Raw genomic sequence first — 69,268 nt, forward strand, 5'->3', positions numbered from 1 at the left:
GCTGTTGCCATGTACATCGCGTGTCGCGAAACCGGCTGGGCGAGCTGACCGCGTTGGAGCTGGGCTGCTCGTATTACTTGAAGAAGAGCAAGGACAAGGATTCCTATTACTTGTCCAGGTGACCTTCTATTGCTGAGGGGATACACAGCTACTCTAGCAATGCGGGGGCCTACGAAACGAAGTTTTTCTTCTTTCGTTATGACAGCCATTGCCGTTTTCAGGACCCAAGTAGGCTCTTTTCCCTTGGTGAATTCATTAAATTTGAAATGCGTTTTCTTTCTAACGACCTGTTTCTTTTCAGGCAGTTAACAGGACGACCAACATAAAGCTACTCTTCGATCTGGATAGGATCATATCCTTAGGCTTCCTGCCCGAGGCTAGTCGCAACGCGAAGAAGCTCGTGACGACCGCAAATTTGCGGAAGTACGGTTTTTTAAATGCGAACGCTTCTTTAGAACCCCCACTGAGTAAGTTGATAATCCGTGGATTATACTATTTATTTAGACTTTTTAGTCGGATTTTAGATACCTTCTAGTTCATTTTGACCTGAATTGTTGCTTAATTCGTTACATTTCGTGTTTCAGGTTAAAATGGACATTTTGAGCAAATAAAGACAGAATTTGAAATTCTGGACTCAGAAGTTGGGAGAGTTCTAAAGCAGAATAAAGTACTATGAAGCTTGTTCCTAAGGGAGAGCACCAAAGATCGATGAATCAAGCAAATAAGCAAGCAAAGGGGCAATTCTGTAATTTTTAGAATTCTTCAGGAAGATTCGTCACGGCGAAATGGACCAGTCACGAACCAGATCTGTTTCCTTCTTCGCCGCGGCGAAGTCTGCATTTTTTAGTTTTATAAAATGCACAGTTTTATCTTTTAGCATTTTTCTTAGGATTTTGGGAGAAGTATAAAAGAAAAACTTAGTCTTTTTGCAAGGGTGTTCGTGGAGTAGGGTTAGAGCATTTTACATTTTTCTTAGATTCATTTTGAGCGAATTTAGATCAAAAGAGAGTGAAGATTTGGGATTAAACCAGTGGATTCGTCATATTGGGAGATTTCTTGTCTTTTCTCTTATTTTCATTATGTTGAACTATGGTATTTTCGTTTATTTCATTTGTTTTACTGATTTAGACATGAACTAACCTATTTTGGGTTAGGGTTTTGATATAGTTCGGATTCTAATGGGTTAGAAAGTTGATGATCATTAATTTCATATGATTTTGCTTTGATTGTGTGATTATTCTGTTTTTATTGTTTGTATGTGATGAACATGATAAGATTGAGAGATAATTCGTGTTAAGCTTCTTGGATAATCACCATTGTATTATTGGATGCTAGAGATAGATTCAAGAACCAATGAAATCAATCTAGGATTCTTGTGCTTAATGAACTTAGATTTATTAACTTCCATTTTTTGGGCGCGGAAGGTTACGTAGGACAACATAGCCTAAGAAGGTATGTTGGATACTTTAGAGAGTTTGATTTACAATCAATGCATGAGAATATGAATTTTAGTTTAATTCTTAAAGTTTAACCCATAGAGTCCGAATGAAGTCAAAACCCTACCCGTTTGTTTGAATTGATTTTATCCCATTTCAAATCTTGCTTTCATAGTTTAACTTTAATTTAGTAAGTTTTGTTTTAGTTATAGTTTAATTTGCTCCCTTAAATCCAAAAGAATTCGATTACTTCAACTAGAAAACGGTAGTAAACTTAGTGCTTAGCGACCAATCCTCGTGGGAACAATACTCACTCATCATTATATTACTCGTGCGACTAGTATACTTGCTACATATTGCGACTAGTATATTTCATGGGCTCAGGCTCTCCGAGCAGGCTGACTTCTTCGGATTTATCGAGAATAGCCGATACAGATGCATTCAGAGGCGTATATTGGTCTTTGTCGCGATCGCGAAGAGGGACAGGAGCATAAGACTTTTTGGGCTCGTATCGAGGTTTCTTTCATTTTCGCTGATCGTCAGCGACCCCTCTACGATCAGCTCTTCTGCTTTCCCCTCGACCAGACGTACTGCCTGAAGCATCGGGGTCGCGACAGCAGAGTGCCGCCAATGAATTTTCTATTCGCAGGTACTTTTCCTCAAGTTTATAGAATCCTGTGAGAGAAACATCGTCCTCAACCTGTAATTCTTTCCACATGTCGATTTGTGGACGAACTCCTGCTATAATGAGAGTCCGAACAGACTCTTCAGGAGTATGAGTCACCTTGTTGAGTTCTCTGTGGAAACGGTCAATGTAGGATTGGAAGGATTCGTCCCTTTCTTGCCTTATATTGCTGAGGTAGCTCAAAGGCATTGAAAACTTTCGGTTTGCCTGGAAATGCCTTAGGAAAGTCGCGTTCATCTGAGGCCACGAACTGATCGATCCCGCTGGGAGCGACCTGAGTCACATTTGGCATGAGAGGTCAAAGTCACTGCCAAACAACGGCATTTTGCTAGATCTAAGACCTGGTGAAGCTCCATCAGGTCGTTGAATTCATATAAATGATCCTGCGGATCAGCATTTCCATCGAACGCCCGCATGTCGGGCATCCTGAATCCCTGTGGGAGTGGAGCGGCTAGCACTTCGGGAGAGAAGGGGGACGCAGATGCGACTTGCCCTTGCTCATTTTGCTGAGCTCTTAGTCGGTCTAGAACTTGTTGCAGCTCCTCAATTTGTGGCAATGGAGCCACTTGGGAATTACTTTCACCCGTGCGAGTACCCTCGCGATTATGGTTGAGAAAAGTCCGGAGGCTGGGTTCCTCTTCGCCTCGGCTGGCGGTCCCAACCACTCTCGACACATCCTGGCTGGAGGCGTGTGATGGCGATGATAGTGCGGGGTATTTTCAGGACCTTCGCGGTGGTAAGAACCGCCCCGCGAAGTGTGGGAACCTCTCGCACGATGACGATATGGATCGTTCCACTGGCGGTGGTAAGAATCACCCCGCCCAGCGCTTTTACTAGGGTGTACCTGCGACGTGGCATGGGATAGCTCAGGCTGCGTCTTTTCACCGAGTCTTAACGAGACTGGTACTCTGCTTGGGACACGGTCGGTGTTCGCTAGCCCTTTGGAGCCCGTAGGCCCCTTTTCTGCCACTTGCTTACCCTTTCGTCTACGCGCTGCAGTGTTCGCGGCACTGGCTATTTCCCTTTGCCGCGCTTTTGCGTGACCTGCAGGCGTTTTTGGCGGTTACACCGCCCCAGCTGACTTGGATGGCACGCTCTTGTCCAAACAATCCAACCTTCGGTTGACCGTTTGGCAAGTACTGTCAAACCTCTCCAGGTAACTTCTAATGGCAGGGTCAAGTTGTGAACTTGATGAGATATCCCCTGCAGCGCCTTGCGGAACTGAGGGTATTTTGGAAGAGGTACCCCCTTGGACTTAGGGGGTTCCTTCAGCACCCTGGTTGGTTTGCTCAGGTTCAGGTTGAGGTTGGCGAGCCATTTGCTGTTGTAGGACTAGTGGGTTAGAGATTCTCCTGATGAAGGATGAACACTAAATCAGGCCCTCCTTCTAGTGTCAAACTGTTAATGCGTGATTTTTACACCAACTAAACGCACGTGTGAAATGCTGAGTTGGCCTAGAAGACACACGTGAATATAAAGGATAATGAGAGTAAATGCAATAAGACAAGCGTTTTTAAAGTGGTTCGGATGCTAAGGAAACAAGTCCTACATCCACTGTGATATTATTAATGATAGAGGTCAGGTCGCATGAGTTGACTGACTTAAAAATGATGGTACAAGAAAGAGAAAGCTTTCATTTTACAGAGAGAATAGCTAATCAAGAGTAAAATGTGTGAATTCCTTGAATGAGAGAGGAGCTCTCAATTTATAGTGGGATGGATTAAGACAATCATCACTGAATCTGTGAGTTGGTGGGATTATCCGTGCAAATCCTTTTTTATGTCACATTGCCCACCTTCTATAGTGATTTGCGCGATTTGGTGCAGGGATTGGACACGTGGAATCACCACTGCTCCTGGCAGGTCTAACGTGCACCCACTATTCTGACAGAAGCAGGCTACGGGTGAACCCATGTTCTAACTTTTGTACGCTGACTGGACCTTACGTCAGCCCTATATTTTTTGGGCATAACAAGAAGAATGCATGATACTGTGTAAAAGATTCACTGGGCGATGAGTGGCAGCAGCTAGGATTCCAATACATGAAGGCCATGTCAAGTGGAACATTTAGCAGGCATCTGTAACATTGGCTTTTCGCAAAATGGCCTGCAAATGTTTGGCTGATCATTTACTTCCAGGACTAGAGTTGTATTCTACGTGATCTGAAGACAAGGAACATCAGATGGAAATTGGCTCATTTCGCAACCCATTTGTCCACTCTATAAGACTATACCCTAAGCTAACTTTTTTTTTTTTTTTTTTTTTTTTTAATGACGAGGTGTCAGACCCAGCTTGTACGTATTTCAATTAATCTCTCAAGGCCTTGAAGTGACCGACCGGTAAATCTTCTCAGTGACCACATCTATTAGTGTCTAAAGGATTCGAACTCAGGAACTCATGTTGGACCCTTTTGCTCTTTTACCATCAAACCTTACCTAAGCTAACTTCACTTAACATATATGGCATAAATTACAGTAAAGCAAAAGCACCATTTAGGTGCTGGCACGACAAATCCTGAGTGGATAATCGATAAGCATTATATATGAAGTTGGTGTACACGCAGGGCCATTATATATATATGTTAGTGCATTATTGACACAAAAATGACATATGAAAAGATATTTCCAAATATTCTTTTATGTATAAATTTCAAGTGAAACAAAATACTTTCGATCTACCAAGCACATTTTGAGATCATCTTGCTGCAGATTACATAACCCTCTTGTAAATATCTGCTCTGCAGATGCATCAATAATATTGGTTGGCGGTGGCTGGTGGGATGCTGTGTGCTCGAAGGATGAGTACTCTCAGAAACGTACAGTTTAATTTGTCATATAGCGTCAGACTTTCAGAATACAGTTTCTTGAGATGGAATTAATGCAAGTGGGGTTAATTTAAATAAAGAAAATAAGCCACCTTGAATGAATGAGTATTGCTACTGATATGCGCATTCATATCACCCTGCGGCCCCAAGCACCATGCATATAAAAAAATATAAATTCATTTGGGGCAACGCAATAAAATTCAAGAATTAAATGTGAAAATGGGGATATTGGTGACAGAAAGGTGTATTGATAGAAATAGTTAGTGAACCTGCAAAAGCTAACATGTTTTGATGTGATCCAAGATCAGCTTCACATGCTCTCCTGCATAAGTAGTTGAAAACCAATACTGAGGGCGGTGTGAAAAAATAAAATTATGGAAGAAAGAGAGAGGAGGTGAGGCATCAAATTGCCCCCAATAGAATCATAAAAGCTTTTTACAAATATACTCAGATAATAGGTCGGCTACTACTACCCATAATATAGGATTGAAATTATAGGAAATTGAAAGAGAAAATAATCTCTCTTTATTTATATATCATGTCTTATTATACACTGTTGGAGATATTGATGAGAAACTAGTTTTGTTTTCTAACAAATATCTTGTGAGATTAAGACTGTTTAATATAATACAATAGGAATTTTATCCCTTGTTCATTTCTGTTTCAAATTATCTTCGGTAATTCTTAAGTATTTTAATTTTGGACATCATTAAAAAGACTAGTCTACTTACAGACAGTCAGGATGGCCGAGTGGTCTAAGGCGCCAGACTCAAGTTCTGGTCTTCGTGAGAGGGCGTGGGTTCAAATCCCACTTCTGACATAAAATCTGATTTTTTCGATTAAGTTTTGCTCAAAACCCGAGACCGAGGAAAAATAGAATTTTGCGTGTAAAATAAATTCTCTTAGCTATACATGTACATCGAATCAATATACAGTAAAATTTTTTCATAGTCATAACTCTTAATGGTAAGACTAATTAATTTTCTTATTACGAAGAAGTTATAACTTAACAGTGGTTAGTTACAAAAATTTCTTATTTCATAATTCATATTTTAGTAGTACAATATTAGAATTTCAATTCACGGATTAAAGATCGTGTTTTGAAATCAATAAAGATAATTATCTTTGATGGAATTGTAAATGCAATTGTTGCATGGTCAATTAACGTAAAATCATATACAATTGCTAATTGTTTTAAGCATTACAAAATTAAGATCCCTGATGTTGATGAATTGCGAGTTATAATTGAAGTGGATGAGGAGAATCAAAGAGTCATTGTAGAATTGAGTGATCAAATTTAACAACTTCACTATATTAATCAAATGGATATTAATATCTTCATTAATCATCCAAATGAACAACAAATCATGTATGCTTTAACGGAAGAATAAATCATTGCTACAATTAGACACTAAGCATAAGGAAATAATTATGAGGATGATAGTACGGAAATACAAAAAGTCTTGTACCAAGAAGCTCTAAACATGCTTGAAAAACTAAAAATGTTTTGGCTTCAACAAGAAAATATTCATGCTAACGAGTAATGTACCTCCAAGTTAAAAGAAGTGGTAACAACTCTAAAACATAACTTATTGTCCCAAACAACTTTAGATAAATATTTTATTTCATCTTAAACCTTTAATGTAATATATATATATATATATTTTTTTATAATATGCATATAATTATTACTATGTAGGGATAACTTTCCAACAAGAATTTGAAAATTTTAATAGAGTTTATTCTTATTTATAATTACCCTAAATTGAGAATAAAGTTTTTAATACCTATATAAAATTTATTCCTATAGAGAATATCGCTATAAAAAGGTTTTCTGTAATTACTTTGAAGCAAACTATGGAGCGAAGCAGAAAACTTAGGACAGACAGCTTCGGAAGTATAAAGAGTAACCAAATTCACAAAAAATTGATGCTGATAAACGATACATGAACAAAAACTATCCAAAATACTTTCCTCAGATACAGTCGGGGAAATGTTTTCTCTTCTCTTAATTAGCTTGGGAATCTTTCCTAGCAATTGGCAAGCCATAAATTTTTCCTTTTCTTTTTTAACCAAGCAGTTTGTCCACCAATTTGAAACAAAGTCTTAAAATGTTGGCATAGAAGATCTCCTGAAGGCTGAAAATAAGGTTAAATGTTCATGTAATTTTTTGCTTACTGCTCATATAATCAATGACATCAACAATGAAAAGGGCCAATTCTTTTAACATTACAGAACTATCGATCAGTATCAACTGACCTTGCATTAATTAGGTGGACCTATACAAATGTTGGGGATGTAAACCAATCAACATTTCCCATACAAAACAAGCAGCTGTTCTTGTAAGGAGCATAAGATTATTTCTCTTGGAAGGCGCATAGCCCACTCATTGGCCTGAATCCACACATCATCGAAATTGGTTTGACCCAGCACTGAACTACATGTGAAGTACAAAACTAGAGGCTATCTCATTAAATCTAAGAACACAAAGCCATTCCAGAGGCTATGCAAGAGCATAGATGGCAACAGATTCCTTGATCGTGCAAATACAAGACCCATAACCACACCAAGAAATATAAGCGGTAGCATTCTCTGTACATTGAAATGCGCTAGAGCAAAGGCAACTGAACTCACCAGTATTGCACACCATACAGGCATGTATTTGGTCAACGAAGGGAGAAGGAAACCCCGAAAGACAATCTCTTCCCAGACAGGAGCACATATGGACACTACTATTGCATATAATGCCATTGCAACCGGATCCCGTGCCATTATTGACTGCTCAACACTTGAGATAGTGACAGGTGCAGAGGGCATAAGGGGCAACAAGTTCAGGTTGAATTGTGAGAGCCGATTCACCAGAGGAAACATGAGACATCCCAGTGCAACATCAAATTGCCAGGTTCCCCTCAAGCTAAATCTAAACCAATCAGATGGAAGGGGATGAAACCGAGACAGGCAGCGATGGAGGATAGCAATGCCAGCAAGCCCTTCAGTTACATCAGTCACGAGGCTGAATAAGGCCTGTCCTCTAAACGTCAGAGAATCCTTGCTGAAACCTGCTATATGGGCTGCAAAAGGAATCACCCAAGACCCTATGAACCAAAATGCCGCAACCCATAAAAGCATTACCTGCAGACCAGATACAGTGTCATTGCCACCTTAATTAATTCCATTTTCTAATAGAACAGTATAATTTATTAGATGAGAGTGTCTACTGGAGCTAATTTAAACAGTTCAAAACTAAGATTAGAGGGAAATTGCTGTTGTTGGTAGCTTTCTTCCTACTTTTGGATGATATCATTATATCAGAATACCAGAAGGCTGATAAACAAATGGAAATGTATTCATCCAGGTGCAGATATCCATTACACAAAACTAGTTTTTTAGTTATATACATATCCTTAAAGAGGATAACTAGCAAATGAATGCAATTATCATTGTCTTCTTCATGTTTAAGAAGCACATTTTGTATTTTCAGTGATAACAACTCATCCTCAATAGCAAATGACAGGCAGAAAGCTCAGGGGTTAGGGCTACATGCAGTTTTCCCAACAAAATAGCATCATAATACAGTTAACTTGATGCAATTAAGTTGAAACACTTACTTGTAATATAGTTTCTGCTGTCCATGGTACAGTCCACCGGCTCCCAATGGCCCTTAACACTGCATCTGAAGCCTGGAATATAAACAATATGATTAATAAACACATTGATAAATCTTGAGATATCTGTACTATGTTTAACTCTATTTTAGATGTTATTCATACACATTCCACATAGTAGACAGACCAATCTTCTCTCCAGAAACTAATGATAGAAAAATGGATCCAAAACATGTCATACTACATCTGGATAGAATTTTCTAAGAAAACCAGTTCTCCTTTCCCTTCATTTTAGTTAAATCATTTGGCAACCACCCCAGAAAATCTGTAATGTAGATCTTTTGAAATTTTCTTCTCAATTTCACTATTATTTCAGGTTTGCTAAGACATCAGTTCAATTAGGTCATCTATGTTACCAATGCCCAGTGCAGTGTGAAATCCTAGATTATTGCCACGAAAAGATGTCCATAAATAAATTTAACCGATGGAATCTAACTGGGTAAAACTGAAGGAACTTATCGTAAAGTGGCACATAACATTCAGAAGACTGTACATAAAATCAAGTAAAGCAGCACATTAAATTACCTCTCGAAGAGTTGATGCCCAATCTCTTTTACCGGATTTTGACTTCTCGACTTCAGGTTTAACCAATTCCTCTGGCAACAAATGTTCTATAAATTCGGGCTTTGAGCTTTCTGGTGATATTTCCTCGCGCCTAAAACACGAAATTTTCCATTTCTGCAAAGCACAACCAAATCATTAAAACCAAATAAAAAAAATTCAATGAAACGCTCCTAAATTCGACATATAGAGACAAAAAAAAAAAAAAAAAAAATCCAGAAAAAAACAGAAGCTAACTCTAGTTCAACTTTAAAATTTAAAGAAACTACAATTTCAAAAACTGGAGGAGCATGGTTCAACAACTACTTACATTTCTGGGGAACTTGAAATTAGAATCGAAGATCCGAGAAGTACGGGAGAGAGAAAATGGGGCAGGTCGATTGGAAACCCTAAGTTTAGAAACGGAAGGTAAGAGAATGGGACGGTGAGAGAGAGAATGAGAGCAAGTGCTCAACATTGGGTCCGGTTACGAAAAACCCTAGTTGGAGTTATAGTTATTAATAGCATCGGAGGAAGTGCAGAGAAGTAAGGAATTAGAATTAGGGGAAAACGTCAAGAGAAAAAAACCCTAATTTTATGGAAAAAAACCCTAATTTTATGGGGGAATGGAATATTTGAAGTTAGTTAGAGAAGGGCAAAAGCTGGTTGTTGTTTTACAGTGAGAGAGAGAGAGAGATAGAGATGAGCCAGAGCCTATAGCAGTAGAGCTACTCTTCTCATCACGGATGGATACACATATACCAATTGGATGCCATTTTTCCGATCTTCGGATTTTTTTGCGTAGTCATTTGGGCCTTTGTTTGGGCCCCGACGAGTTTTGTGATGATGATTAATTGTCAGATTCGTGAATTAATGTTAACTGTAGTTAGAACTTAGAGTTCGGTTGTATTAAAGATGATCAAACAAATCTCTGAAGTTGATTTATTACTTATATATAGTAAGTTAAAAGTGCACTAACCTTAACATTCCCAATCATCATTAAAAAAAAAAAAAAAGGTAAGAAGTTTCATAATCCGAAAAGACTAGTTAAGGTGCACGTAAACTAACCTCAACACCTCGATTATCATCATCATAAAAAAAAAAAAAAAAAAAAAATTCCTTGCACATTATTTAAGATACAAAGTTAAGATATACACAATTTTCCACACTAATTAACCATCATAGCATGATATATTTGGACAAATTCCTAATAAAAATTAATCCTAATGTCACCTTTCACCATTCATAACCTCAAAAAGCTTTGGAACCATGAATAATAATTTAATGGAAACATTCGGTTTAGAAACAGGAGAAGAGCACAATAAACAAAAATGCCGTGGCTTCAAAACTCCAAAGCCAGCCTGTGGGAGAGCTTCTACCAGTCGCAAACAAAAATCACCCAACAATTTATTAGTCAAATGTACCTCTTCCCTTGTGTCTTGAGATCTGCCTATAATTCCTGGAGAAAGAACTCCATGCAATTTTTGCAGCCAGAAGATGTATCCCAAGAAATTGGACTACAAATAGTAGTTCATACCTACCTCAATCAAACAAATATGAGGTATGTTCAAGACCACGGCAGAGGACCGACAGTTTTTACGCAAGAAAGAATAGGCCACATTGATCACAAATCTCTTCAAGAATGATGCGTTCCATTTGGCCTTTATACGAGAGTGGCCTATAATATATGACATACCAACATACTTGGCTTCTATAAGCTCCAAGAGCTCTTCCTTCACGCGCATATCCTTAAATTTTGTATCTACCAACTTGAGTTGAACTGGTGGCCTAAAGCTGGGAGATGATTCCCACTCATACAAGGACTTCAACTTCTGCAGAGCAGGTGATCTACTGCTACTCCCAATAAATGGCGGTCCTGAACTACTGCTACTTTCTTCTCTGTTGTCCAATTCTGACGTTGCCAATCGTTTGCCAAACTTCTCAGATGTCCTCACAACTGCTAGCCAACCATCCACAGAACCATCTGGGTTTTCAAAGCCTTCTGCTTCCAATTGGATAAATTCTATTATGCTCATCACAAGGTCGTTTTCAAAATCAACATTATTCTGGACATCTTTGTAGCCACTTCGAACAATGCAGCGGTACATCCGATGAGATTTGGGGCCAACCCGGCCTATGAGATATCGTTCTTTATGAGGAACATACGGAACAGGAACAGTCTTAAAACAGACGAAGACAACCACTTGGTAAAATGCTGGTAGGTTGGTTAAGAAATGGGTGAACGTGGCTGGGACTCCATTTGCCAATCCAGTGAAGATGAGGCCAATTCCAGGAGCCCTAATAACCCCAAGACTTGGGCCTTGGTTAAGAATCCATTTCATGGATACTTTGTTATGCTGATCATATAAATACCACCTCCTGCTGCCGTAATGCCACACAAACATAATGACCAGAAAGACTGCAGTGAGCATGACAGAAGTCCATCCACCCTTGGGGATTTGCACGCACGCCAAAGAGAGGTACATGATCTCAATAGATCCAAAGAATAGTGCGAACAGAAGGGCAAATATGAGACTCCGATGCCATACAAAGTTGATGACCAGAGTCGTTAAACATGTTGTTATAAATGCCAAAGCCATGCTTGCCAACCCTGAATTTAGATAGAAACATCATTTCCAATTAAAAAACGATTTAACCAATATACTTTTTTATCACTAAAAACTCCAGCCAACAAGCATTGAGATATATCTAGCAAAGGAAAAAGACAACAGTAGATTCAAAGACCATGAATCATGGGCTGAGTGAAAACAGAATGGATGAAGTAGAGCACTTCACCTCCTCCATATCGTCAAATAGAAGTTTCCCAGCACCAAGAGGACCATATGCATTATTCAAGTAATTTTAGAAGCAAAGAAATCACAAATTCTAAAACAAAACATACATAATTCAAGCAAGGCTCAAGTCCATCATAAACAATGAAGAAAACTTTGGGAAATTATTTCTAATAGAAAACAAAGGAACACAAAGTCTACAAATTGATACCTCTATAAATTTAATCAGATTTACACAAAAAACGTCATTAGAAAATAAGAACTTCCTCAACCTTTCACAGATTTCTTGGACCAAAGATGACTTACCATAAGCATTGGCCAAACGAAGTGTGTCTTGAAAGCCTACTGTAACTGCCAGACTGAGAATCATAAGGACCCAATTTATCTCTGGGATGTATACCTGACCACGTATCCATCTTGATTTATGCACAACCTTGACACGGGGAAAGCATCCTAATGCATAGCATTGCTTAACAGTTGAGAATGTGGCAGAGATGACGGCCTGACTGGCAACAATTGCAGCCAAAGTTGCCAAGACAATAAATGGCCAAAACAGTAGATCTACAAATTTCTCAAGAACATTCAGTTAATAAAAACAAAAATAAATTATATATTGGAATAAATCTTGAAGTGATGTGATTCTAGAAAGGCTATAACATGGAAGACATTTTACTTCAAAAATGATAGTGAATAAACTACCATCATTGTGCGTGCATAGAAAAAGAGAGATGATAATGAGCTTATTCTCACTTAACCAATCACCATGTAAACAGTAACTAACCCTATCATCTCTCTATTTAAATTAAGATAAATATTATTTTGACGGGAAATAATATTTGACAGTATTTTGCTTGAAACTTTTAAGTAAAATTAAAGTTTTATAACAAAGAGAATACCTTAAAGTTCAGAGAGGCTTACCTGGGACGGAAGCATAAAAGTTTAAAGGTGCAGAAAAATTTCTTGAAAGAAATGCAGCCCGTCCCATATATTGAAGCACTAGACATGGGTAAACAACAAAGCAAAATGCAAGCTGCACAAGATAACAAGTTCTATCAATGTTTCTTGTAGATACGTAGAATGTGCATATGGAGATGAATAATCAGAACAATGGTTCAATGATCGCATCTAACTAGCTCAATAATAGGAACTATTGATGTAAAATGAGATGCAAGTCAAGTGCAAGCTTTGAGCTTCATATTTCAAGAGAATTATCAAAGTGTACAAACTGCTCAACTACCAATCATGATGAAAGAGGAAAACCTGCTAGCAAAAACATGATGACAGCATAATCACCATTCTCAACTCATTAAAAATTCCATTTCACCTTCTTCAATTATGCATATGACCATGCAGGATTTGATTAATGATGTATCTAAAGCCAGGAAGCTAAATTTTCATGATTACAACCATGATGATTCCAATATTCATGGCTTCATTGTTTAGCAATAGAAAGAACTGAGAATAAACTAGGCAATTGAGATTGCTCCTCAGAAAAAAAAAATGCTGAATAATTCTCTCAACATGTGAAGTCCCCACTAACTAGTATATCAATGTTTATGAGAATCAAGCCAGCCATGATATTTCCAGAGAACAAAAAATTATTTAAGAAAATAAATCACCAAGAGCAATCTCTCCCTCTGACATAATGAAATGGAGAACTTGAGTAGAATGTTTTCATTCCTCCTTAAAATGCAGTGATGATAAACATTTATATATGAAAAAAAAATTTCAGCCCTGAGCAAAGCCAAAAGCAACACATGCATCATGAACAAATAGATTATGTATAAGTTTCTCATAAGCACAGAAGAGAAATTATCCGTTCAAGCAACACATACACAGATACACAAATTGGAGTTTTATACTTGGATCATTCCAAGAAGAAAAACTTTTTGGGGTACTAACTTAATTGCTTATGACAAATGCTACTAAGTAACAAATCACTAAGGTATCTTAATTAGAGGTAACATCAAATCAAATACTATAATCATTTTGATTGCTAAAACAAAGAGAGTTTAAAGACAGTATATTGCCCTCCATTCATATACATTCAAAAAGATTTTCCTAATGCGCCTCTCATGGAAATTGGAAAGTCCAGAGCCTCAATCAGACCTAAGTCTCAGGAACTATTAAAGACACTCCCAAAGAAGAATTTAAATAAACAACTGGTTATAAATTAATTTCTCATGAAGTCAATCTTTCACAGTCATGGGAAGTGCATACCCTTATTGATGCAGCTGTGAATTGGCCAAGGTCTTGAAATATGGTTTGACTTCCTGCACTTGACAAGAAATGCAACTTGAATCCAGTAACAGCAATCCTTATAAATTGTACTTCAACAAATTCCAAATGTCATATTTACCAGTAACACAGAGAAGTACTCCTGCAAGAGAAATCCAACCATCTTTTCCAGTTTCCCTAAAGAACTTGTAAATGTAATATGGAGAAAGGGCTTGATATACTCTTGGATTCCACTTGACAATATTGTAGATGCCAACAGCGGCAATGGACAATAACCATAAAATCAATATGGGAGCAAACAGAAAAGCCACCTTGTAGGTGCCACGGTATTGCAAAACAAAATGGCCAATCAATACAAGACATGCTATGAAAACCACCATACCTGTATGTTTGCAGAAAAGTTAGTATCTTGAATGGAATGACATGAATCTAAGATGGATGAATGCACATGGAAGAAATAGAAAATTCATTCAAATATTTGTTCAATGTTCCCATCTTTGTGTTGTTCCCTTTTCAACATCCTTGCTATCAGTGCTAAAAGCATCTGAAATAAGACTTTACCAAATTATCTTCTGCCTTTATCCATCATGATCCCACCATCAGGGAGACCAAACCTTTCTCTCTTCCATTATTGAAACTTAGCAAATGAAAAGGTGGGTGTTCAATATCTTTAAGACAGGATTGTTTGAAAGAAATAAAAAACTTTAGTACTTTTATTATGACCAGGCAACATCATCCCGGGCTTCATAAGCATTGAACCACATTCTTATTAGGAGATTAGGGGTAACAAACAAAATGAAGAATTTTTTTTTAATTTTTTTTTAACAGAAAGCTGCACTCACCACCGTGCTTATCATGTAATCGGATTTGCAGCCCATCAATGGATGAAAGAACTGCGAAACAGCGAAAATTTATAAGCACAGCTATACAAAGAACCAGGTAAGAATGAATGAAAGATACAGTATAAGAGATTAAAGGGGTAAAAAGAAAGCACTCTTACCAGATATTGCTGGTGTGAGGACACCAAGACAGAAAACCAGGGCAGTGCCAAGCAAAACTACAAGAAGTAAACCAGTTTTTGCTTTTTTGCGACTCTCCATAAAAGATTTCAATGGGGAGGAAGGTATATTTCTACTCGAGTAACCAGAGGCATGATATGTAGAAAGCTCCTCATCAGCTGCTTGATGATTAGGAAGTAAACCAAACTTTGCATTTCTGCAGAGGAGTGCATATAAAGAAAAAATTCCTCCTGCAAATTGTCCCGACAGTAAAACAAAAAATTTATAGCAAAAACATAAAATTATGAATGATCACCTTTGGAAAAACGTGAGAACTTACCTTCGCCATTATCATCTGCATTTAACAAAATAATGACATACTTGAACAGCGAAAGAAGAGTGAAAGTCCAGAATATCAAGGAAAATGCCCCAAATACTGCATCTTCACTCTGAAAATTACCCAATCTTCCAGAAAATATACTTTTATAAACGTAAAGGGGAGAAATGCTCAAGTCAGCAAACACAATACCAAAACTCTGATATGCTAAAAGGAGGATTTGTTTAAATGTCCTTTTATTGTCAACCTGCTTCAACACCAATCAAAACCAAACAAAGACATTATCCACAACCCATCAAAGTTAAGTTTTTCACTATTCCAATTAGCTAATAAACTCGTTATCCATTTATAACTTTCAGAATAAACCCATACTAGATTAAAATCTCGCATAAACCTAATCAAATGTTTAATTCAGTGATCTACATATGTAATTTCCTTCATATTTTTAGCCTTAAATGATCCCATCGGTCAAAATACAACAGTTATTACATTGCATTTCACTCAAAATTTATCTTCTTCACGTGGGTCAACGCAAAAGATCAATAATTTTCTACAAATCCATCACTAAATCGAGCTAAAAAAGGAACAAAATTATGAAAAAGCAGAATTTAGTCGGGAAATGTTGAAAAACATACCATATTATTGGAATGAGTTTGGTTCTGAACATGAACTGTGGATGGTGTAGAGGTGTAAATCGAATCTGTCGAACGTTGTTGTAACGAACTGATCCAAACCTCGCGCGTACTTAGTTTTGGATGTCGTTAATCTTGTTCTTCTGTTCACTGGTCTGGTCGAATGGGCCCCCGGAGATGTTAGAATTCAGAGGATTAGATTAGATTTCCCTGGTCTTACCCAAACTCTTTCAAAACCCCAAAATCAATTAAAAAATAAATAAATTTGAATTATTTTAAAATTACCATTTTTGTTAATCTTTTTAATTTCTCTAATTTTCTATTTTTTTAACTTTTTTTCTTTTTTAAAAAAAACTCATGACTTCTTGTTTAAAATATTTTTTCCAACTTTGTTTTTTGGGTTTTCTAAATCACAAATATATAATTTTAAAAAATAAAAAACATATATTTAAAAAATAAAAAAATTAACAAAAATTAGAAAATTGTTAATTTTGAAATGAAATAAAATATATTTAAATTTAATTGATTTTGGGGCTTAAAAAAAGTTTAGACGGGGCTTAAATAATACTGCTCTTTATATTATTGGACTTTTGGTCATCTACTATTAATAACTCACCATTATTGAATTACTAATGAGAAGCTTTTTATCCATTTTAAGATTAATCATATAAATTAATTTTTCATAATTAATTTTTTCTTTTTGAAATTCTATTATCATTGCTATATATTCTAAATATTTTAATTTCTTATAAGAGGCAAGATTTTTTGTAATACAAATTTTTGACATAAAAGTGTAACACGACTATTGATCCAATTAGCATTAATTATTAAAATGGAATAGTATTACGTGCACTGTTTTAAAATTGGCCCCGCCTGATCTGTTTAATCGGTATAACTAGGAACTAAAAGCTTCACCGAGACATGTTTATATTTTTCCTATTCACCTAAAATCCTAGAATTTCAAATGATGATCGGTGAATAATTGAAGGTTTTTTGAAGAAAAATTGCTGGCGAATGCAATGGTGGTGATGGAGTTGATTTTTGGTGAGTAAATCAATCGGAAATTAAAAAATACTAGTGGCGCCAACAACTGGCTTTTGCTGGCGATTGTAGGGGCTAATGGGGGCGGGGTGCGGTGGGTTTTGATCAGGAGGAAGAGGGGAGTATTTTCAGGATGATGGGGAGGGTTGTCGACGTCAACATTGTTAAGATCTGGCTTGGAATGTCGACGCTAGCTTTGGTAAAATCTAGCCAAAATTGAACCGATTCCAACCAGATATTGGGTAAATTTTTAGGGGAATGGGCTCATTGGACGAGTGGGGTTGCATTTAGAGTGTCGCCGGCCAATTTGTATTTGGGGTGTATTTGCTAAATTTCATACCTATAGGAACTTAATTGTAGTTTTCAAGGGTGTGTTTGCTAAATTTTAAAAGTTTTTGTCCCCCGATTTGACAGCCTGTCAAACCGATCAACCTGAGACCTGACAACTTTGCCAGGTTTCACCCCAAATTGAGTTTTAAAACATTGATTACGTGTAAATAAAAAGGACTCCTTGAGATTGTACCCCTTAACCGCATATCTCAACATTCGACCTACCACTTAAAGTCTTAAACTACCCAAGGTGGGTCGAGGGAGGCTTATTTTCAATATAATTGGATGAATATGAATGTATATGATATGATCGCTTAAATTTTGCATCAATCATGACATAATCTGAAAGCAAACAGAATGTAGATTAAAAACTTAAATATTTTTCACTCATTTCATTCTCAATAGGAACAGTGGCATGGAATTATAGTCACTATAAGACAAACCTGGACTGGAATAACATGAAGGTTCCCTAAATTTATAGAATTCATATACATTCACAAGAGTCAAAATATTCAAGCATTTAACCAATAATTTACCAAAAACCTCAAAAACAACTACATTCTCCCGTGATACCAGTCTATCTATCTACCTTTCTATGAATGTAAAAGGCAGATATAGAAGAGCACAAACAATCAAGTACAATCTCAGGTGGCATATTAAACTGAGATTATAACCAGTTGAAACACCATCCAAATGCATTAAGAAACCAGTTGACACAGGAATTTGAGCCAGCAAACATGCCAACTGCAATAGGCTCACTTTCGCCGTCTGTTTGTTACTATATCAGGATTGCCTTTTTTCATCATCGCCACAAACTCTTCATAGTTAATTCTTCCATCCTGCAATATGACTCAGGTTATATATCATTTGTGAAGAGGCAACTGTCATGATATATTGACAGCAAGGTTTTGCTTGGTTGAACAGAATGCTAAATCATGACATGCAGAGCAATAGCACAGTTAAATGATCAGAGACAATGGTGTATTAAATGGACAAAATTAATCTAGAGAGGCAGAGAATTCATCAATCTTCTTGAGCTCCAAACTCGAGACCTTAGGATTTTTCTAAAACTATTTAATGATCTACAAATTTCTAACTGTAAATGTATCTTTGGAAACCAAATTCATAGCGGTTTTGTCAAAGATATCAAGAATTTAACTACATTTGCAGCTTCATGAATATAAGCAAAATAATGTCACCATGTCATTAACATATGAAATTTTACATGATTTCTCCTAACTTGGCAAATGTTCATATCAAAAAAGAATTTCAAAACACTACAATTTAAATATATGACATCATGCAACAACTTTTTGTTTTTTCGGTTTATCAAATTTTCACTGGGTGCATTCTGCACTTAAGATCTTCTCTAGGCTTTTTCTTTTCCAATAACAGATTATGTTTCTCAGCACTCTACGTATTATCAATCATCAAAACATGTTTTGTCCATGTTTTGTAGTAGATCACAATCTTGATTATTAAGTGTGAAAAGCAATCTGTGTTTTAAATTGGATTATAAACAAGAATGCTTATATATGAAGAAAAGGAGGAAGAAACATACATTGTCTGTGTCAACTTCTGCAATAATCTCTTTTATTGTTTTCGCATCACCCATATTATACTTCTTAAGAGCATGTTCCAGCTCTTCCATTGTAATGTACCTACATTGAGAAGCAGGGAACCCATAACCAGCATAAGATATAACGAAACTGCTTTTACATAAAATTGGGTAAAGTAAATTGTTAACATATATTACTAGTAACACACACACACACACACACAAAATAAAAAAAAAAAAAAGGGAGAGACAGAGAAGAAGAAGTTTTCATACCCACTGTTGTCCTTGTCAAAATATTCAAAGGCTTTGTATAAATGTTCCTCTCTTTCCATTCTGTTCATGTGCATGGTAGCTGTTATGAACTCAATGTAATCAATGGTTCCATTTCCATCAACATCAGCCTGAGAAAATAACCAGGTTTGCACTTTCAGTTGAACCGCAAAGAAATAAAGGCATGATATCTTCATTCAGCATTGACAAAGAAACTAGAGCAAACTATATTTGTTGGCTAAAAAATGCAGCCAGGTATATGCCCAGTATCAGTAGTATTGAGGATTGAAAAATGTGTGAAACATTTAAGTAATTACATATCAAATCAAGATGTGAACCAGAGAGCTGGTAATCAAGAAAAAATGTGTTCTTGAAAAGAATTTAGCCCATTCCTAATCTAGACCAATTCTACAAGCTTCCTTTTCCTAATCAGGACCAAAAGCATAAAGCTAGGGCTTGGGCCAAGTTCACTGTATGCACAAAAAGCAAATCCACAATAGTTCTGTGAGGAAAATGACTTTTTTCCCATCGAAGACTCAGTACACATCTGTAGGAATGGGTGTAAACCATTCATATATAGTTAAAAAGTCAAGCATAACTGAATGTAAAAGAGACCAAAGGCATTACCGCTTCCATTAATTGCCTCACTTCAGACTCGGACAGCCTGGTGCCAAGCTTAGGAAGACCGGCTTTCAACTCTTCATAAGTGATAGTTCCACTATTATCTGTGTCCATGGATTTGAACATTTCCTTCAAACCCATAATTTCTTCTTCAGAAAGATTTTCAGCAATCACCTGAAAGAAAGAAAGAAATTCTTATTATACTACATTGTAGAACTCCACGAAGTTAAGGATTACAATGTTTTTAACATCATTGCACCTAGAACCTAGTGCTCAGGCACAGCAGATGCCTGCACCTACTTCAATAGACAATAAATTTTTAAATTCATTCATAAAAAACTTTATGAACTACGGTACATTTTCCACCTAAAAAGAGGCCGCCACGTCAGAACACTAAGAGGACAACTGAAACCCCATGAGTTTCCACCTGTCTAGCAGTGTTTTAAGAATAAATGTACTTTTGTACGCTTATATTTCATCTTTTTAGGTCAACAGACCTTATCCCATTTATATTGTCTTCCTCTCTGCAATTCATTTCCCAATTGTCTCTAAAAAGATTAGAAAACAATGCTGATATATTGAAAACAACTGAAGTAAGTCATGCAGTCATGCTTACTTTTAGGGCTACTTTTTTAAGTTTGTTCATTGCCCTGAATTGCTTCATTCTAGTTAAAACAGCAATATCAAGAGGCTTATCAGAGGCATCACCATCTTCTCTCATCCATGGGTGATCTGCATTGCATTTCAGTGTTTAGCTTTTCAGTTAATGAATGCCAAGAAACCCAATAAAATGAACAAAAGCGATCAGCAGGAAAAAAGAAAAAACAAACAAATGATAGTGTGCACTTCACAATGAACCTGTTATAAGCATTGGAATTCCTTATGCCTTAGCAAAATTATTAATGACTATATAGTCTTCTGAGATAACAGAACTTACTTAGAACTTCAACGGCTGAAAGCCGTTCTCTAGGATCAGCACGCAGCATCTTCTTCACAAGATCTTTGGCACTACTGGATATGCTGGGCCAAGGTTCAGATGAGAAATCAAGATGCCCCCGCAGAACGGCATCAAAGATACCCTGTTCATTTTCTACATATGAAAGAAAGGTGTAATCGAGAGAAACAACAGCTAAGCTATCACTGACCAATGAGATTTGCAAATTAGTTGGTTACTAAGTACTCCAGATATGACACAAGAAAGTTAAACAAAACCTTATCATATGGTTTTATTTCACAACCAGTGACAAACTTCAAGTTCTGTTACTTCATGAGAAAAAAATCCTTACCTCCCCAAAATGGAGGAACTCCACTAAGAAGAATGTATAGTATCACTCCAGCACTCCAAATATCTGCCTCAGCTCCATAACTCCTGCGCAATATCTCAGGAGCTACATAATACGCACTTCCAACAAGGTCCTTAAACACGTCTCCTGCAATAACACTCACACTATATCGTTCAAATTCATCATCAGCGTGCCATCAAAAGTAAGGTCAAAAGGAAAACCCTCCACAGTCCAAACTCCAATGTAAATACAATAAATAAATGAAAGTTAAAACTCAAACAAAAGATATGGTTAACTGTTTGAATGGCAACATTCGATTAAAGAGAAAGTAACATGTAAAAAATTGAATGATCATAATCATTTTAATAATCGCACACTTAAAAGTTTATTTCCCAACTCTATATCCCAAGTGATGTTACAATAGACTTGTCAAACATCAATTAAATTCGATGATATCTTAAGGGATATAACCCATCCCAAATCAGCTGCCACAACCTTCGAGATACAAAGTCTTATACTTAGTTTATAAGTGTAGCATTACTCTAATTATTTCGTTTATTTACTTGGAAATGACAGCATATTGCAATACAACAATCAACAGAATTTCTACATTATCAACTCAAATCCCAACTAATTCCATCCTACATTGCCTCTTCTTCATAAATCCATAATCAACTACTCTACCATGACACCAACTGAAAAACAAAAATAAAGAAATGAAATGGCATTCACCTGGCTTGAAAAACACAGAGAGCCCAAAGTCAGTAGCTTTCAAAGGCGAATCCTCATCAGTGTTCAACAACAAGAAATTCTCAGGCTTCAAATCCCTATGCATAACACCCATAGAATGACAATTATGCACCACGGTCACAATCTGTCTACACAAATTGGCGGCAGCTCTCTCAGAATAATGCCCCTTAGCTATGATCCGATCAAACAGCTCCCCTCCCGCACACAATTCCATGACCAAGTTGACCGAGTGCCGGTCCTCATACGCGCCCTTCAGCTCCACGATGTTCCTGTGACCCGTGAGGTGGTACATGATCTGGACTTCGCGACGGACGTCTTCGATGTCATCTCGGTTGATGAGCTTGCGCGTGGCGATTGACTTGCACGCGAATTGTTGTTTAGTTTCTTTGTGCGTTACTAAGTAAGTGACACCGAACTGGCCACGTCCGAGCTCGCGGCCGAAGATGTAAGTGGACCGGACGTCCTCCATGGGCCGGCCCAAGACGCGGCCAACGGTTGATGCGTTGGTTGATGTGGTGGTGGCGGTGGTGGCGGTGGAGGAGGAGGAAGAAGATGGAGGGTGGATTTTGAGGCCATTGGAGTGGTGGCGGGGTCCAGATTCGGTGGTGGTCGTCGGGAGTTGGGTTTGATCAGATGGGAGGCCACTGCAGTTACCCATTTTGGTCAACGATAGTCAAGAGAGAGAGAGAGGGAGAGAGAAGAAAACTAAGTGAGTGAGTCAATGGAGGGTTGAGTTTTTGCTTCGGTTGGAGATTTTTCATGTCTGAATCGTGATCTATGAGATTACTAATATGCCCTTCCGCGTTGCTATTTATGGAATGAGGAAAAAAATTATGCCGCCCCCGACTTATAGGTTTGGCAAGTAAGTACATATTAATTTTTCATGAACAAATTAGTCCCTGAAACTAATAGTCATCATTGAATTCTGTTACATTATTTAGAGTCTTTTATATAAAGTCTAAAATATCCCTAATAAAAAATTTTCGAAAAAAAATGAAAATTAAATTAAATTTTAAATCAACTCAATCTACACAACAACAAAAAAATGTGAAAAAACTCTTTTGCAATTCATAGCACTCGCACTTGTTTTTCACCAAGTCTTCCGTTGTAGTCCACACCAAATTCTTAATTTTAGTATAATAATTGAAAAATATATATTTGATATTATTTTAATTTTAGTTTTATTGTTGAAAAGTCAAATCTGCCCTCCACCCGTTAATTTCATACTAACATCTCTCATATTAGAGAACATTTTTTCCGGTTAAAAATAAATATGTCCTTATAGTGAATCAAAACTCTAAGGACTAAAATGTAATTAACCCTTTATTGAGTTATCCCTTGGATACTATCATAAACTACCACTTTTCCCACCCAAGTTTGGCGAATACCCAGTTCCCACCCATAGTTTCATAAATTACAAATTCACATCCTTAAATTAACATCGTCACTTTTCTCTCAAAATAACTCCCACATCTCAAATTTCTCTCAAATAACCCCTAGAAGAGATCCTGGCCAAGCCAAAAATCTGGCCTAATTCCGGCACCATTAGACCTCCCCAACACCACCATCAACATCCCCTTATCCTCTTCACCAAAATCTCTAACTTTTTCACCTGATTGCACCTTAGCGAGGTACCGGAATTTGGTTGGAAGGCAGCGGTGATCGACAGACAATTGTGATAGGTGATGTTGGGGGTTTTGATTGGGGTGGGGGGAGCTATTAATGCTATTGGTGGTGTTGGAGGTGGTTTACGGTGCCGGGATCTGCTAGAATTTAGATGAAATGCTGATTGGAACTAAGCTGCGATTGGAGGATTCAATCAAGCGGGTGGTTAGGGGTTTTGATGTGGGGGTTGAGCAGATTGTAATGGTGGTGTCGGGAAGGGGTCGACTGTGCTGGGAACAGGCCATAATGGTCATTTCAAAGATGAATTTGAGAAGTTTAGGGTTATTTTCAATGTTAGATTAAACAATTTCCTGTTAATTTAAGGATGAGAATCTGTAATTTATGAAAGCATTGATGGGAACTTGTAGATTTGCCAAACCTTGGGTGGGAAAATGTCGTTTACTCTAAACTACCCTTAAAGTTTGCGTTTTTATCATGTGGAGAACAATTGTGTCAATTTTTATCAAAGATATCCCTTGTAGTTTTAAAAGCATATTATTCTCAATTTCTCATGGTAACTTTGTAAAGTTTTATCATATTACCCGTCACTTTGTCAATTTACAAGTTTTATCATATAGATAACACTAAGCTCATAAACTTTTTCTTATTAACTTTCTCTAACAAATACGACATGACAGTTCACAGTTAATCAGTTCGCAATAAGTCATGCTTGCCAACAATGAGTCTCGCTTGGACAATTACGAGCTGACTAATTACAAACTGTCATGTCGCATTTATAAGAGAAAGTTAGTGAGAAGTGTTTGTCAGTCTACTTTTTTTGTTTATCATAGTTACCCCTCACAATTTTAAAATCATATTATTGATATCCCTTTGCCGTAACTCCATTTTTTTTATCTTTTATTTGAATTTTTATTTCTCTTTTGTAATTTTAAAAGATTTATTCAATTGGACATTTGTGGAATAACATATTAAAAAGTATTACAATACTTCACCCATTTAATTATAATGTCAATTTAATGGATTCAGGATAAATGGGTGTTAGTGATATGCTCTTAAGACTGTAAAACTCCTTCAACATTTAACTTGCAAATTCAATACTTTTGAAGTGTATTGGAATTTTGTTTCCAGCCCAACGACATGGTTTTCTAGGCGGTTTGTCTTTGTCATATGGTTGAGGCTTGATAACCCGTTTAAGTAGACCTGTCAACATTGGCCCAATGGATATGGATACTAACATTGCTAAGCCAAGCCCAATTGAAAAAATAATAGACCCGGGTTGCAAAAAGGACAAGTGCGTTTGCCGGGAGTCGAACCCGGGTCTATTGCTTGGAAGGCAATTATCCTAACCGTTGGACTACAAACGCTCACTGATCTGCATTGCATTTCAGTGTTTAGCTTTTCAGTTAATGAATGCCAAGAAACCCAATAAAATGAACAAAAGCGATCAACAGAAAAAAAAAAAAAAAAAACACACAAGTGATAGTGTGCACTTCACAATGAACCTGTTATAAGCATTGGAATTACTCATGCCTAAGCAAAATTATTAATGACTATATCGTGTTCTGAGATAACAGAACTTACTTAGGACTTCAACGGCTGAAAGCCGTTCTCTAGGATCAGCACGCAGCATCTTCTTCACAAGATCTTTGGCACTACTGGATATGCTGGGCCAAGGTTCAGATGAGAAATCAAGATGCCCCCGCAGAACGGCATCAAAGATACCCTGTTCATTTTCTACATATGAAAGAAAGGTGTAATCGAGAGAAACAACAGCTAAGCTATCACTGACCAATGAGATTTGCAAATTAGTTGGTTACTAAGTACTCCAGATATGACACAAGAAAGTTAAACAAAACCTTATCATATGGTTTTATTTCACAACCAGTGACAAACTTCAAGTTCTGTTACTTCATGAGAGAAAAAATCCTTACCTCCCCAAAATGGAGGAACTCCACTAAGAAGAATGTATAGTATCACTCCAGCACTCCAAATATCTGCCTCAGCACCATAACTCCTGCGCAATATCTCAGGAGCTACATAATATGCACTTCCAACAAGGTCCTTAAACACGTCTCCTGCAATAACACTCACACTATATCGTTCAAATTCATCATCAGTGTGCCATCAAAAGTAAGGTCAAAAGGAAAACCCTCCACAGTCCAAACTCCAATGTAAATGCAATAAATAAATGAAAGTTAAAACTCAAACAAAAGATATGGTTAACTGTTTGAATGGCAACATTTGGCACCTATATGGTGCTTGTTAGCGATTAAAGAGAAAGTAACATGTAAAAAATTGAATGATCATAATCATTTTAATAATCGCACACTTAAAAGTTTATTTCCCAACTCTATATCCCAAGTGATGTTACAATAGACTTGTCAAACATCAATTAAATTCGATGATATCTTAAGGGATATAACCCATCCCAAATCAGCTGCCACAACCTTCGAGATACAAAGTCTTAGTTTATAAGTGTAGCATTACTCTAATTATTTCGTTTATTTACTTGGAAATGACAGCATATTGCAATACAACAATCAACAGAATTTCTACATTATCAACTCAAATCCCAACTAATTCCATCCTACATTGCCTCTTCTTCATAAATCCATAATCAACTACTCTACCATGACACCAACTGAAAAACAAAAATAAAGAAATGAAATGGCATTCACCTGGCTTGAAAAACACAGAGAGCCCAAAGTCAGTAGCTTTCAAAGGCGAATCCTCATCAGTGTTCAACAACAAGAAATTCTCAGGCTTCAAATCCCTATGCATAACACCCATAGAATGACAATTATGCACCACGGTCACAATCTGTCTACACAAATTGGCGGCAGCTCTCTCAGAATAATGCCCCTTAGCTATGATCCGATCAAACAGCTCCCCTCCCGCACACAATTCCATGACCAAGTTGACCGAGTGCCGGTCCTCATACGCGCCCTTCAGCTCCACGATGTTCCTGTGACCCGTGAGGTGGTACATGATCTGGACTTCGCGACGGACGTCTTCGATGTCATCTCGGTTGATGAGCTTGCGCGTGGCGATTGACTTGCACGCGAATTGTTGTTTAGTTTCTTTGTGCGTTACTAAGTAAGTGACACCGAACTGGCCACGTCCGAGCTCGCGGCCGAAGATGTAAGTGGACCGGACGTCCTCCATGGGCCGGCCCAAGACGCGGCCAACGGTTGATGCGTTGGTTGATGTGGTGGTGGCGGTGGTGGCGGTGGAGGAGGAGGAAGAAGATGGAGGGTGGATTTTGAGGCCATTGGAGTGGTGGCGGGGTCCAGATTCGGTGGTGGTCGTCGGGAGTTGGGTTTGATCAGATGGGAGGCCACTGCAGTTACCCATTTTGGTCAACGATAGTCAAGAGAGAGAGAGGGAGAGAGGGGAAGACTAAGCGAGTGAGTCAATGGCGGGTTGAGTTTTTGATTCGGTTGGAGATTTTTCATGTCTGAATCGTGATATGAAATTACTAATATGCCCTTCGGCGTTGCCATTTATTGAATGAGGAAAAAAAATTATGCCGTCCCCGACTTATAGCTTTCGCAAATTAAGTACCTAATAATTTTTCATAAACAAATTAGTCCCTGAAAGTGAAACTAATAGTCATCACTGAATTCTATTACATTATTTAGAGTCATTTATATAAAGTCTAAAATATCCCTAATAAAAAAAATTTGAAAAAAAATGAAAACTAAATTAAAAATCAACTCAATCTACACAACAACAAAAAAAATGTGAAAAAAAAAATATAAAAATTTTGAAAAAATTAAATCTTATTTAATTAACAAATTTAACGAAAATCAATTCAATATACAATTCATATGTTTAACCTGGAAAAGCAAATCATGTGTAAGTGTAACCCTACTTATAAATATGTGCAATTTACACAATGAAAACAACACTCTTTTGCAATTCATAGCACTTGCCTGTCCTATTTTTTTGTCAAGAACAACACTCTTCGTCAACTCATACACTCGCCCCTGTTTTTCGCCAAGTCTTCCATTGTAGCCCACACCAAATTCTTATTTTTTGTATAATAATTGAAAAATATATATTTGGTATTATTTTAATTTTAGTTTTATTTTTGAAAAGTCAACTATGCCCTCCACCCGTTAATTTCATGGTAACATCTCTCATATTAGAGAACATTTTTACCGGTTAAAAAAAATATGTCCTTATAGTGGATCAAAACTCTAAGGACTAACTTGTAATTAGCCTTTATTGAGTTATCCCTTGGACATTAATTATCATAAACTTCCGACATTTTCCCACCCAAGGTTTGGGGCGAATCTTAAAGTTCCCATCCATAGTTTCATAAATTACAAATTCACACCCTTAAATTAACACCGTTATTTTTTTCTTAAAATAACCCCTACATCTCAAATTTCTCTCAAATAACCCCTAGAGGAGATCCCGACCAACCCAAAAATCTGGCATGATTCTAGCACCATTGGACCTCCCCGACACCACCATTAGCATTCCCTTATCCTCCTCAACAAAACCCCTAAATTTTTCACCTGGAATTTGGCTAAAGAGGCGACGGTGATTGACGAGCAATTGCAGTGGTGATGTTTAGGGTTTTGATGGGGGGAAGTCGGTGATGCTATTGGGGGTGGTTTTTAGAGCCGGGATCAGCTAGAATTTGGATGAAACGCTAACTGAAACTAAGAGCAGTAGCCGGCGATTGGGGGGTTCAATCAAGCGGGGAGGTTAGGGGTTTTGATGTAGGGATTGAGGGGATTGTAATGGTAGTGTCAGGAGGGGTCGACTGTGCCAGGAATAAAGCGAAATGGCCTGAAATTGCCGGTGGGGTGAATTTGAGAAGTCTAGGGTTATTTCAAAATTTTCACCTTTGAAATGACAATTTTACTCTTTTCAATGTTAGATTAAACAGTTTTCTGTGAGAATTTGTGATTTATGAAACCATGGATGGGAACTTGCAGATTTGCCAAACCTTGGGTGGGAGAATGTCGTTTACTCTAAACTACCTCTAAGAGGCGTTTGGTTTAGGGAATGTTGGATTACTGAGAATATTAGATTACTGAAAAGTTAGATTACCTTGAAGATTATTGAAAATCTTTAGGAAAATGTGTTTGGTTAATTGATGGATAGGTTATATTAATATGTTTGGTTGGGAGGAATAAATTGGTAGGTATGTTATTTAAATGAATGAATTGTCCTCTAATTAAATATTATTATTATATTATCTTTTAATATTGATTATTATTTGGATTATAAACAACCCCCCCCCCCCCCCTTCCTTGGGCATTTAAAAACTTAGCAAAAATAATCTCATAATAAAAGTTTGAAAAATCAACAAAGCGCCCCCACCAACCCAGCCACTGCCGGTCGTTGGCAGCCTAACGGTGCACAGAAGGCAGTAAATGGCCTCCGTGCGCCGATATAGCCATTTCCGGCCAGAGATCTGACCGGAAATGGCCAGACGTGACAGATCTGGCCATTTTTGGCTAGATATTTGGCCGGAAATGGCCATATCGGCGCACGACGACCATTTTCGGCCTTCTGTGCGCTGTTCCAGCGGCGGCGACGGCTGGTTGCGGTGGTCGTTGTCGGCGATAGGTGGGTGAGGGTGGTTGCTTGGGTGGATAGCAATTTGTTTTTTAATTCAAAGGTAATTTTGTCCAAAAAGTTAATTAATTTGGGTGAAATAGTAAAAGTCATATTTATGTAAATAAATTTAAAAATAAGGGTATTATTGTCCCAAAATTTTATTAATAATGGATAGAATTGTAACAAAAAAAGATAACCCTGATAATCTTAGAATACTTAAGAAAATGAAGGTAATCAGATTACCTCTGATATTACCAATAGTAACCACTATTGGTATTTGAAGATTACCGGTATCTTATATTAATTGACAACCAAACATGGTAATCAAGTAATATAAGATGACTTAACCCCAGTAATCCCACATAACCCCCAACCAAACGCCCCCCTAAAGTTTGCGTTTTTATCATGTGGAGAACAATTGTGTCAATTTTTATCAAAGATATCCCTTGTAAAGTTTTATCATATTACCCGTCACTTTGTCAATTTACAAGTTTTATCATATAGGCAACACTACGCTCATAAACCTTTCTTACTAACTTTCTATCATAAATATGACATGACAGCTCACAATTAATCAGCTCACAATAAGGCCTGCTTGTCAACAATGAGTCTCGCTTGAACAATTGCGAGTTGATCAATTACAAACTGCCACGTCGCATTTATAAGAGAAAGTTAGTGAGAAATGTTTGTCAATCTATCTTTATTATTCATCATAGTTACCCCTCACAATTTTAAAATCATATTATTGATATCCCTTTGCCGTAACTCCATTTTTTTTTTATCTTTTATTTGAATTTTTAATTCTCTTTTGCAATTTTAAAAGATTTATTCAATTGGACACTTGTGGAATAACATATTAAGAAGTATCAAAATACTTCACCCATTTACTTATAATGTCAATTTAATGGATTAAGGATAAATGGGTGTTAGTGATATGCTCTTAAAACTGTAAAACTCCTCCAACATTTAACTTGCAAATTCAATACTTTTGAAGTGTATTGTAATTTTGTTTCCAACCCAACGACGTGGTTTTCTAGGCAGTTTGTCTTTGTCATGTGGTTGAGGCTTGATAACCCGTTTAAGTGGACCTGTCAACATTGGCCCAATGGATATGGATACTAACATTGCTAAGCCAAGCCCAATTGAAAAAATAATAGACGCGGGTTGCAAAAATGACAAGTGCGTTTGCCGGGAGTCGAACCCGGGTCTATTGCTTGGAAGGCAATTATCCTAACCGTTGGACTACAAACGCTTACTGTTTAAACACACTTTAAAATTAAACATATAATAAAATAAAAAATTTACTGAAACTTTAGTGACCCTACACTAACAAACCTCTCTTACTACTTTCTCTCACAAACACCTGACGTGGCACTGAATTGGCTTTACACATAAAATTACGAACTTTAACTAAACATGAACGATCGTTACTTAAGGAGGAACGACCATTTATTCATAAGGAACGGTCGTTCTCATAAGAAATGGTTGTTCCATAAGCCCATTTAGAATGGCCGTTCCTCAACCAAGAACAACCATTCCTCATCCAAGGAACGATCGTTCCTTATCCAAAGAATGACCCTTTTTTAGGTTTAGTCGAAGTCATTTTGTGACCGTTCTGATGGGAGCTGCCAACTCAGTGCCACATGTGCGGTTTGTGAGAGATGTTTGTCTGGCTAGTATTATTGTTGAAACTTTATTCTGTCAATGATATTCTTCAATTTTAGGACAGTAATAAGATAAACGAGCAACTTCTCTTTAGTTAACGTATACCTACTATGCATATGTCTTAGTGTCTTCGAAACTCAGTTTGCCACTTAAGATAACACATGAAGCTCAAGTTTGACACAAATTCTTCGCCCCACAGTGGACTTTATTTATTCCAGAGAGTTGTGCTTTCTCTAGTCAACCACCCTGAACAAAAAGTAGATCAAATCAAACTAGAAGATTCATATTTTGCACTTCTTTACTCCCATCTACTCAAAATTAATGAATAATGAACATTGGTACCAGGAGAAAACAAAGTCCGAAGTAAAAAAAATTTAACCAAGCCAAAACAAATGTGCACCAATATATGTTCCCAAATCAATATATATAATCTGTTACTTCAAATACACATATTAATTAAGGCATGTGCATTATGTGAGGAAGCAAAGTGGTCCATTTGCATATCCACAAGGCCCTGCATTTCCTAACCATAGAATAGTCGAATCTGTCAATCACTTAGGCATCCAATTCTGCATCAAATCATACTTCTTGCATATAACACAATCTTTCTTTTTTCTGGGTAAATATGAACCAGCCAAAACTCAAATACATCTGTATATAGATTCCCATTTAACATCAATATATTATATATATTCATGAATAGAGAAATGTTATTAACTGCAGTGTTGCCATCATTGACAGACTATATGAGATTCCTGAATTAATTCCTTGAAAATCAAATACACGCTTTCAAATATGCTTTTTTTTTTTTTCATTTTTATTGATGTTAAAATAGTTCTGTTATAGCAGGTATTCTACTACTTTCTTGACAAATCAACCCCGCTTATTTGATTTTCTTTGTAGAGGTTCAGCTAGGGTAGTTCGAAAATTTTCCAGCATCGATGTTGTTTATTATCTGATATATAAACGCATGATGCAAAAGCAACCGTGACTGCTCATAAAACACGTAATGAATTGATCAATATTGTTGTATAGTAAAGGTGTATCCAAAAGATTGTTATCAGAAGGAACAAATTCTAATAGATAACAGCAATTTCTCCAGGCCAATTCCCACAGGCATATCTGGGAAGCTATTATTATCTGTCAAGTAAAATATTGGAGCAAAAAGAATAATATTGGGTATATGAAGACTGCATTTTAGATGTAAGAACTTTGATTTTTTACAAGGAGTAAATTAAAAATTCATAAACAGTGTAGACGTAAAAATCTACCTGTACGGAAGGGGGGTTTGATCTCGTGAGGTTGAGGTCACTAGCGATCCGCTCCACCTGCACACGTAGAGAAACAAAGGCGTGAAGCGAACGGGAAACACCGGGGTAGTGTTTGCCGTAGGCACTCCGACGCTCAAGTCAGCAAGGCTGAAAGAGGCTAGTATAGTGAGGGCTAGGGAGTAAAGAGGTTACCGAAAGTCTAGTCGGAGACTGTGACTACGGCAGTGATGTGAGAACAGGTGTGAAGGTGTAATGTAATATGTCTTGTGAGAGGGCTGACCTCTGTTTATATAGTGACTGTCTGGTCTCTCAATCCTAGTAGAAGTCCTGGTAGAAGTAGGAGTCCTAGTGCAATTCTGATACAACCCTAGAGGAGTTAGGGTGATGGTGAGCTGTCTTACCAGTGTCCGGATAGGAAAATGATCCTAATCAGGAAAGTAACTTCGAGTAGAAAAGTGATCTGAAAAGGAAGGTGATCTCGAATAGGAGATTGATTAGGAATAGGAAAGTGATCTGTGAGGGCCGTGGGCTCTGGATTCGTTCGTGGATCCAGAAAATGAACTGGGATTAGGAGGCTTGTGCTTGGATGGTTTGGGCCGACTGTATCTTGTATCAAATGGGCCTAATCCGAATTGGGTCGCATCGGGATTGGTCTTGGTTTCTTCCTCATTGTCGGGTCCGTTTTCCTATTTAGACAAGGACGATTTTTTGCCCTAACAAACACCCTTTAATAATTAATGTTCCAGTGCTACCATCTATCTGTTGAACAAGACGACTTATCGTTTCTTCTCCATTACCTAATGTATATGTACTGTCAACAATTTCATCACAAGCTGAAAGTGTTGCTGTTGATGTTGATGGTCAAAGATAGATCTGTTATGTGGATATGACATGCAGGGTTTTAACTAAGGGAGGCTGCTTCCTTAATTTGGTGGCGGAATAGAATCTTTGATCACTCTAAAATTAAACGGTCATCAGAGAAAATTAAGGTGTTCTCTATCTTACTCTTAGTATATCTTCATTACAGGAATTTATTTTCTCCATCAGAAACACTGCATCTGTTGTCACATTATTATACCTGGAATATGTTCCTCCCAACAGTTGCACTTGTTCTTAATTGATTAATTAATTAATATGCTCACACTTGGCAGCTACCTACCACTGATTTTTAGTAATTGTGTTTACGAAGAGCAAACACACACACACACCGCAAAAGTAATTAGAATATATATTAAAGCCAGAGCCATTGCAATTTTCTGGTGCATGTATTAATCAAATACATAACAGATAAACCAAATACATAAGCATAACAGGTTAATTTTAACGCTGAGAATCTCATATTAAAGCACAATATCGTAAGATAAAAGTTAGGGAATATTACACGAGGCAAGAAAAAGCATATATTACCAGAATAATTAGATACCTTAGGCGATGCATATGTAGAAGAATTTGAATTTATATAAATATATATAAATATGCTTAAATCATTGAAATAAAGGTATAAAGGAATGACGGTGAGTTTTCATGCACCAAGAGAATGTTGAAGATGAATGATGGATGAGTGAGAAAACTTTTAAATATTCACAACTTGTGCAATATCTCTCTCTTATGCAACATTTCATGGTGTAATTCCATTAAAATTTTATGTATTCAAATAAAACATTTCTTTCTCAATCATTAATGTTCATTGAATGATATATAAATCGTAAAGAAAGGAAACTCAATCGATTATTCCATTCTGCAGGTACGCTAAAAAAGGTTTTTGAATTAATCTGCAGAATGAGGAACAGTACTATAATCTCAATATACAGTGAAGATAATTAATTATTAAAGAAGAAGCGTGTTGGCGATATTGCGTGAATATCGCGTGTGCATGCCTTGCCATGCAATATATATATGGATTCTAATTCTCTATCCATGCAGCATTATTGAGTTTAAGCATCTTTTATCAAGAGGTTTAGCTCCATCTTCTCTTCTATTATTGTCGCATTATTCTTTTTCCTATATATCATAATATTGACTACTCATACTTTCTTCTCCTACTTGCACTTACAACTAAGCTTCCACCTTCCTCTTTAAATCACCTTATATATCGCTTCTTCTCTTAGAAGCTCTTCTATGTATAAACTGTTTATGTAAATCGATTTCTATATATAACAATACGGAGAACTTGAAGGAAGCCACGGTGACAGGCCTGGAAGAGTTCATTGTACTTCATTGGAGAATGAATGGAAAAAAGGGCTGTGTTGAGATCAACATTAATCCCTCAGATACAAAAACTAAACGGCCAGAACCTGGCAAGAATTCTTGCTGCAGGGAGTTTTCCGTAAAAGCATGGATTCAGAAAGTTTGGGAATTTGCCAAAGAAGACAGCAACAGAGTGAAATTTTCATTTAAAGTAGGCCTAGCTGTTTTACTAGTGTCTTTGCTCATACTATTCCGGGCTCCCTATGAAATATTTGGCACAAACATTATATGGTCCATCCTCACCGTCGCCATTATGTTTGAGTATACTGTTGGTATGTACATCCATTTTATTATGATCCTACGCCTTCAAGTTCATATGCCATCGTAGAAGTTATCATAAAAATTGATCCGATCATGATCATTTCAGTTTTAAATCAATTGTATAATGCACTGAATATTTAACGGTTGTAAATTTGTTCAGGTTCAACATTTAATCGAGGATTTAACCGAGCACTTGGAAGCTTGCTTGCTGGTATTTTAGCTATTGTAGTAGGTCAGTTGGCTCTATCCGCAGGCCTAGTTGCTGAGCCTATTATAATTGGCATTAGCATATTCTTCGTAGGTATATATAACTTCTAGATATATATTACACATTCAAATAAATATTTACATATATTAATTATCATTAAATTTTCTTGAATATTTTTTGCAGGGGTTATCACATCATTTATGAAACAATGGCCATCGCTAATGCCATATGAGTATGGATTCAGGGTCATACTTTTTACCTACTGTTTGATCATAGTCTCTGGATATAGAATGGGAAACCCAATGAGAACTTCCATGGATCGTCTGTACTCTATTGCCATTGGAGGTGTTGTAGCAGTTCTAGTGAATGTACTTGTTTTCCCTATATGGGCAGGAGAGCAATTACACAAGGAGCTAGTCAACAACTTTAACTCTGTGGCAGACTCTCTTGAAGGTAAACTAATTAAATCACCTCTCATAGTTCCTTCACTTCTATGGTTCTATCCCGTATGTTGATGATTTTGAAAATTTCAGAATGTGTGAAGAAATATTTAGAAGATGAGGGATTAGATCATCCAGAATTCTCTACGACTCTCATGGATGAATTTCCGGATGAACCGGCTTATAAGAAATGCAAAGCCACCTTAAACTCTTCATCAAAACTGGACTCTTTGGTACTTGTTTATTTCTTTTTTCTTCCTTCAACATATTTCCTATTATAAAAGAGTGAAAGCACTAACTATGATCCTTGATGTTACTGGTCTTATTCGATAGGCTATTTCCGCTAAATGGGAACCACCACATGGCAGATTTGGACACTTCTTTTATCCATGGTCAGAGTATGTTAAAGTGGGAGCAGTTTTACGATATTGTGCTTATGAGGTTATGGCACTTCATGGTGTTCTTCACTCTGAGATTCAGGTATTTTCCAGTTTCCAGTGACCACTTTCAAAACTTCAATAATAATTTGGTTAGAACAAAGGCATAGAGATAGGAAATTCAAAATCTACCAATTGACCAGAATCCGAACCTTTGTTTAGCTGCAAATAGAAATGATGCATTGGCAACCTAATATAGCCAAAAAGATTTCTGTCAAATACAGGTTGATGGTCCAGAATTCTCAAGGCAATCGAATAATTGAAAAGATAAATAAGTTCGAGAATCAAAATAGTTGAGAATTATACCATGTGCTTGTGCTTGAAGTTGTTACGCGTTTAGGAGTGTCAATAGGACCGGCATATTCAATCTCCGTGTGCAAAACTCAACATTCATTTATTCCTTTATTTTGTTTTCGATCTCATATCAATTACTGTCCTGCCAAAACATTACGCTACAAATTGATCCATGTGTCTTTGTTACTGCAATGAAGGATAAATTAAGATCAAGTAAAAGAGAATGAAGTTTTTGACTTATATTAGAAATTGCTAGTATAATGTTAACGCAGTTATGAGCTGCAATGCTCGATCGCACCATTTTTCTGTGGTTTCGGAAATATAGCAGTTAGATCAACGGAAACAACTGCACAGCTATCTCAGCTTTTTCAATTGTATGTGTTAGATATTTTAATCCGTTTTACTTGGTTTTTAGGCACCCTACAATCTCCGAATCACATTCCAGGCGGAGATACAAGACGTGAGCAGCCAGGCTGCGGAGGTGGTGAGGAGTTTGGGAAAAGACATTGGCAACATGAAGCGAAGTCTGATAAAATCACTATTGAAACGGGTTCACAGTTCAACTGAAAGACTCCAACGCACCATAGACATGCATTCTTATCTTCTCACAAACTACTGTGACCCTCCTGAAATCAACTCTTCCAAGCCACTTCCAAAACTCCCTGAAGAGGCTGATCCTGAAAGCAATGGCCTCGAGAATAACACTAATTCAGGAACCCCAAACTGTACGTTTTCGGGAAGTCTTACAACAGCACAAGCACAGCCAGAGTCTTACCATGAGCTGATGAGGAAGCAGTCGAGAAGGATGCATTCTTGGCCATCTAGAGAGGTGGATGCTTTTGAAGAAGAAGGAGTTAATGGCACAGATTTCTTGCCCAGAATGAGGGCACTGGAGAGCACTGCAGCATTGTCACTCGCGACATTTACTTCGTTGCTTATTGAGTTTGTTGCTAGGCTTGATCACTTGGTTGAAGCAGCTGATAAGCTTGCTAAGATGGCTAAGTTCAAGCATGAGGGTGTATAGAAGAAAAAGGTATACTATTATTTGCTATGCTGCTGCCTATGCATACCAAATTTCATACGACAAAAATGTAGAAGAAATTAATGTATTAAGTGAGTGTTTTGTTACATGATGTATTGACACAACAATAAAGTTGCAATTGTCAAGAAAGAGAGTAATTTACAGCTTTATGTATTTTCGTTTTGCACTCGAGAACAAGCTTAGTTTAATATTCTGAAAATATTTTCGTTAATTTGGTTTAATATATTACCACATTATCTCTATTTAATTTTAAAATTCTATAATATACCTTTATTTTTATATTTCCAATAGGTTATGTTACTATAGTATCTTTTTTAGTCATCTTAATAATAAAATGTACTTGTAAGCCAAATTTTACCAAACACGTCGGTTACTTACTAATCACTTATAAGTACTTTAACTAAACATGTAACAACTTAAATTTTAAATATTTATAAGCTCAAATTAACTTATAAGCACTAGCTGTTTATAAGCTAATTTTCGTAAGTTTAGACAAATACTCCATTAATAGTTAATTTTTTTTTTTTTTTTGGTAATTGAAGTATCTGGACTAATTTGTACGCATTTCAATTAACCCCCGAAGTCCTTTGAACACCCTGCAAAAGCCAAATAAGTCACAAAATAGTAGATAACCTTAAGGTTCGAACCCAAGAAATTAATGAATCGAATAAACCTCATTGACTACTAGGCCAACCGCTTTCAACAGTTGTTTGACCCTAAGGAAAATTTGATTAGAATTTAATGAGATATAACAACTAAAACAATCCTAAGTGGCAATTGGATTATCAATCATTTGATCAGACGACTAAGTAAACAACTTGTATGAAAATATGTCGAAACCAGGCGTTAAATGAAGAGTACATATAAACAAGAAAGGCTTTATTATAACCAGAATGTTTGACAAACTGACTGACCTTAATGATGATAGTCTGTATTCACAACCACCTTCTAGCGACATATAAAGATATTTACATCAATGAACAACAAAGACCTGACCCAAATGCTACTATCCTAATTAATTCCCCAATTGTCATTCAAGGTGCCGAAGTTCTTACCATTCTAGCCACTAGTAAGTCTAGAACCAGCGAATTCCAACACCAACAGACTAAAACCAAACAACATAGACGTGCAGAAAAGACATTGCTAACTTCCAAGACCAATAACAGAAAACTGACAAGTTGCTAAGTGCCAAGACCAATAACAGAACACTGGAAAGATAAAAAGCTTGCATCCGCCTCTGAGACATCATGCAAACCTTCCCTGGCTCCAATGGGTCACCAGCTATACCCTTCACTGCTACTTGAGCCCATAACAGAAATGTCTGCAGCAGCGAGACATAAACACTTACATCCAGCTCTGAGGCATCACGCAAGACTTCTCAGTCTCCAATGAATCTCCCTGTGCACCTACACTGTTGTTGGAGACAAGACCAGAACTGCCTGACAGCATTGCCATCAAACTTCCACCATGCACCCTACCTTCTGGAACAAAAACAGACTTTGATTTAGTATGGGATTTTGGGACATTGGGGACTCCATGCTTGGAATCTGAATGACTTCCACCTCCTGAAGTTCCTACACTCCCCACCGTCATGGAATCCACATTCATGTCATCAGCAGTAACCTCTTTCATCTTATGAGGCTTGTTACATTTGGGATCCTGTACAATATGTCCTATAGTAGCACCACCATGTACCCTCTTATCCTGCACCAGGCCACTGTGAAGCGCACAAAGACCCGTCCTCCCCCTTGCAAATGAGTTACAAGGACCACTAGCTTGGGGTCCATATTCTGAACCAGGATGACCCCACGAGCATCTTTTCCCTCCACCATGTGCCTTACAGAAGTCAGTGCTACCTTGTGCACTCTTGCCACACCCTTCAAACTTGCATCTCTTGCCCCCACCGTGACGGACACAAAAGTCTGTCCGTCCCCTAGCACTCTTTGTGCACTCGGGTACAGCACACCTCTTACCACCACCATGTGCTACACAAAAGTTTGTTCCTCCATGCACACTCTTTGTACAAACCCCACCACCTTGAAAAGCACATCTTTTTCCACCTCCATGGCCCTTACAGAAAGGAGTGCTGCCTTCAGCACCCTTGGTGCATCCAGGAGCTGTGCATCGTTTTCCACCACCATGAGCCTTGCAGAACATGGTGCTTCCTTGAGCCCCCTTTGTGCAACCTAAGGCTTGGCATCGACGGCCACCTCCATGTGAGATGCAAAGACCTGAGAGGCCTTCTGCACTCTTTGTGCAGTTTTCTTTCTGACATCTCTTGCCACCACCATGACGGATGCACAATCCAGACTTCCCTCTGGCAGCTCGAGTACAACCCCCATGACTGCATCTCCGGCCACCACCATGGGCAATACAGAAATCAGTGCGTCCTTCTGCACTCTTTGTACACCCAAGGAAGTCACATCGCCGGCCACCCCCATGGGCTTTACAGTACACAGTCCGGCCCTCAGCTCCCTTGTGGCAGCCAGGTTTTTGACATCGGCGGCCACCACCATGGGATATACAACGGCCGGAAGCACCTCTTGCTCCCTTTCCACATCCCTCAACCTGACAAGTTTTAGAACTAGAGCTCCGTTGTGGTTGATGCTGTTGCGTTATCCCGGAAGTACAGGTGACTGAGCTTCTTGGTGTGGTTATCACGCTTGAAGAGAGGTCTGGAACCTGGTTGAGAAAGAAGCCAACCTCTTTATTGAGCGAGGTCTGTAACGGAGGCAAGGAAACCCCTGTTTTCCAATGGCATGATGTTGATCCTTCATCTGAATTTAGGGCCCCACCTACCACTGGTGGCATATCCATGCTGATTTGGAGTGAGCTGGAACCTGGATGGGCACAAGTAATATCAGATTCAGAAGGCCTGGTGGAGAGACTCAACTGCAAGTCAACCTTTGGCTGCCATCCTGCTGCTTTCATATTTGAATTAGCGAACTTTTTTGGGCTAGGCACCTTCTCATTGCCAAGATGGAGGGCGAAGTCCAATTCAAGAGCCATTGACGACTCTTCATCAGTTTCTTTGGCAGATGACATTGTAGTGCAGGCAGTTGCAGAACTCCCCTTGCTATCTGAGGAACTTGCTGAGCGGCCAAGCCCAAGAGACAATGTAGAGCCAACTTGCTGACCCATGGATCCATCGATTAAACTCCACTTCCGCTTTATTCCCTTTGATGTGGGCATGTAAGGAATTGAAGCACCAGGGGAATCAAGACGTAAGATCGTATCTGTGCCAAACTCAGCCCCAGTTCCTCCATTCTGCATTGAACTGCCCAAAATTTTGAATGCATTTGAAGAGTAATTAACACCAAAACCCAAGTTCTGGAAACTGGTGTCCATGAAGTAATATCTAAATACCTCAGTGATAACCAAACCTAATACTAATTTACAGAACAGTCAACCTGACTTCCGGAGAAAATAAAATTAGTTACAAAACTAGGTTAGATGTCTCTTGAATCAAGCATCCCACCCCCACTAACAAATCCTGAAGTATCACACCTATCCATTTTACTAAAAATGTAATTTAAACCAAAAACTTGGCCAATCAGTTGAGAATACGGGAGATCAAACTGAGTGGACTTGATTCCTTCACACCAAAATCATGGAAGTTGCTCATCCTGCTTCACAACAAAACACACGATAAGTGCAAGAATTATAGCCCAACTGAAAGAACTGAAAGCAGATAGGTTACAATTAAAAACTACCACACACTAAAAAACACAAATGACCTCGCTCTCTGTCACGCTACAATAGAGATGGCAATTCCACATCATAAATGATTTTCAAGTAGTTCAAATATAATCTTAATTATTCAAAAATTTGCAGAAAATCAATACAGAACACATATATACAATAGTTAAAGAACTTCTTCCTAAGGTAACATAAACAACAATCAATCCCAATAGATTGATTAAGACCTTTATCTCATGCAAAATAATGCAATATAGATATACTAATACTGCCAGTTCAAATGCAAGCAATAAACAGAAATGGTATGCATTGAATCATTAATCCTGAACTAAAATGACCTTAAAGAAAAAATAAAAAATATTGGCTTCAGGAGTCAATATTCAAAAGCACTACAACAACAAGGCAGAAAACGAGCCAGTTCATAGTCCCAGAAACATCACCAAGTAGCTAGAGTCCATGTAGGTCAAGTTTTATATTGAAAAGAGAAAAAATATAAATCAACAGTGTCTGCAAAAATACACTGAAAAGAATACAAAGATAGGGAAAAGGCATTATAAACACTGAAAATTTACAAAGCATTGGCAAGATATTGGATACAGCAGAGCAAAATTACATCTATTCGATGACAAATCATAATAAACATGCAAAATCACCAAATAAAAATTCTAAATTTATTTATTTTATAAGCAGATCAAGATAGGCCAATTTTGACTTCTTTAGAATTTTTTTTTTTTTTTTCTATAGGACCAAAAAAAATCTTTAGATATATATAATAGTTAAAAAAATGTTGTAGGTAGGGATTCCAAGTTTATGTTAAAATTCTTAGAACTTTTTAGCTGTGATAAGTTTCTCGTTTAATATTATTTTTTCTACTTCCCAAAAAAAAAAAAAAAAAAAAAAAAAAAAAAGAGGCATAGATAATGGCAGAACAGAGACAGTCAAATCCTCTGAAAACGATTTTAACGGAAAATTAAGTGAGATAAAGAAACCCCTGTACAGATATATCAATATGTTTTAATTTTTTCCTATCAATTTTCATTATTAGGATGCATCAAGAAACTCAAACATTTTATGTTTCTAAAATCTATTGACCAAATTATTCTTCAGGGCATGTTCAACCAAGGTAAACATTGGCATTTTGCATCACAGCTTGGTTTAAGTAACAAAAAGTATAACTAAAAAAGAGAAAAACACAGATCAGGTAATGGAAAAAGAAGTAGCACCACAAAAATGATATATCAAACTCAGAAGAACATGCTGATCTAGATCTTAAATACAAATCAAGTCCTTAAAATCTTAAGGAAATTTTGAACTTAAAACTGAAAGTTCCGCAGATCCTTAATAAGAAAAAATTAAAAAATTTCTCTCAGAAACAACACAAGCACTTCCAAGAAGATCCACCAGATTGTATGATATAATAGACTGACCAAATAAATCTGAAAAATTAAAATAAAAAGTTGAATCTCTTACTTCCTCCAGAGCTAGCTCTAAAACTGAACCGAATGACCATCAAAACAGATGCAACTCTCCATATCTAGAAAGAAAACAAGCCAAATAATCAAAATACAGCACTATAAACTGGAATAAGTATAAAACAGTAACAGAGTTGACAAACAAACAAGGAAACAACAAAATACACTGAGAATACACCATATGTACATATTAATTGCTTCTGCAAGATAACAGCTGAGGAAAAACAAAGAGAAAGAACAAAACTAAACACGCATAATAACTAGCCGTTTAATTGCTTCAAAAATGTGACTAATCTGAGAACTATAACTTCAAGTTTCAAGCTCATAACTCGATTCAACAGACTGGACCAACTTGATTATTTCGAAATTAAGCAAAAAGGAATAGGCATAAAATAAATTGAAGAAAAAATATCTTCGAGACAATATCAACAAGTCAAACAGAGTAATCAACGGCAAATTCTGCGTAATCTTCAATTAAGCTGCACAGAAAATGTCTAGTAAAAAGAGAAATAGAGGAAATTACCTTGAAGTTATGGATGATTTGATTGATTATAATAAATAAAAAATCGCTGTACGGATCAAGTGCAGGTGAAGAGTATAGAAGGAACTTTTTTTGGGGCTTTGAGCGCCGGCGAGAGGGAGAGAGTGAGAGAGAAAACAAATAAAATGAGTGAAGAGACGTAAAAAAATGAGAGACAAATAGAGAAAGAAAGAGAGCTAGTGGCTAAAAAAAGAGAGGTAGCAGGGTGCGCGTGTAAGTAAGAAAAGAGACACGTGCGAAACTTAGGGTTTAGTGATAGATAAAACGAGGTTTATTTTGTCACAATGATGACATGAAATATAAAATATTGATGCGGTTTTTTCGGAATTTAATAATACGGTGATATAGTGTCAGCTGACAGTCCAATAGAATGAGTGTATTGTCGTGATATTTTTCGGCCATCGTTGAAAATTCTTTTGATTTTGGGTTCAACTTCGTGGGATAGATTTTAGTTGAAATTCGTTTCTATTTTTTTTTTTATTTTAGAAAATATGTTGTATTAAATGGTGGATGGATGGCAACTCATTTAACCACGGGTAAATTATATCTAAAGATTTTGTATTCGAGTGATCCTAAAAGTAATTATCGGCTTTACCTAATAGCAAAAAATTAAAATAAAATAAAGGATCAAACTTTTAACTTTAAGACTTGAAAAACAACTTTCTACTAATAATATTTTAATAAAATGATAATAAAAAAATATTTCCACATTTCTAAAATACTACATTTAAACATCATATTTTATTTTTAACTTCATTATTTAGAATAAAAATTAATAATAAACAATCAAAATGAGTACAAGTGTTGGAATTTTTTATTCTAGAAAATGATTATCATCGATATATCATTTTTTACATTAACTCTTTAATCTAAGACGAAACTGTATAAGTTATAACACATCATTTAAAATTAGAATTTTGGAATTGTGGTTAAAAACAAACAATGTGATAGTACAATAACATATCAATACATCGTTTTGAAATGGAGTCGTATAAATAAAACCATTTCAAATATTTACATTTATATTTCTATGATGAATAAATGATCTTCTACTTCATAAAACGAATAAACATTCAACAATAGTCTTATATATATATAGTGTTCAAATTTGGACCTGATTGATTAAATAAATTGGTTCATATTATGTTGTTAGATACCAAACAAATATCTCTTATATGCAATTGAACTTATACTTTAGATGATGTTGCATTGCATATATATATATATTATTAATTTTTGGTAAGCAAGAGTGTCTAAGTTGATAATCGAGTAAATCATTTCGATAATCATTTTTTTTAATAACATAAATTAAAACTTTTTAAATAATACACAAAATAATCTTAACTGATAGTTAGATTGATGTACTCTCCATTGCATATTTGCATGCATAAAAATAGAACTAATCCATAGCATCTCGTACCAAAACCTTTTAATATTTAATAGCAATTAGTGGATTGTCGTTGAAGACGCTGTGGAGCACGTATAAATGATTAAGTCAAAATTTTTAAATCCAATTTAAATATAACATAAACTTTGAGAAATAAAAAAAACCCCTTATGTTTTATTTGGTAACAAAAAAAAATTAAAAAAGCCAGTAAAAATGGGAAAACTACAGCTGGAATGGTCAGGGTTTGGTCTGCGTGGCGGAACGAAATCGAATCAAAACAACAAGTCCTTACTGTCTAACTCATCCTCTCTTACACGTCAACCTGACGTTACGTTTTCTTAGTCGGCAGCGCCTCGTCACCGTTCTTATGCTCCTCGGCCATTGGGCCATATCTTTTTTTTACATTTTTATAATCGGGTCGGATGGACCCCACACGTTTATGAGAAAACCGAGACGGGTTTAGTGGGCCCCACTTCATCCTAACTCGATTCTCGATTTCGTTACCTCAGCCGCGGCGGTTACCAATTTTTTTTTGTTTTCCTCTTCGTTTCAAGTTTCAACGTCCCAAACAGTTAAAAAATCTCTTAACCAGTCTCAGTACTGACGCGTGGTGAGTAGTAGCTTTATCAGTTGGGGAGGATAGCACGTGCTCTACTTCAGAGCTGGTGGGGTGAAGCTACGTCGTTTTCAGAAGGTCTGTTTGAAGAAAGATAAGAAGATTACATGTATCAGAACTCTTTACCCAGGAACAGGAAAAAAGCTAAATCGTTAAAAAGAGTGGTGGCGATCCAAAGCACAAACGCATACGCACCTAAAGATTTCTTATACCTATAATCAAAAGTCAAAGAATTGATTCCCCGTTTATCTTTTCATTTCCCAACCGCAAGATCTTGACACATGGGCAATTTCTCTCGAATCTCAACCGTCTGATTACCACTTTGATGGGCATTTAACATGGTCCATGATCAACCCAAAGATCCATCAACCATCTTTCTAGTTTCCACAAAAATCAAAAACAAAAGGAAAAAAAAAGCAGCTTGGTCTGATCTCACTCTCTCTCTCACTTCATTAATCAATAGTATCTTTATTTATAAACATTAATTTAAAATAAAAAGCAATGTAACATGCAAACCCACATGAAATTTGAAGCTATATAATTATAATTAATTTGGATGGTTTTCAACTTTAGAGTTACATATGTACATTTAAATAAATACCACTTTTGGGAATGTTGAGTGGACAATATAAATTATTAGGAAGAATATGCCGTATAATATTCGGCTGCTGCTAAGCTGCACGTGCATTTGTTCCATGCACGATACTCAATTCATGTGACGTGACCACTAAATTAATGTATATTTATAATAATTAATCATAATAATACGACGAAATTACTGTAAGTTATTTGAAAAAAAATTCTTTTAAAAAACTATAGGAATATAATAGGATATGATTAAATCCAATTAGGTAGGATTTTGAAGATGTATTTAGTATAATATCTGAAAATTATATCTGAGTTAGATAAAAATTAGAATACTTATTTGATATATTTTTGGAAAATATTTAAATTATTTTTAATCTCTTACATTTGTTAATTTAGTTAAATACCCCTATAATAAAAATTTATAAATTAACAAAAACAACCCCCACTTATCCAAAACTGTCGACAGCTGGTAGTCGTCGGAATAACGCACGACTGGTTAGATTTGACCAATTGTGCATTGATTTGGCCGTTTCTGGCCAGATCCATCAAAATATGGTCATCGTCAACAGACAAATCGGTGCACTATCGGCTAGCTCTGGTCGATCGTGTGTCGTTTTGGTGTCGACGGCCAAAAGTGGTTACTAGCAAGCTATAGTGGCTTGGATGGGTAAGGGTGTTTTTGTTAATTTATAATTTTTTATTATGAAATATAATTATTTTTAGTTCAATAAAATTAAAAAAAATGTTAAAATAGAATAATAGATATGATGTCTCACACGCTTTATATTTTCAATAGAAAAAATTATATATGATTCGCATTCATTTTCAAAATAATGATCTAAATAATTAAACAACATATATTCTGTACTTCAATCTACATCAGATAACAGAAAAATTATTGAAAAGAAACAAACAAACAGGAGGCATGTTTTTATAGGAGCGAGTGGATTTGCTCACCCAAAGTTTTTCGTCATTGCATTTTCCACCCATAAAAAAAAAAAAAAAAAAAAAAAACATTTTTTCACCTATGTTACATTCAAGTTAGTTTTAAGAATAATACTACACATACATCATTCTCATACAATATTTTTCATACAACATTATAAGTTAGTTTTAAGAATAATACTACACATACATCATTCTCATACAATATTTTTCATACAACATTATGTAACAAAATGTGATCAGATGAAAGTTTAATTTTAACTTTAAATTAGCCAATCATATTTTGCCACATAATGTTGTATGGAAAATGTTGTATGAAAATGATGTATATGTAGTATTACTCTAGTTTTAATAGCAAAAGGATATTGTTGTCCGTTTACACAATATATATTGTTGGGTCAATATTACTTACACCCCTAAATTACAAACACATAAAATTACCTTCATCAACTTGGAAGTTAGTCGTTTAAACCCCAATTTTCAATTTCTATAATTACAATGGAGGTTTTACTTTTAAAGTATTTGTGTTTCTAAAAAATTAAAAATTGTACATATTATTTTCAAAAATATAATAATAAATGTTAATTGAATATTTATAAAACTACAAAACAATATTTCATTAAAATTATATATATTATGAAATATATAAAATATAATTTCAAAAAAGAAAAAGAAAAATTGTAAAAAAGAAGAAAATTCCGAAAATAAAAAATTATGCAAAATTGAAAAAAACAATAAAAAACTAAAAAAAATAGTTGGGTGGAATTGCACCCAATTGGGTCGAATCAGGTGCAATTTTGGCTAACTATTTTTTTTTTCAAAATTTCAAAATTTTGTAATTTTTTTAAATGTTAATAACTAACTGTATTTTTAAAAAAATTTGTTAATCTTAAAATTAATATAAACGAAACTAGGGGTGAAAATTACATTTAATAAAGTTTGAGTGGGAAACTGTTATTTAGCCTCATTAAAAATTATGAAGTTAAATAGTAAAAGTTACTATGGTCTTCTCTAGCTTTACCCCTATCAGTAGGGATGGGCAGGTCCGAGTACCTAGCCTAAATCCTGGGAACTAGTACTACAATTGGAACAGGTCGGTTTTGGATACCCTGCATTGTTCCCGAAAATTACAACCCAAAGTCTTCATCACATATTTAATTTCCCCCAATTCCTCTTCTCAACCCATTGGCATCTTTGATCAGAGCCAATACCATTGTCCTTGCCGAACGTGTAAGTTGTAACACGCTGCCGTTGAGCTACCAGATCCCATTGCTGCCTTGCTCTGCCATCTCTTTTTTTCCATTTTGTTTCTTCACTTCTCTTTATTGTTTTTCTAATTCTTCACTTCCTCTTCTTTTTTTTCGCCTCTCCCTTTTCTTCCATCTTGCACTAATTCCTCTTCTCAAACTATTGCCATCTTGATCGAAGCCAACACCGTCGTCATTGCCAAAAGTGTAACACGTCCCATCGACCTACAGATCCGTCGCCCCGCTTGCTTTGCCATCTCTTTCTTTGCATTATATTTTCAATTTTCTTCTCTTTCTTTTTTTATGTTTCTTCATTTTCTTCTCTTTTTGTGTCTCTTTTTTCATTCATCTTCTTTTATTTTCCTCTTTCTCCTCCTCTCTTAACAAAAATTTTCAATATCTGGATCCCAATTAGTAAACCCCCAATTAGTAAACCCTAAATTGTTATTTGAAAGATAAATACACAAAGAACCCCTATTTATTCTATTTTTTATGAAATACCAATTAAGTCTCGATTCTCAAATTGATTCCAACCTAGATACCTAGATCTCGGTTCTGGTCCCCGGGTCAGTTTCATTCCTTGTAATGGTGAAACTGGTATTAGAAGTCTAGAACCACACAGTACCCGTTCCACTAGGTTGGGAATCAAAACCAAACCATCGGGTACTCACCGATTCCAATTCTGCCCAAAAAATCTGCACACCCCTACCTACAAGGTAATAGATTCCATTGACAAAGATTGACGATGGGAGGGAAAATGTTTTTTTTCAAAATTTATGAGTGGGAAAAATAATTATGACAAACCTTGGGGGGGAAATTGTTATTCACTCTTCTTATAGCACAGCATAGTTGTCTGTGTCTACTCATGGACCTCAGAGCATCTGGTTTTCAGGTCCCACAAGATCTCCTCCATTTAAATTATTGCTCATTAAACACTCGTAGTCGTTAACAAAAGTTTGAGAAGAACCAGAGGCTGCGGACCTTTTCTTTAACAGTCGTTTCATTCATGATTGACTAACAATCGAGAGAATTTTATTATTTGACATAAAAAAATATTAATTTAAATAATAAATTAATAATTAAAAATAGTAAAAGAATGGGAATATATTGTAGAAAGTGGAGCGGTATTGGACAGGTAAGCAAAGTACGGAAGCGAAGAGGGAAAAAAGGTCCACTGATTCTCTGAAAAGTGTTGGGTGGGCAGTGGTGTGCCACGTCTACCGAATTTTCCATCTTTTTGATCTCCACCCTCGTTTGTGTCTTCAGTTTTCAAAAGCTTAATTTCCACATACAGAGGCCAATATTTTCTGTTTAAATTATTATGATATGTTCAAATCAAATCAAATACAACCACCCACTTGATTCATTCAACTTAACATATCAGGGTTTTGCTACAATTTAATATTATACCAATACATTAAAAGTAAGACTTGTAAAGTATTATACACACAGCACACAAAAATACTTGAAACCACTATTCAATAAGACTTGATGTACCAATTATCTAAGCTTCTAACTCACTATCTCCCCCAATGTAACCGCGGCGAAGACAAGAAAAAGAACACCTCCAACATAGGCTATTGCCTGCAGAAGAATCAAAACAGTAACATTTTTATGTATGCTATGCTCTTTTAAGAGAGATTATGTGAAAGATAGATGAGTGAAATGGATGGAGTGGAAGGCAAGAACATATTCAACCAACACAGAGGAGGCCCACTGATGAGATATTTTAGCTTGGGGAAGCGTTGAGGATAAAATTTATGTGGTTGCTTGAACATGTTGGTCCAACCAACCAACCTTTTTAAGGTACAAATACCATGATGTTTGCGCAACTTTACATTCTTGGACTTGACCATTGATACCATGGAAAAAATCTACTGACAGGATTCCTTATAGCTTCCAACTAAACTTTCTTTACACTACATACATATATATCTTCCACAAAAAAAGTAGACATCTTTTTACTCGATTCTGAACAGCTCTCATAGGCCTTATTACGTCCAAATTCAACAAGTTTTGAAAAGAAGCATTCAGAGTAATTATTTCAGTTGATTAATCGAAGCTATGGCAGAAATAATACTGATGCTGATAGCAACCTGGAGTTTGAGAACAAATTTGACAGTTATCTAAAGTAGAAGTGAGAGTAATTCCGTGCTACCGAAAATGTCTTGAGCATGTACCTGCCTATTACTTGTTGGCATGTGAAGTCTCAGATTTTTCTCTAAAGTGAATATAAATCATTCAATTTCAATTAAAGAGATTAGGTTTTTTAAATTGAAGAATAAAGTGGAAATGATTTAACCAAATATGCCGCGAAGCTAGACACTGATGGTACTCTACTTTTTCTGACTAAATACCCCTTACCACGTAGCTAAAACATTAAGACCTTTGGAAACTCACATGAATAACAGTCAGAATAGCATAAATGTTTGGCTAATGGAGGAGGTTTAAAGTTTGAATTTACCTTCTCCGATAAGAATGTCCCTAGTAAAGAACCACCAAGCACAGCAAGCTGTATAAGAGAATTAGAAACCAATTACGCCTGCTGATATGAACAAGATGAAAGGGAAAGAACAATTTGTCTATTGATTCTATACAACTCATCCGCAAATTTTGATTAGCAATCTGCGATACTAGGGTTCATTGCTTCTAATTTATAATCGTGTACATCTTGCAATTTTAAGCTAACCACTAGACCAGAAACCAGTTCCGAAACCAAAAGGCAGCTTTAAGAAAAGTGACAGCTCGTAATATTGCTAAGCTGGTAGATTGTTTTGGCGGAAGTAAGGAGTTACCAAAGTTGCAACACCATGACCAGCCAATGCTCCCCCAATGACTCCAAGAGGCGAAGAGGCTGCGGCAAGTGCTGCGTAAGAAGAGTAAAATATGGGTTAGTAGTTAGTATAGATGACTTCAGAAGGGAGGTTCTCAGTTCTCACTGGGACAGTTGAGGCTGAAAAGCAGATAATTAAGAATGCTGGAATAACCAAAATGGAACAGTCATCAAAATAAAATATACCACGGGCTTAGACATTAACAAGGATATATTTTACTTTGTTTTTGTGTTCACACCAAGGGAATAAGGATAAATTCTTCTAATAAATGATTCTCTATTATCTCTCATGAACAATAAATTAAATTAAATTTAGAACTTTCAGCCTCTTGCTGCACTAACCTATTGTGGAGAAAAATGATTTATCACCCCATTCAGCAACAAAAACTAGGATGAAGGTGCTAATAATGGTGTTTGCAGCAGCTAAAATTCCAGCACCGTTTCCTGAAAATTCTGACACTGCTAGCTCTGCCTGGATTGCAAGACAAACATAATCCTATGTGAGATTAACTGTTATCAGTAGAGAAGTGGTGAATGATAATAGATTTTGAATTGCCATGGAAGGTTCTTGCTGATGATCGGATATTTAAAAATTGCAAATTCACCTCCTTTTGTTCATCTTCTGCTTTTAGACCATCACTTGAGCTGGCATCAAGCAATGTTGAAACACCAAAATAGACCTGATTTATGTTTAAATTGTTTCAGTCAGTTGCTTATTCAATTGAGAACAAAGTTCTTTAAATTTTGGTGCCTGTGTTATTGCGCGCATTGTACGGCATTAAGCCTTAGCATAAAATGTCTAGGAAGATTGACTTTACCAAAAGGAAAACTGCAGCAATGTCATCAATGGGCAGATCAGTCTCACCAAACCTGTGCATCAGAAGATCATATAACAATTGCACTTTAATCTTTCTCAATTAAATATGAAATAGGAAAGATCAAGGTACAAGTACAGAATAAGAAATCTAGGGATCCTTCTCAATATTGCTTTTGAAAAATATACCACTACACTTAAAGAGTAAATCTTTTACCATAGCTGGCCCACAGAATGATATGAAAAAAAGAATTTCTGTGAATCACATTTATGCAATTACCAGAAAAAAAAAAAAAAAAAAAAAAACAACGGAGTAGAAAATTAGGTGAGCATAAGCATCAAAGCGGTTTCATTTCTTGAATGTAATTGGCTAATTGCTGTCCTTCATTTCAATGCAGGATAGATGGTTAGAATTTGACATTTAAAGAAATCAAAACCAAATATCCTGGATGGAATCACATAAAAAATTACTTGAAACCGTCTGCACTGCTGCATTTAATAGAATGCAATTAGTAGAATATGTCTGCGAACAGCTTAATAAGAACTCAATGAAAAAGCACCTGAAGGGAAGGATTTCATCAACATAGTGAAAAGTTCTTCCAAGAATGACGGATATGACAGTCATTGCCCTGTCATAATTGATAAACACTTCTATTACTTGAAAAGCATGAAATTTCCAATTCTGTTTTAATATAGGCAAACAAACAAAGTGGTTATAATTGCAAGATGACTTACCCCTACAAAATAAAATTTTTATGAGGTATTGGCCTAAAACTATATGAACAATTGAAACTTCATCCTTTGTATTAAAAATTAGAATGTGCTCCCAGTAAAAGTTAAAACTAAAATCTTAACACACTAGTTAATAACTTAAAAGAAAAAATATCATGCATTCTATAGACCTGTAAGGAATTTCAGTAATAGAAAGTTGAAAATGCAAAAGGCATCTAAATCACCATGCACGAGCAGAATAACATACGCAAGTGCACCAAAGGTTCCAATGAAAACAGTTGCAGCAGAATTCCTAGCAGCTAAAAGTGCCTGTAGAAGAAAAAAAAAAAATCATATTGAGGTTGATTCAGTGAGACAGGCAAATTGCGTATGTTTGCTCATAAAAACAGAGATATGCATATACATACGTTGGGGGAAAATAAAAGGTACTACAGGAACAAATACCCACTCAAAGAATTTTTAAAGATTTAGATCAGTTCTTGAATGATTATATATTTTTTGTTTAACTGTATTCTTGCAGAAGAATATAGATGAAATAGAATAGTGATTGCCCTTCTATAATTATTAATCAGGACTGGAAAAGCGTGTGATGACATAAATTCTTCCAATAAGAAATAGAGATTAAATTTTATAAAAGCGGAAACAAATATACAAGCATAAATTCTTAGTTTCTCACATGCATAAATTTATGTCATTCAGAGAATTGTATTTTTAAAACCTCGATTATACATTGTGTAAACAACTAACTACCACTCTTACCGCAATGAAAAAGGTCTTATCTCCCAGTTCTGAAAAGAAGATGAGCAAGAATGCCTGCAATTGACAATATCAGCTGCTGGAGTTACTATGAAGAAATTGATTCTAGTAAAAGGGAAACAAGAGTATTATACTCATTTGGCAGGGCATCGATCACAGGACTTAATATTATCATGATGACTGAACTTAGACTACCATTCTTTCTTATACATTGCAGAGGACACAAAATCCATGTTTGCCACTCAAGCATGCATCCATGAAGGTCACTTGAAAATGCTGAATGCTAGAGATTATATTACATATTATTATACTGCCAGAATAGTATAAAGCTTAAGGTTAATGAAACAAATCATCATCAGACATATGACAGATCTAATCATAGAAGTCATCTAATGTGGGTTGCTCTTAACAAACAACCTCTTCTCTCTTGATCACCATAGGCACCCCCCCATGTTATTTGAAAATGAAAAGCGACGGATACTTCTACAATGAAAATTGTGGATGAAATCATAAGCTTGGGTATGCCAAACCATTTAAAGGTACTAAGTCCATGAAGCCTATATCTGTTAAACTAACAGGGCAACTTAATTTCAACTAAGAGCTATATATTGAAAAGATGAAAAACATGTTCAGTCTTTTAGTGCAACGATAAAAATGCCAGTTATAGAAGTTACAGGGAGAACTCCTAACTGAAGCAAAACCTGTGCTAATATCACCAAGGTCCCCAATATAAGGAATGGACTGCAACCCACTGCCAAAATCTGTACCAGCAACTGCTGGTTGAGATCCTTGAAGTGTTAACAACCCAAATAAAATCATAAACTTCATGATGCCACCAAATGATGAACAACAATTAATGATATCTGCAGCTATTTGATAATCCCTTCTCGAGCTATTCTTTATGTGCAAGTCATCTGAAAAAAAAGAATGATCCAGGCTGTGAAGTGACTCTCTGGTCGCACAGCAATTCTTGCAATCAGTGTGCCTAACTTCCTGCATCAAAATGTAACCCCACCTAGTGAAAAGACATTACACAAATAAAAAGAAAAAGTGGACATATATCATTAAAACATTAAGTATAACACAGGGACGGCTGGCATATATCATTTACGTAGCAAATGAACAAGGTAGTTAAGTATAAAATTTAGCAAGTCTCCAACATCAGCAAGTAAAAGTCACAGACCTCTAGGTTAATTGATTCAACTTATAAATAATTGAATTTAAGAGAATTTTTCAGAACCGGAAGATATTATCCAACTAATTGAGAGGCCACGATGGAGGTGTGAAGGTATACAAGGTTTCAACCAAATTCAGGTCCATGACTAGGAAGTACAAATTTCCATGCTAAACCTAAACTGAGATTATGGTGGGAAACGATCTTACTGGAACTAAGCAGCAGATCAACATCAAATCATAGACTAATTGCATAAAAGTTACATAGACTAATTGCTCAACAGTTAACATTCATTTTACATTAAGTAAATCAAAATTCTAGTTGTTATGTTTTCTACTGTAATTGGACTTAGAAATTAGTATGCCAAATGTAATAAAACCATCAAACAGTCACTCTCAACAGCCATCGTCAGGAATAAAAACTGTTAGTTTAAAAAATTCATCAGTATTTGTTCATACCACACACTTATTACAGTCAATATCCAGAAAGACTCCCGAATTTCTCTAAAATGTATAGCAAATTTTTTTATAAAACTAAGAAGAACAACAAGATTGCTAAGAAAACTTGCAAGGACATCCTGATTTTCTAACACTGTCTGTAGAGAGCGCCCAAACCACTCCTCACTTCTGTTGTCACACCACTTTCTGGAGCCCCTGCATAAGAAAAACCTTGTCATTTCAATTTTTAAATAAAATGATTCGTTCAGCTCTTGAAGTTACGAAATTCAATAGAAATACCTGGAAAAAATGAGACTTGGGTTGCGACGGGAGAGCTTCGAAGAGTGGTTCTTGGAGAAAGAGTTGAAAGAAAAGAAACGGGTGTTACGAGACTTTGAAGGTTTAGGAGATGAAGGCAAATAGTGTGCCTTCAAAACGCTCCATGAGAGCGTTATGCTTCGCATGGCTTTCACACTCTCAATGACTCTGAACCTTTGGCTCTGTTTCTTTCTTTCTTTAACTGTCAATACACAGAGGATAGAGAGATAAGCTATCTGTGTATAGCGCCAATAAATTTTCAGCCTTTTATCTTCTTCCCAAATTACCTACTTTTACCATAGCATTCATGGACAAGATAACCCCATTAAGGATGTTAAGTCGGTTTCCAAGCTGATGTTTGAGCGGTTTGTCGTTCATGGCTTAAAATATCTACCTACAAGTCGTCCGTTAATAAAGAAACCCTCTGGTTTAACGGTTAGTAACAGTTGGGAAAAACGACAAGCCGACATGTTTATAATGTTTAATGGGAAAATTACTAAGCCTCCTTAAAATAAATCATTTACCAAACGTTTCAAAAACTAAATCTAATATACCCATCTGTTAATAAAACAGTTTAGTTATGCCTGGAGAATGCAGAGTTTCTTATCTATTGGTCACTGCTTAACCCAAAAAAACTAATTTTTTTTGTTTTTCAATTGTGTTTGATCACAAATCATTAGTGTAGTGCTAGTTATAATCAACCTGAATTTGGATCATGATCTGGTTCACCGGTCACAGAGGGTAAACCAAAGCTAATCCAAGGGTGCTCTGGTTGATATTAATACATCAGCCTCTGCTTTATTGCATCTACAAATAAACATCAATTTCTTGGAGAATGATGTAAAACAAATTAAAAGTATCATAGACGAAGCGTATATAAAAGCAAAAGGCCCAAAATGGAGCCCAAATTAAACTTCTCCATCAGAGGTATCAGTCATCAAAGTGGCAATTCCTCTCAGCCATGAAGAAGTCAGCAGTTCCTCCAGTAACTGAAATATCCTTTCTTGGTGGAAATGCATCTCTGATAAGATTCTTGGCGGAGAGTCTGGAGACCCAATAATTATATATACGTAGTAAATACCAAAGTTAAGGCGCTAGATATCCCAATATTTAAGGTTTTCTTTTTCTTTTCTTTATCTCCACATAAAACTGATAGAGACACAGTTCACAAAAAAAAGAACAATTCGAATTTCGTATTAATTTGCGAATTGAAGCCAATACATTATTATTTATCCTTATGAATTAAAAAGGGCAAACAAATCACCAGCATTCATACAAACTGATATTAAGGCGGACCCTAAAATATACTTCCCCCTCAAAGGCATCAGTCATGAAAGTGGCAATACCTCTAGCCATGAAGAAGTCACCAGTTCCTCCAATCACTGGAATCTCCCTAGTCTTTTCCAAGAATGGATCAGCCCCAGCAAAGGTTACAATACCATTGTGCTCCGTAGAATTGAACAAAAAAGAGAAACCAAACCAAGTACTAAAGGTTTGTTTCCCGTCGTATAAATAAAGCCCTTGTGCACGTCCAACTGGGGTTGAATGCAGATTGTTGTCTAAGGTAATAGGGTCATCGAACACAATTATGTCGCCAAAATGGGTTGGTTCGGCTAAGATATTCTTGTCGCCCCAAGCCGGTGCAGCTACAATTGCTGAAGTTGCATTCTCCGCGTTCTGTCCATTGTAAAGTATGTCATGAAAGTAGACCACAAAAGTTTTACATGGCTCGCGTGATATCTTTTTCTGAGTGGCTGCAGAAGTAGAGATGACCAAGAGGAGACAGAAGAGAAGTGAAATGAGTTTGCTGGATCCCATTTCTTGTTTTCAGCTAACTATATATATATATGTGTGTGTGTGTGTGTGATAGATATGCCAGAATTATATGCCTTGAGGATAGCTGCTCTGGTCTCGATATATTTATACTGTTGTGAAATCAGTTGAAATTGGAGTTTGATTGGGTTGTGGAATTGATTTTTGAATTGTTTGATTTTTTATTTAGTTTTTTGCTTTTGTCTTTTCAATTTTGTCTGTGTCTTCATATTTTGTTTGATTTTTTATTTTGATTGTTTTGTGTTGTGGGGAAAGAAGAAAGGCCGGCTGTGGTGGTGGTTTGGGATGGGGTGATTTGGAATGGGCTGTGAGGAAGTGAGAGGGGAGATGAAGAAGAAGAAGGTCCAAGGGTAATTTGCCCCTATGTCACAACCCATTCATCACTAACAACATTTATTTGAGGTGAGAATTTAGAATTTATGAAACCAGTGATACCAAACTAGGATTTCACTAAACCATGGGTGGGAATATGTCCTTTACTCATGGCTAAATATAAAAGTCTCTTGCATAATTGTATTGATCGGCCGGCCAATAATTTTCCTTAGGTGCCTCAAAACCACATATATATATAACATAATGAGATTGCATGCATTCTAGCTTGTGAGAAAGATTTTCACAAACGGAAGATAATTTTATTGATGATAATTGAATATAAGGATTTACAATTCTACTACAACAAGCTATCTTCTTTTGTCGTTATTATTTTCTATTTTTTCCAGTTGCTATTCTCTATGAATTACTATGTATTTACACAGAGTTTATATATGTAACTGCACTCTTTCCTTTTAGTCTTTATTATTTAATCATACCTAAGACATGGATTTGATTATTTATATAAGAAAGTTGTATCTATAATATGAATAATGATACAATGCATCTAATATAGTCACCCACGTTTTCATAGCTATCGATGGCTTTTCTTCTAAGGAATAATTGCAATATAAAATACAATCATGTGCATTGACTTGGAAAATAGAGTGTCCTTTGAATAATTAATAATGGCCATTTGCAAGCTCGATTTCAACCAAAGTTATGGATATATTATCCATACCAAACTAAATAGAATAATTAACTAAGATAAAAGATCAAGAATTCAAATTATGAATGTGAAAGGAGCATTGAATATAATATATCCCTATTTTAAATTTAGATGGAACGAAGAAAAATATAAACACAAAAAATCAAAAGATCTGGAATGGATGCATATGCATTGTTTTAGTTATGTAATGACATAATGCATGAGACTGCATTCCGGCCTATTTAACATAACCAAGAGCTATTATTCTATTCAAGATTTCTCCTGTACCTTGTACCTTAAAGGAAAATTTACTTTTAAACTTATACCAATTTATTAATAACGTTGTTCATTTTATCACGTAAAAAGACTTTGACAGAATTGGTTTGCATATGCAGTGCTATGCTTTATATTTATTTTAATTATAATTCTATCTTATTCTAATGTACCATATATAATGTGACTCCTTTTATATAATTACATATATGAAATTCTTATATTTGTCATATTGCCGCCTTATGAAATTCTTGCATATATTCAAAACCATTTCTGTTGAGCCATCTTTAATAAGATTTTTGGTGGAGACCGCGAATATATATATATATATATAGTAAATGCCAAGTTATGGTGCCCTAGCTATCCCAATTCCCAATATTTAAGGTTTTGTTTTGTTTTCTTTATCCTCACATAAAACTGATAGAGACACAATTCACAAAATAAATAACAACTTGTAAATTATAATGCAACTATATATTCATCAACTCGAATTTCATTAATCGGCAATATGAAGCCATTACATTATTATTTATGAAATACATTAATAATAAATAATAATACATTACTATTCTTATGCTTGATCATGGTTTATTTGAATTAAAAAGGGTCAAGAAATCACCAGCATTCATACAAACTGATATTAACGCGAACCCTAAAATATACTTCACCCTCAAAGGCATCAGTCATGAAAGTGGCAATACCTCTAGCCATGAAGAAGTCACCAGTTCCTCCAATCACAGGAATCTCCCTAGTCTTTTCCAAGAATGGATCAGCCCCAGCAAAGGTTACAATACCCTTGTGCTCCGTAGAATTGAACAAAAAAGAGAAACCAAACCAAGTACTAAAGGTTTGTTTCCCGTCGTATAAATAAAGCCCTTGTGCACGTCCAACTGGGGATGAATGCAGATTGTTGTCTAAGGTAATAGGGTCATCGAACACAATTATGTCGCCAAAATGGTTTTGTTCAGCTAAGATAGTTTTGTTGGCCCGAGCCGGTGCAGCTACAATTGCTGAAGTTGCGTTCTCCGCGTTCTGTCCATTGTAAAGTATGTCATGAAAGTAGACCACAAGCGTTTTACAAGGCTTGCGTGATTTCTTTTTTTGAGTGGCTGAAGAGGTAGAGACGATCAACAGGAGACAGAAGAGAAGTGAAATGAGTTTGGTAGATCCCATTTCTTTTTTCAGCTAACTATATATGTGACAGAAATGCAAGAAATGTATGGTTTGAGGATAGCTGCACTGGTGTCGATATATTTATACTGTTGTGAGTTATTGGCTCTCCACGACTCCTTCATTATCTCCTAGACTGGGTCCACTTCTTTCTGATCTACATGTTAGACTGGATATATTCTATGCAGGATTATCTGATGCAGGTTTGCATGGAGTTTAATATTTTATGTTGCAGAATCATCTAATTGAGGTGGAACTGATTTGATGTCAGAAAGCTGAACAATTCCAAATTCAACAAATTCCAGATGCAAGCTGAATTTGGAAGATTCTACGCAAATGGAGTTGGGTAATTTAAGTTGCAGAATTATCTAATGCAAGTGGAGCCAATCGGAAGAGAGTCCATTTTCCTTCTCAAATCCTATTGGTCCAAATGGAGGCATGAATTAGTATAAATACCTTGGGATTTTTAATTAAATCCAATATGATCCTAGTATATATTTTATACTTTAGATTTTTCAATCCGATGCAACTCAATATATAGAAAACTAAAATCCAATCAATAAAATCTACACAAACTAAAATTCAATCAAATTCAAGCGGATTTAAGAAAAATATTGCATCCAATTTAATAAAAAGTAAATTGATCATACACCCTATTAATTTTTTTTCTTTCAAAATTTGATTATTTAAAAATGAATTAATTTGGACATTAAACAACTATTAATTAGTTATGCATAGAGAAATGATTATATTAAAAACTCTAGACAAATAATTCTTAAATGGAGATATATAAATTGGTTGTAAATCACAAAAATTAACCATTAAAACTAAAAATTAATTGACACCTAATAGCAAATAATTAAATGAACTAAAATCTGTAAATTAAACGGCATAATTTGATTGAATTGGTGTTAGGGAAGTGATTTTTGGCCCCCATCAAATTGATCAATATCCCCCACTTTTAATTTTTTTTTGACAATTATAACCCTAATGAAACTTACTATAAATGACATAATAATTTCTATATACACTGTACTCTATTTAATTTTTTTTTTTTTTAACCTTTAATTCTTCTTCATAAACCCTAACTCTAAATCTTCTAAATCATTGAAACATTTTCTTATTTCAAATATTTTTTTGTCTAATGAAAATGTATTACTAAAACTTTAGAGAAAGTAATTACACAACAGAATGAATTTGAATTTAAAGAAGAAAAATAAGTTTCAAATATAAAATGGTATAAACAAGAAACCTAATTAAGAAATTGGGGAAAAGTAGTAAAAACAAAAACCCTAGTTAAGTTTGAAATTGGGAAAAAGTGATGTAAACAAAAACTCAAATAAAGTTTAAAATTGAGGAAAAAGAGGTCCTAACAAAAACCTTAATTAAGCAAGACTATTTTTGGTTTTTAAATATGGTTTAAAGAGATTTTTATTTATTTATTTATTTTTTTAATATAGTAGAGATGTATATAGGAATGGGGATATTGATCAATTTGACGGGGGCTAAAAATCACTTTCTTTAGATTTATTTAGCGAATTCAATAACTGATTGAATTCTCAATATTGATATCCAATCCAATTAAATCATCAAAACTGGTCAAAATTAGATTAGTTAAATTTGATTGGTTGGTTTAAATGGATCGGATTGGATTGGATTTTGAAGAGCCCTAGCTTGCACCTCCATTGTAAATGAGAAACTATGAATATATATAATGATTGCCATTGACGTAAGTTAATATTAATGAGAAAGAATACTTAAACGCCCATTTCTTCTTCCTCTATTTTACTATAATCCCTCTCTTATTTTATATTGCATATTAATCCTACCAGAATTATTTCTTTAATTCATATGTTATTTACAACATATACATGAATATGAGAGGTTTTTTAAGTGTGAACGTACCGAAAAATTGTTCTTAAGTCACCATTGATGAAGAGATCCGAATGCTCATGGTTGAACTGCTCTGTATACTTTCCTTCTTCGATTTACTTCCTGCCTATGACTGTTATAATCATATGGAGTAGCTTGGTGTATTAGGGGACCAAGATTTCCTTTTGTTAAAGAGCATAATGCATTAATAAACGTTTCAGAATTACGAGTTTTAATATCTTTCTCCTTTCAGTTCTGGTTGTTAATCAATACTGGCTATATTTATTATCAATTCAAAATCGTAAGGGATACTAAAATTGATGGCAAAATATAAAAGTCTATTGCATAATTGTATCGATCGGCGGACCAGTAATTTTTTATTTGATGCCTCAAAACCGCAGATATATAATGGCATAATGAGATTGCATTCTAGCCTGTAAAAAAGAATTTTATTATTATTATAATTATTATTAGCTATTTTTTTTCAGTTGTTATTATCTAGAAATCACTATATATTTATAAGGAGTTTATATCTGCACTCTTTCCTTTGACTCATTATTATATAATCATACCTAACACATGGATTTGATTATTTATATAAGAAATTTGCATCTAAAATATGAATAATGATATAATACATCTAGCATAACCACCCACGATTTCATAACTATAGCTGATTTTTCTTCGAAAGATTAATTGCAACATAAAATACAACCATGCATGTACACTGACTTGGAAAATAGAGTGTCCTTTGAATAATTAATAATGGCCATTTGCCAGCTTGATTTCAACCAAAGTTATGGAAATATTATTGTTGCCAAACTAGATAGAATAATTAACTAAGATAAGAGATGAAGAATTCAAATTATGAGTATGAAAGGAATACTGAATACGATGTATCCCTATTTTAAATATTAGGTAGAATAAAAAAATATATGTAAATAAAATAACACATAATTCAGCATAGAACGGAGAAAGATATAAGCACAAAAACTCAAAAGAAACTTAATCCTTTTCTAATCTCTTCCATTCCAAGGAAAAAAAACAAATGAAACAGATATATAATATGGCATAACGAGATTGCATTCCAGCCTATTTTACATAAGCCAGCAATAAATTAGAGGCTATTTAATTTACTTGAAAGTTTTCAAACTTATACCAATTACTTAATAATGTTGTTCATTTAATCATGTAAAAAAACTTTGGTAGAATTTGTTTACTCTTTCATTAATAAGTTTGTTCAATAAATATATGTAATGCTATGCTTTATATTTATTTAATTATATTTTATCTTATTATAATGTACCATATATAATGTGATTCTTTTTATAAAAATTACATATATGACATAGTTTTAGTAATAACATGGCATGGACTTACTGTTCTTGTCACCAAGGGCAAAAACATAACCATAACATTATGAACAACTTAATTTGCGTCAACCAGATGGTGGTACATACAGAATTCTACTAATTTTAAATTACATATAATATAAGGACGTATCAATTTATTATTAGTTCTAACTAGTCCGTAAATTTAATTCCATTTTATCTCAACATATGATCATCATAAACATTTCTTTAATATGTAAAGAAAAAGCTTTACATTTGTGATGGATATGATTATAAATTAGTATCCAGTAGTGAGTCTAGGGCTGTTCACGAGCCGAGTTTTCGGCTAAACAAACTCGGCTCGTGAAAGGGGAGGGAAAAACAACCTGAGCCTGAGTTGAACCGAGCCTCAGATTTTTCGACTTGGCTCGGCTCGTTAGAGATGGAGATGATTTCGAGCCTGGCTCACGAGCTGGCAAAACAAGCTGAGTTCAAGCCGGCTCGTGAGCCAATACTCGAAAAAAAGCAATTTTTTTTTTTTTTTTTTTTTTTTTAAATAAAGGGCAGATTCCAATTTTTTTTTATACTCCTGTCCTTAAATATTACCCAACAACTACACCTGCTTAAAAAATTAAACATCAAAAGAAAATGCAATGCAAAGAAAATCAATACAAACAACACAAATTGCTTAGGAGCAAGGTATACGTTTGCAGAGGAGGCCTCAGACCCAATGTCAACATGCCCTGCAATAAGTTATAAGCATCTGACAGCTGGTGCACCCTAAGGGAAGCACTAAGCAAGGAATTGCAAGTGGGCACATTAGGGCGCAGACCCGCATGGAGCATGGCCTGATACCACTCCCAAGCCTTTCTAACATTACCAGTCTTTCCCCACAAATCTACTAAAAGCCCATAAACTGGTTCATCCGGCACCCAATTTTTCCTTCTCATCTCAGCAAAAACTGTTTCTGCTTCTTCAAGATAGCCATAATGTCCAAGAACCTCCATCACTATGCTATAAGCAACTTTGTTTGGCTCAAATGGGGTTCACGGTGACACCACGCCGGTCAACGACAACAACACAATCAATACACAATCAGTTTCACTGGAAAAAACCACCTGTTATAGAAGAGAGTTCACAAAAATCATGAGAAGCTAATGGGTTTCACAAAAATCAATCATACACAAGTAACAACTCCTCAACAAGATTCAAAGCAATCAAACTTACTGCGTAAGATGATGGTCGATGGCGGAGCAACTGGGTTTTATGGTGAGGACAGAAAAGGAAAACAAGCAAATTTTAGTGTTTCACGGTGAGAGTTAAAGGGGTAGATGGGTTCGATGGCGGCGAGTCTGCGACAACACTTTGGCAAAGCAAATGGTATATTGACGACGATGACGAGGTACACCGGATATGGCTGGAAAATCTGTTGACAATTTTTGGGTTTGGTTTGATTTTAAGGCAAATAATTAATGTCGACGATTTAAGGGATTTTAAAATCGGGAGGGTCTTTTTCATTTTTGAAAACTTTTTGTTTTAAAAATTTTAGTGTAATCCCCCATATTTCAGTAAACCCCCCAAAACCCCCCCACTTATTCGAGCTAGGCTTGGCTCGCGAGCCTAACGAGCTGAGCTAAGGCAGGCTCGAACCGACTCGTTCTCTCTCACGAACCGAGCCGAGCCGGCTCTAAACCATACGAATCGAGCCGTTAACGAGCCAGACTCAAGTGGAGCCGAGCTGACTCGCGAGCGGCTCGATTAGTTAACCTGCCCTAACTATCCTATATTTGTCATATTGGCGATTGCCGCCTGATGAAATTCTTGCACATATACGAAGCCACTTCTGTAGATTCAAACAGATATTTAAGGTTTGGGTTTCTTTTCTTTATCCGCACTTGGAACAACTACTTCCTCCAATAAAACTAATAGAGAAATGCACCGACTAAATAACAACTTGTAAATTGAAATGCAACTATGCATTTATGAAATCGAATTTCTTTAATTTGCTGATTGAAGCCAAAGTGAAGGAGCAATATATGCAAAATGGACGATGTTCTTATAATGAAGTTTCATTGATGTAACTTCTCAACATGAAATGAAACACGAAAAACTTGAATTAAAAAGGGCTATCAAACAAATCACCAGCATTCGTACAATTTGATATCAACGCAAAGCCTAAAATATACTTCTCCCTCAAAGGCATCAGTCATCAAAGTGGCAATTCCTCTAGCCATGAAGAAGTCACCCGTTCCTCCAATCACTGAAATATCCCTAGTCTTGTTCATCAATGGATCAGCCCCAGCAAAGTTTATGCTACCCTTGTGCGCGGTAGAATTGAACACAAAAGAGAAACCAAGCCAAGCAGTAAAGGTTTCTTTCTTGTCATATAGATAAAACCCTTGTGCACGTCCAATGGGGGTTGAATGCAGATTGTTGTCTAAGGTAATAGGGTCATCGAACACAACCACGTCGCCAAAATGGCTTTTTCCGGATAAGAGAGTCCTGTTGCCCCAAGCTGGTGCACTTACAATGGCTGAAGTTGCATTCCTTGCGTTCTTTCCATTGTAAATTATGTCATGGAAGTAAAACACTAGCCTCTTACAAGGCTTGCGTGCTTGCATTTTCTTTTTATGAGCGGCTGAAGAGCTGGAGATGATCAAGAGGAGACAGAAGAGAACTAAAAGGAGTTTGGTAGATCCCATTTCTTGTGTTCAGCAATGCAAGAAATGTATGATTTGAAGATATGGAGTTTATAGCTGCTCTAGTCTCGATATTTTTATACATGTATATGTGCAGTTTTTGAGTGTGAATGCACTGAAAAGCTTTGTTCTTAAGTCACCATTAATGAAGGGATCCGAATACTCATGGTTGAAGCTACTGCGTGTACTTTCCTCTTTCGACTAACTTCCTGCCTACGACTAATATAATCATGGATCAGCTTGGTGTATTTGGGGACCATCTTTCCTTTTATTAAAGGGTATAATGCATTCAGAATTACAGTTTTTATGTGTTCCTCCTATCACTTCTGGTTGATAATTAATTCTGGCTATATTTAGTCCATGTTAAAACCTTTCCGATCATTCAAAATCTTAAGGGATTCCGAAATTAATGGAAAAATAAAAATGAAAGTGAAAATGAACTCGATCGATATCGATATCTCTTAACAGGCAAATTAATGAATGAATGATAGATAGGGTAAGAAATAACATTCGTTCAAGCTTTTGAAAAGAAAGCTTGTTTGAGTACACAGTCTGGCATGAGTTGTGGGTCGGTGGTCACTGAAACTCGTGGTGGTGGTGAAAATCATTATATCCAATACCGATCCACGCGTTCCCTGAAATAAAAGTTTTTTGCATAGATATTGTATATATCGATCGGCCGGCTGGCAATTTTTGTTTGGTGCCTCAAAGCCACAGGTAATGCCGTAATGGCATAATAAGCTAGAGTCCATTCCATCCCATATATTTTACATAAGCAGAATCCTCGACCTTTTAAAAATAAAGGAAATTTCACTCTTATCATGGGAAATAACTTTGATAGAATTGGTTTACTGTGTCCTTGTATTGATAAATTTGTTTAATGTGTTATGTGTTTATTTAATTAAATTCTTTTTTATTCTACCATATATAGCTACCATAACGTGATTCTTTTATAAGTAAATTACATAAACGATAAAATTGCAATAATATTAGAGTAGTATTACAGTTATCGAAGGGTGTACATCGAATGACGTGACAAAATTCTAACCGTTGATTCATTAAGTTAATATTAATGAACGGTCAGGATTTTATCACGTTATTCGGTATACAAATTCGGTGTGTAACTTTCGATAACTCTATCATTTTCCATAATATTATTATGACATGTTTTACTATTACTTTTTTAGTACTCTTGATAAAAATTCTATCTTACTTACTATTATTATTATTATTATTATTATTATTATTATAGAATATCTCTTTATAATTAATTGAACTTTTGATCCTTAATTATCAACAATAAAAGTTACACCATTGGAAACCGTAAAAAATAAATAAACATGAATTCTAACTCCACTCAATCATCAATCTGATCGAATAGAATTTAATTATAACAACAATTTCTAAAAATATCATCACATAGATTATAAAATACTGATTTGATAGTAAAGAATTATAAACAAAATGTTTGTGCCATTATTCTTGATTCTTTAGCTCCTTAGAAGAGAAACGGCAAATTTTCTCAAAAGTGACAGAAAGCGTAAATCTTCATTTCCAATAACTCACGCTCTACGACGACTTCCAAAATGGGTTTCAGTTATTGATATGTTTGAAAATGAGACTTAGTCAATTCAATAATAATTTATTGGACCCTCTCATTAAAGACCCAATAAATCCTTAAGCCCACTTTGTTGTCAGTCTAGATTGATCAAATAGAGTGTAATGGGCTGAACTTTAATATGATTACATTAAACCTATTAATATATTAGTGGATTATTCATTTACTCAGTTTTAATTAAAACAACATATAATTAATGTTAGCCTACGATTAGAAATTTTTTCTAACAAAAACAACTTACTTTGTGTAAACTAGATGTGGTACATATAGAATTCTACTGAATGTTATCAGTTCGAATTGGTGATCCATTCAATTTCATGAATTATATCTCACTATATATACCATCTTCATATAAAGTAAAGAAAATGCTTAGGATCTTTCTTGACTACGAGTATTAACGTTTAAAATTTTATTCAAAGCCATTTCTATAGATTCAGCTCTGATAGCGATCGAGTGTGGGTGTAAGCCAAATAATTATATTTATTGAGCAAAGATAAGGAGCTAGGTAGCCCGATATTTAAGGTTTGGTTTTCTCTTCTTTATCCCCACTTGGAACCAGTACTCCTACAGAAACTGATAGAGACACAATTCACAGAATAAAGAACTACTTGTAGATTGTAATGCAACTATATATTTATAAAAATGGGATTTTTTATTAATTTGCTGAATGTGCGCGGTTCTCTCTTGATCACCATGTGCACCCCGGCCCCACGTTATTTGAAAATGAAAAGCGACGGATACTTCTAGAATGAAAATTGTGGATGAAATCATAAGCTTGGGTATGCCAAACCATTTATAGGTAGTAAGTCCATTAAGCCTATATCTGTTAAACCAACAATTTAATTTCAACTAAGATCTATACATTGAAAAGGTGAAAAACGTATTCAGTCTTTTAGTGCAACGATAAAAATGCCAGCTAGAAGTTACAGGTAGAACTCCTAACTGAAGCAAAACCTGTGCTAATATCACCAAGCTCCTCAATATAAGGAATGGATTGCAACCCACTACCAAAGTCTGTACCACCAACTGCTGGTTGAGATCCTTAAAACGTTAGCAACCTGTTATGCCTAAAAAATCAAGGTTGACGTGAGCTTACGTTAGCTAGCACCAATAAGAGTTTAGGAAGACTTTATGCCGTCCAGAAGCTGCCACATCATCAAAAGACAGAAAGAATGTAGCTGTCATTAGCTTGGCAAACTTAGGCTTTGTCTACGAGTGGATGGTAGTCGCCCACCTGTCCAAGCCCTACGCAATTTGAGGATATCTGCCATGGAATCAGCCAATGAGAAGTGCAGTTGGAATTGTACTACACTTGCTCACGTGCAGACTTGTAATCATTACCCTAAAACCTTTTACTATAAATAGAGGGCTCCCTCTCTCATTTTCGAGATTCTGATAAGAAACCCACATTCTGATTGTAACCTTTTACTCTCAAAACATAGATAACTTGCGAGAAAGAGACTGTCTTGATATTCTCTTTGAATAATCAGTCACTTGTACCTTTGCTTGCTGTTCGCTACACGTGACCTCATGTAACCTCATAAGTATATAAAAGAACAATGGACATAGGATTCGCTTTAAACATCCGAACCACTTTAAAAATCATCTTCCATTTACTTCATTACATTTTCTATTCACGTGTAATTTCTAAGCCAGCTTAGCACTTTGCATGTGTGAATCGTTGGTGTCAAAATCCAACATCAACAGTTTGATGCTAGAAGGAGGGTGTGATTTAGTGTCCGCTTTTCATTAAGAATCTCTGATCAATCAGCTCTGCTTGCTGACAAATGACTCGTGGTTTCGAAACCGAGCGATCTAGGCCTAACCCCGAGGAGATCCCCCAGGTGCAAGACGATACTTCTTCTAAAGTACCTCCCATTCCGCAAAATACCACAGCAGATTTTCCCTCGAGCTCACAGCTTGATCTAGCTGTGAGGAGTTACATGGAGAGGTTCAACAATATTCTTGAAATGGTTAGTCGAAGGCTAGACTGTTTGGATCAGGTCGTACCACCTGATTCTGATAAGGCAATGCTGCCGCCAAAGATGCCTGTAGGTCACGCTGAAGTGCAAAAACGGGCAAAAGTCCATGCCGCGTGCACTACAGTGCATAAAGACAAGGGACAACATGTGACAGATAATGGGCCAAAGGGCTCCAAGGGACCAGCAAATGCCAGTCGTGAAGCAGGAAGAATACCTGTAGCTTAATGACTTGGCGATATGTCACACCATGAGCCTTCTTATGCCACATCACATGGGCACCCCCGAAAGAGTGCAAGGTAGGGAGATTCCCTTCATCATTGTGAGTGAAATGCCAACTGTACACGGGTCGGTTTTGACCACCGTAGAGGTTGGGATAGCTCCCCTTGTCATTCAATGCCTACACATGGCTCCAGCCAGCGTGTGTCGAGGCATGCCGAAGGCTCTGGTCGAATTGAGGAAGAGTCTGACCAACGGTCTTTCCTCAATCGTAATCGTGAGGGTTAAACCTACGTTGTGGAAAGTGATCCCCAGATAGCTTCGCTTCCTAAGATTGAGGAGTTACAGCGAGCTCTGGATCAGCTTAGAGCTTAGCAAAATGAGCGTGGGTGAATCGTTGAAGCGTCCCCTTTTTCTCTAGCAGTTTTAATTGCTCCTCTCCCGTCAAGGTTTAGAATGCCCGACATGCGAGCATTCGACGGGAATTCTAATCCGCAGAATCACCTTTATGAGTTTAAACGACCTCATGGAGCTTCACCAAGTTTCCAGCTTGGCCAAATGTCGTTGTTTGGCAGTGACTTTGACTGCCCATGCCAAGTGTTGGTTTAGATCACTCTCTCCAGGATC

General features: G+C 36.0%; 10 protein-coding genes and 3 non-coding genes across 16 annotated transcripts; 2 read left to right on the forward strand and 11 right to left on the reverse strand.

The window, feature by feature from the left end:
* The first annotated feature begins 5,680 nt into the window (after nucleotides 1-5,680).
* Nucleotides 5,681-5,764, forward strand: TRNAL-CAA. Its single transcript has one exon. It is a non-coding gene; the product is annotated as a tRNA-Leu (tRNA).
* Nucleotides 5,765-7,388: 1,624 nt separating this feature from the next.
* LOC116131287 lies at nucleotides 7,389-9,840 on the reverse strand. The gene is made up of 4 exons (XM_031416949.1): nucleotides 9,481-9,840; nucleotides 9,135-9,287; nucleotides 8,553-8,624; nucleotides 7,389-8,076 (listed from the first exon to the last, which is right to left on the reverse strand). The coding sequence occupies exons 1-4, from the start codon at nucleotides 9,625-9,627 to the stop codon at nucleotides 7,408-7,410; spliced, it is 1,041 nt and encodes a 346-aa protein (XP_031272809.1). The 5' UTR covers nucleotides 9,628-9,840; the 3' UTR covers nucleotides 7,389-7,407.
* Nucleotides 9,841-10,251: 411 nt separating this feature from the next.
* LOC116131238 (potassium transporter 3) lies at nucleotides 10,252-16,370 on the reverse strand. Of its 2 annotated transcripts, none has more exons than XM_031416885.1 (9): nucleotides 16,150-16,370; nucleotides 15,518-15,761; nucleotides 15,180-15,428; nucleotides 15,022-15,072; nucleotides 14,301-14,561; nucleotides 14,162-14,214; nucleotides 12,860-12,971; nucleotides 12,248-12,502; nucleotides 10,252-11,760 (listed from the first exon to the last, which is right to left on the reverse strand). In XM_031416885.1, exons 1-9 carry the CDS (start codon nucleotides 16,150-16,152, stop codon nucleotides 10,667-10,669), a joined length of 2,322 nt encoding a protein of 773 aa, XP_031272745.1. In that variant the 5' UTR covers nucleotides 16,153-16,370; the 3' UTR covers nucleotides 10,252-10,666. The 2 variants fall into 2 exon arrangements, with proteins under 2 accessions (XP_031272745.1, XP_031272744.1); XM_031416884.1 differs by having other exon boundaries at nucleotides 15,518-15,764.
* Nucleotides 16,371-17,905: 1,535 nt separating this feature from the next.
* Nucleotides 17,906-22,687, reverse strand: LOC116131239 (calcium-dependent protein kinase 1). Its single transcript, XM_031416886.1, has 8 exons — nucleotides 21,982-22,687; nucleotides 21,253-21,396; nucleotides 20,904-21,056; nucleotides 20,583-20,698; nucleotides 19,973-20,140; nucleotides 19,349-19,476; nucleotides 19,079-19,178; nucleotides 17,906-18,356 (listed from the first exon to the last, which is right to left on the reverse strand). The coding sequence occupies exons 1-8, from the start codon at nucleotides 22,655-22,657 to the stop codon at nucleotides 18,273-18,275; spliced, it is 1,569 nt and encodes a 522-aa protein (XP_031272746.1). The 5' UTR covers nucleotides 22,658-22,687; the 3' UTR covers nucleotides 17,906-18,272.
* A 2,230-nt stretch (nucleotides 22,688-24,917) lies between these two features.
* TRNAG-UCC lies at nucleotides 24,918-24,989 on the reverse strand. Its single transcript has one exon. It is a non-coding gene; the product is annotated as a tRNA-Gly (tRNA).
* A 127-nt stretch (nucleotides 24,990-25,116) lies between these two features.
* LOC116131226 (calcium-dependent protein kinase 1-like) lies at nucleotides 25,117-26,979 on the reverse strand. The gene is made up of 4 exons (XM_031416868.1): nucleotides 26,304-26,979; nucleotides 25,557-25,700; nucleotides 25,207-25,359; nucleotides 25,117-25,127 (listed from the first exon to the last, which is right to left on the reverse strand). The coding sequence occupies exons 1-4, from the start codon at nucleotides 26,977-26,979 to the stop codon at nucleotides 25,117-25,119; spliced, it is 984 nt and encodes a 327-aa protein (XP_031272728.1).
* Nucleotides 26,980-30,385: 3,406 nt separating this feature from the next.
* TRNAG-UCC lies at nucleotides 30,386-30,457 on the reverse strand. Its single transcript has one exon. It is a non-coding gene; the product is annotated as a tRNA-Gly (tRNA).
* Nucleotides 30,458-34,317: 3,860 nt separating this feature from the next.
* Nucleotides 34,318-37,107, forward strand: LOC116131324 (aluminum-activated malate transporter 9-like). 2 transcript variants are annotated; one of them, XM_031416996.1, is made up of 6 exons: nucleotides 34,318-34,660; nucleotides 34,810-34,950; nucleotides 35,041-35,310; nucleotides 35,391-35,530; nucleotides 35,631-35,777; nucleotides 36,444-37,107. In XM_031416996.1, the coding sequence occupies exons 1-6, from the start codon at nucleotides 34,366-34,368 to the stop codon at nucleotides 37,050-37,052; spliced, it is 1,602 nt and encodes a 533-aa protein (XP_031272856.1). In that variant the 5' UTR covers nucleotides 34,318-34,365; the 3' UTR covers nucleotides 37,053-37,107. The 2 variants fall into 2 exon arrangements, with proteins under 2 accessions (XP_031272856.1, XP_031272855.1); XM_031416995.1 differs by having other exon boundaries at nucleotides 34,810-34,881.
* Nucleotides 37,108-37,928: 821 nt separating this feature from the next.
* Nucleotides 37,929-42,950, reverse strand: LOC116131230. 2 transcript variants are annotated; one of them, XM_031416874.1, is made up of 3 exons: nucleotides 42,765-42,950; nucleotides 42,240-42,303; nucleotides 37,929-40,696 (listed from the first exon to the last, which is right to left on the reverse strand). In XM_031416874.1, exon 3 carries the CDS (start codon nucleotides 40,416-40,418, stop codon nucleotides 38,415-38,417), a length of 2,004 nt encoding a protein of 667 aa, XP_031272734.1. In that variant the 5' UTR covers nucleotides 40,419-40,696; nucleotides 42,240-42,303; nucleotides 42,765-42,950; the 3' UTR covers nucleotides 37,929-38,414. The 2 variants fall into 2 exon arrangements, with proteins under 2 accessions (XP_031272734.1, XP_031272735.1); XM_031416875.1 differs by having other exon boundaries at nucleotides 37,929-40,699.
* Nucleotides 42,951-48,905: 5,955 nt separating this feature from the next.
* Nucleotides 48,906-55,007, reverse strand: LOC116131227 (GDT1-like protein 1, chloroplastic). Its single transcript, XM_031416870.1, has 13 exons — nucleotides 54,917-55,007; nucleotides 54,612-54,831; nucleotides 54,443-54,527; nucleotides 53,391-53,693; nucleotides 52,704-52,757; nucleotides 52,192-52,253; nucleotides 51,773-51,841; nucleotides 51,217-51,268; nucleotides 51,004-51,078; nucleotides 50,741-50,870; nucleotides 50,361-50,431; nucleotides 50,030-50,077; nucleotides 48,906-49,149 (listed from the first exon to the last, which is right to left on the reverse strand). Exons 1-13 carry the CDS (start codon nucleotides 55,005-55,007, stop codon nucleotides 49,078-49,080), a joined length of 1,332 nt encoding a protein of 443 aa, XP_031272730.1. The 3' UTR covers nucleotides 48,906-49,077.
* An 882-nt stretch (nucleotides 55,008-55,889) lies between these two features.
* Nucleotides 55,890-56,447, reverse strand: LOC116131316 (disease resistance response protein 206-like). Its single transcript, XM_031416983.1, has one exon. It carries the CDS (start codon nucleotides 56,445-56,447, stop codon nucleotides 55,890-55,892), a length of 558 nt encoding a protein of 185 aa, XP_031272843.1.
* Nucleotides 56,448-58,270: 1,823 nt separating this feature from the next.
* On the reverse strand, nucleotides 58,271-58,926 carry LOC116131311 (disease resistance response protein 206-like). The gene has a single exon (XM_031416978.1). The coding sequence runs from the start codon at nucleotides 58,924-58,926 to the stop codon at nucleotides 58,369-58,371; it is 558 nt and encodes a 185-aa protein (XP_031272838.1). The 3' UTR covers nucleotides 58,271-58,368.
* Nucleotides 58,927-64,264: 5,338 nt separating this feature from the next.
* On the reverse strand, nucleotides 64,265-64,828 carry LOC116131320 (disease resistance response protein 206-like). The gene has a single exon (XM_031416991.1). It carries the CDS (start codon nucleotides 64,826-64,828, stop codon nucleotides 64,265-64,267), a length of 564 nt encoding a protein of 187 aa, XP_031272851.1.
* Between the last annotated feature and the right edge of the window lie 4,440 nt (nucleotides 64,829-69,268).

This window comes from Pistacia vera, unplaced genomic scaffold (assembly GCF_008641045.1).
Source record: "Pistacia vera cultivar Batoury unplaced genomic scaffold, PisVer_v2 Contig230, whole genome shotgun sequence".
NCBI lineage: Eukaryota > Viridiplantae > Streptophyta > Magnoliopsida > Sapindales > Anacardiaceae > Pistacia > Pistacia vera.

What these genes read in the sequence shown, in the direction of transcription:
- LOC116131287 (XM_031416949.1), bottom strand. Translation starts at nt 9,627, where the DNA reads ATGTTGAGCACTTGCTCTCATTCTCTCTCTCACCGTCCCATTCTCTTA. An exon ending in ATTTCAAGTTCCCCAGAAAT is followed by an intron (nt 9,288 to 9,480) that starts GTAAGTAGTTGT and finishes TGTGCTTTGCAG; the next exon opens with AAATGGAAAATTTCGTGTTT. An exon ending in CAGCAGAAACTATATTACAA is followed by an intron (nt 8,077 to 8,552) that starts GTAAGTGTTTCA and finishes TCTGGTCTGCAG; the next exon opens with GTAATGCTTTTATGGGTTGC.
- LOC116131238 (XM_031416884.1), bottom strand. An exon ending in ATTACATGATAAGCACGGTG is followed by an intron (nt 14,562 to 15,021) that starts GTGAGTGCAGCT and finishes GCAAACATACAG; the next exon opens with GTATGGTGGTTTTCATAGCA. An exon ending in TCACAGCTGCATCAATAAGG is followed by an intron (nt 12,972 to 14,161) that starts GTATGCACTTCC and finishes TATCTTGTGCAG; the next exon opens with CTTGCATTTTGCTTTGTTGT.
- LOC116131239 (XM_031416886.1), bottom strand. Translation starts at nt 22,657, where the DNA reads ATGGGTAACTGCAGTGGCCTCCCATCTGATCAAACCCAACTCCCGACG. An exon ending in TTCAGCCGTTGAAGTTCTAA is followed by an intron (nt 20,699 to 20,903) that starts GTAAGTTCTGTT and finishes AATGCAATGCAG; the next exon opens with ATCACCCATGGATGAGAGAA. An exon ending in CAGAAGTTGACACAGACAAT is followed by an intron (nt 18,357 to 19,078) that starts GTATGTTTCTTC and finishes GTCATATTGCAG; the next exon opens with GATGGAAGAATTAACTATGA.
- LOC116131226 (XM_031416868.1), bottom strand. Translation starts at nt 26,979, where the DNA reads ATGGGTAACTGCAGTGGCCTCCCATCTGATCAAACCCAACTCCCGACG. An exon ending in CTCTGTGTTTTTCAAGCCAG is followed by an intron (nt 25,701 to 26,303) that starts GTGAATGCCATT and finishes GTGTTATTGCAG; the next exon opens with GAGACGTGTTTAAGGACCTT. An exon ending in AGTTCCTCCATTTTGGGGAG is followed by an intron (nt 25,360 to 25,556) that starts GTAAGGATTTTT and finishes TTTCATATGTAG; the next exon opens with AAAATGAACAGGGTATCTTT.
- LOC116131324 (XM_031416996.1), top strand. Translation starts at nt 34,366, where the DNA reads ATGAATGGAAAAAAGGGCTGTGTTGAGATCAACATTAATCCCTCAGAT. An exon ending in TATGTTTGAGTATACTGTTG is followed by an intron (nt 34,661 to 34,809) that starts GTATGTACATCC and finishes AAATTTGTTCAG; the next exon opens with GTTCAACATTTAATCGAGGA. An exon ending in TTCTTCACTCTGAGATTCAG is followed by an intron (nt 35,778 to 36,443) that starts GTATTTTCCAGT and finishes CTTGGTTTTTAG; the next exon opens with GCACCCTACAATCTCCGAAT.
- LOC116131230 (XM_031416874.1), bottom strand. Translation starts at nt 40,418, where the DNA reads ATGGACACCAGTTTCCAGAACTTGGGTTTTGGTGTTAATTACTCTTCA.
- LOC116131227 (XM_031416870.1), bottom strand. Translation starts at nt 55,007, where the DNA reads ATGAACGACAAACCGCTCAAACATCAGCTTGGAAACCGACTTAACATC. An exon ending in GGAACCTTTGGTGCACTTGC is followed by an intron (nt 51,842 to 52,191) that starts GTATGTTATTCT and finishes CAATTATGACAG; the next exon opens with GGCAATGACTGTCATATCCG. An exon ending in GGACATTCTTATCGGAGAAG is followed by an intron (nt 49,150 to 50,029) that starts GTAAATTCAAAC and finishes ATTCTTCTGCAG; the next exon opens with GCAATAGCCTATGTTGGAGG.
- LOC116131316 (XM_031416983.1), bottom strand. Translation starts at nt 56,447, where the DNA reads ATGGGATCCAGCAAACTCATTTCACTTCTCTTCTGTCTCCTCTTGGTC.
- LOC116131311 (XM_031416978.1), bottom strand. Translation starts at nt 58,926, where the DNA reads ATGGGATCTACCAAACTCATTTCACTTCTCTTCTGTCTCCTGTTGATC.
- LOC116131320 (XM_031416991.1), bottom strand. Translation starts at nt 64,828, where the DNA reads ATGGGATCTACCAAACTCCTTTTAGTTCTCTTCTGTCTCCTCTTGATC.